This window comes from Hibiscus syriacus, unplaced genomic scaffold, assembly GCF_006381635.1.
Source record: "Hibiscus syriacus cultivar Baekdansim isolate YM2019G1 unplaced genomic scaffold, ASM638163v2 tig00116965_pilon, whole genome shotgun sequence".
Classification (NCBI taxonomy): Eukaryota; Viridiplantae; Streptophyta; class Magnoliopsida; order Malvales; family Malvaceae; genus Hibiscus; species Hibiscus syriacus.
In genome coordinates, this window is record NW_024063490.1 from 6,352,931 (window position 1) to 6,423,202 (window position 70,272).

At 35.6% G+C, this 70,272-nt stretch overlaps 8 protein-coding genes and 5 pseudogenes across 11 annotated transcripts; 7 read left to right on the forward strand and 6 right to left on the reverse strand.

The window, feature by feature from the left end:
* The first annotated feature begins 986 nt into the window (after positions 1–986).
* Positions 987–4,032, forward strand: LOC120191272 (MLO-like protein 1). Of its 2 annotated transcripts, none has more exons than XM_039194253.1 (14): positions 987–1,125; positions 1,197–1,254; positions 1,364–1,593; positions 1,680–1,796; positions 1,894–1,954; positions 2,121–2,215; positions 2,302–2,376; positions 2,474–2,562; positions 2,760–2,809; positions 2,979–3,019; positions 3,111–3,320; positions 3,415–3,482; positions 3,593–3,653; positions 3,742–4,032. In XM_039194253.1, the coding sequence occupies exons 1-14, from the start codon at positions 1,009–1,011 to the stop codon at positions 3,952–3,954; spliced, it is 1,485 nt and encodes a 494-aa protein (XP_039050184.1). In that variant the 5' UTR covers positions 987–1,008; the 3' UTR covers positions 3,955–4,032. The 2 variants fall into 2 exon arrangements, with proteins under 2 accessions (XP_039050184.1, XP_039050185.1); XM_039194254.1 differs by having other exon boundaries at positions 3,593–3,648; positions 3,737–4,032.
* Positions 4,033–5,773: 1,741 nt separating this feature from the next.
* LOC120191158 lies at positions 5,774–6,262 on the reverse strand. The gene is made up of 2 exons (XM_039194135.1): positions 6,082–6,262; positions 5,774–6,003 (listed from the first exon to the last, which is right to left on the reverse strand). Exons 1-2 carry the CDS (start codon positions 6,260–6,262, stop codon positions 5,789–5,791), a joined length of 396 nt encoding a protein of 131 aa, XP_039050066.1. The 3' UTR covers positions 5,774–5,788.
* Positions 6,263–6,361: 99 nt separating this feature from the next.
* Positions 6,362–7,692, reverse strand: LOC120191159 (annotated as a pseudogene).
* Positions 7,693–8,184: 492 nt separating this feature from the next.
* LOC120191160 lies at positions 8,185–8,697 on the forward strand. The gene has a single exon (XM_039194137.1). The coding sequence runs from the start codon at positions 8,185–8,187 to the stop codon at positions 8,695–8,697; it is 513 nt and encodes a 170-aa protein (XP_039050068.1).
* Positions 8,698–9,129: 432 nt separating this feature from the next.
* Positions 9,130–9,827, reverse strand: LOC120191275 (snakin-2-like). The gene is made up of 3 exons (XM_039194256.1): positions 9,690–9,827; positions 9,528–9,597; positions 9,130–9,381 (listed from the first exon to the last, which is right to left on the reverse strand). The coding sequence occupies exons 1-3, from the start codon at positions 9,759–9,761 to the stop codon at positions 9,191–9,193; spliced, it is 333 nt and encodes a 110-aa protein (XP_039050187.1). The 5' UTR covers positions 9,762–9,827; the 3' UTR covers positions 9,130–9,190.
* Positions 9,828–14,279: 4,452 nt separating this feature from the next.
* Positions 14,280–17,336, forward strand: LOC120191228 (uncharacterized membrane protein At4g09580-like). Its single transcript, XM_039194204.1, has 4 exons — positions 14,280–14,739; positions 15,581–15,848; positions 15,993–16,163; positions 16,797–17,336. Exons 1-4 carry the CDS (start codon positions 14,474–14,476, stop codon positions 16,926–16,928), a joined length of 837 nt encoding a protein of 278 aa, XP_039050135.1. The 5' UTR covers positions 14,280–14,473; the 3' UTR covers positions 16,929–17,336.
* A 1,248-nt stretch (positions 17,337–18,584) lies between these two features.
* Positions 18,585–21,178, reverse strand: LOC120191235 (annotated as a pseudogene).
* A 15,981-nt stretch (positions 21,179–37,159) lies between these two features.
* Positions 37,160–38,963, forward strand: LOC120191327 (1,4-dihydroxy-2-naphthoyl-CoA thioesterase 1-like). Its single transcript, XM_039194298.1, has 3 exons — positions 37,160–37,341; positions 37,428–37,619; positions 38,685–38,963. The coding sequence occupies exons 1-3, from the start codon at positions 37,204–37,206 to the stop codon at positions 38,847–38,849; spliced, it is 495 nt and encodes a 164-aa protein (XP_039050229.1). The 5' UTR covers positions 37,160–37,203; the 3' UTR covers positions 38,850–38,963.
* A 116-nt stretch (positions 38,964–39,079) lies between these two features.
* On the reverse strand, positions 39,080–41,104 carry LOC120191326 (annotated as a pseudogene).
* Positions 41,105–43,715: 2,611 nt separating this feature from the next.
* Positions 43,716–46,412, reverse strand: LOC120191325 (aspartic proteinase-like). Of its 3 annotated transcripts, XM_039194296.1 has the most exons (12): positions 45,930–46,286; positions 45,714–45,774; positions 45,486–45,580; positions 45,373–45,404; positions 45,129–45,297; positions 45,013–45,052; positions 44,845–44,906; positions 44,591–44,769; positions 44,348–44,510; positions 44,136–44,255; positions 43,957–44,051; positions 43,717–43,868 (listed from the first exon to the last, which is right to left on the reverse strand). In XM_039194296.1, exons 1-12 carry the CDS (start codon positions 46,269–46,271, stop codon positions 43,784–43,786), a joined length of 1,443 nt encoding a protein of 480 aa, XP_039050227.1. In that variant the 5' UTR covers positions 46,272–46,286; the 3' UTR covers positions 43,717–43,783. The 3 variants fall into 3 exon arrangements, with proteins under 3 accessions (XP_039050226.1, XP_039050227.1, XP_039050228.1); XM_039194295.1 differs by having other exon boundaries at positions 43,716–43,868; positions 45,373–45,580; XM_039194297.1 differs by lacking the exons at positions 43,717–43,868; positions 43,957–44,051 and adding an exon at positions 46,377–46,412 and having other exon boundaries at positions 44,207–44,510; positions 45,373–45,580; positions 45,930–46,292.
* Positions 46,413–50,528: 4,116 nt separating this feature from the next.
* Positions 50,529–54,737, forward strand: LOC120191161 (annotated as a pseudogene).
* A 6,342-nt stretch (positions 54,738–61,079) lies between these two features.
* On the forward strand, positions 61,080–65,215 carry LOC120191162 (annotated as a pseudogene).
* Positions 65,216–68,049: 2,834 nt separating this feature from the next.
* LOC120191179 lies at positions 68,050–69,230 on the forward strand. Its single transcript, XM_039194151.1, has one exon. The coding sequence runs from the start codon at positions 68,203–68,205 to the stop codon at positions 68,962–68,964; it is 762 nt and encodes a 253-aa protein (XP_039050082.1). The 5' UTR covers positions 68,050–68,202; the 3' UTR covers positions 68,965–69,230.
* Positions 69,231–70,272: the final 1,042 nt, after the last annotated feature.

Below are 70,272 nucleotides of genomic sequence, written 5' to 3' on the forward strand. Positions count from 1 at the left end.
ACAATCGTGTTTATATATGCGTGTGCGTTGTCAATAATTGTCCCAAACTATAGAAAAAATTATGAAACGTATTCATCTCTAGATTTTGAACAACAATAGTAAAACATAAAATCGATATATGATCACGTGGTTTTGATTATAAGATAGTATATATTCAGAACTTTCCTAACTAATTGGTAACGTGTATATCTAGGGATGGACACTCAACCTGAATCCGACGGGTTCCGACCCAATCGGGTCGGATTTTTTTTTTTTTTTTAAATCGGGTTCAGGTTAGGTCGGGTTTTTTTAAGTGTGATATTCGGGTCGTGTCGGGTTCGGGTTTAGGATGAAAAATACCCGACCCAACCTAAAAAAATATAATTTTACCTTATATATTTAGGAATAATTACAATAATACCTCTCTCTATATACTTTTTTTCAATTAAGTCGTTGTTTTTATTGAATAAAAATAATTTTTTTATTATTTCGGATCGGGTCGGATCGGGTTTTTAGGTCATATATTCGGTCAGGTCGGTTGAAACCTTGTTTTGGTCGGGTCAGGTCTCGGGTGGAGGCTCTCTTGTTCTAGGGTTGGGTGGACCAAAAACCTAACCCAACCATACCTATGACAATCCCTATGTATATCTAGCAAACGCAATTACTCGATGAGTTCATTTTGTATAATTTTATATTTAATTTTTTTTATTGAATTAATCTATGAATTATTGAGATAACATTAATAGGTTATTGGAGACGAGGCCGGCTCCTTACAAAGCCTTGAGTCTTTGTAAACATCTTTATAAGCATACGCGTGAAACGCGTTAATTTGAACGTGAATTGCACTAATGAGAAACCATTTTGGAAACGAACAATAATGCACAATATATATTAATTATATTGCTAATTAACAACTCATCAGAATCTCCATTGTCCTCTTTTTCAGCTGTTACTCGTTCACGTTCCATTTACATACAAAACCAACACAAGAGGAAGAAGAAGAAGAAGAAGAAAACAGTGTTGGGAATTATGTCTGAAGGAGGAACAACCTTGGAATACACTCCGACATGGGTGGTGGCTGTCGTCTGCTTCGTCATTGTCTTCATTTCCCTTGCTGTTGAAAGACTCCTCCATTTCCTCGGCAAGGTATGTTTCCATTTCTGCATTTGTCTGTGTGTGTGCTTGATGAATTGTCTCAATGACCATTTGGTTTTCAGTACTTGAAGAAGAGAAATCAGAAGCCTCTCTTTGAGGCCTTGCAGAAGATCAAAGAAGGTATGTGAAGTTGTAACACTCTAAAAAAATGGAGTCGGATTTTGGGTTTCGTGTCGATATATCATATATGCATACATGATAAATGTTTTTGTGTGCTTGTGGATTGCAGAGTTGATGTTGCTGGGATTCATATCACTGTTGCTGACAGTATTCCAAGATAGGATTAACAAAATCTGTATGTCAAGTGATTTGGCTGATCGATGGCTGCCTTGTCGGGAGAAGAAAGAAGTAACCAAAGAACACTTCCAGACCCTTTTTTCCTCCTTTTTTCCCGGAGGTATCGGACGTCGTCTTCTCGCCGAAGCTTCCGATCCCGCTGTTGCCTACTGTGCTGCTAAGGTACCCCTTTTTTACTGCTAGCAATTCTGGAACTTGAATGGAACCGTGTGCTTTATTAACAGCAAATGTGTCCAATTTCAATATAGGGGAAAGTTCCATTGTTATCGACCACGGCATTGCACCATCTACATATACTCATCTTTGTGCTGGCGGTCGTACATGTGACTTTCTGTGCTCTAACCATTGTTTTCGGAAGCACAAAGGTATGTTTCCCCCATTAAGTTACTCTGATTCTGATGCCATGTATAATGCTACTGCTTTCTGTTTCCTACTGACATGTACTTTTATGTATGATTCAAGATCCATCAATGGAAACGTTGGGAGGAAATTGCTAAGGATATGGAATACGATCCGACCGGAGGTACTGAATATTCTATTGCTAACACCTAAACTTTTATATATCTGAATCAATGGCCATTCGGATATACTTGTATGATATGCTTATCTTTTATCAACAATGCAGCACTGAGATTCTTCAAAACTTTTAACTTCTATAGCTTTTTTGTGATGAAAATGTCACTTTGCAGTTGTGAAAACAAAGATCACCCAGGTCCAAGAACATGATTTTATACGGAATCGGTTCCTCGGCATCGGAAAGAATTCAGAGCTACAAGGATGGGTGGTAAGTCAAGATCTTCTTGTCGTGATCATCTAACTCTTTGGTATAATAACACAGTAACAATTTTTATGACTTTGATTTTCTTTCAGTATTCTTTTTTCAAGCAGTTCTATGGATCTGTGACGAAATCAGATTATATAACACTAAGACTAGGTTTCATCATGGTAAGTTAATCGAATTAACCTTATTCTGTTCCTTTTTTTATTCATTTTTAATGCATCAATTCTCTTCCCTCAACTCCTACAATATTTCTTCGATTAGACTCATTGCAGGGGAAATCCAAAGTTTAATTTTCACAACTACATGATGCGTGCTCTTGAAGCCGATTTCAAGAAAGTCGTCGGGATAAGGTCAGTTTATGATAAAAAGACGCTAACTGCAGTTTTCTTGGCTCCTACACTTCAATCAAATAGTTCAATATATGCTTAGCCTCGTAAGCATTTATGTCATTGCTCACCTATGGTGAAGATTGATGCTTTCTCTATGTTTCTATTCATCAACATATATCAGATGCTAAACTTTCATTTCATCAATCACTTACCTGCAGTTGGTATCTTTGGGCATTTGTTGTCATCTTCCTGTTGCTGAATTTCGTCGGTAAGTTACCGAACTTATTCAAATTTTCGCCGCAAGTCTTGTTCTTAGATATATGCACTTGTCACTTGATGAGGCAAGAACTATGGTGCTAGTTACTGGTTTCATGTTTGAATCAGCCAGTGAAGACTGTTAATTTTGACTAGAAAGCGAATTTCGGTTCCTTTCGCAGGTTGGCATACGTATTTTTGGATAGCATTCATTCCCTTCATTGTGAGTGATTCAAATAAACACTTATTGTACCATGTTGAATCAGCTATGCAGGTGTATTAGAGTATTTGACAATGGTTTTCCCCTTTGGCAGCTTTTGCTTGCTGTTGGCACCAAGTTGGAGCATATAATCACACAACTAGCTCAAGAGGTAGCCGAGAAACACATAGTGGTGGAAGGGGAGCTGGTGGTTCAACCCTCGGATAACCATTTCTGGTTCAACCGGCCACGACTCGTTCTCCGCCTCATTCACATCATCCTCTTCCAAAATTCTTTCGAAATGGCCTTTTTTGCCTGGATATGGGTAAAATACACAATGTCCTTGCAACATTACCAACATGTCATTCACTCGTTCTCCATATATTCAGTAAATAACAACCTTTTCTTCTTCCATTCAGGTCCAATATGGTTTCCACTCATGCATGATGGGTCAAGTTCGTTTCATTATCCCCAGACTAATCATAGGGTATGAACATAACAAAAGAAACTCGGTTTCAACTCGATTCTTCTCCTTGTTTCAGATAATACATTCAACGTTCAAGCACTATTAACATGATCTTATTCGGTCGTTATTAGGGTATTCGTTCAGTTCGTGAGCGGTTATAGTACCCTGCCCCTATATGCATTTGTCACGCAGGTAAGCATTCTTTATGAACTACAATAACCAGAACAGGAGAAGCTGTTTTCTTCTGTGAACTGATGCAAATCTTGGGATTAATTCACAGATGGGAAGTTCGTATAAGAAGGCAATATTCGAGGAACATATTCGCGAAGGGCTGGTCGGTTGGGCGAAGAAGGCGAAGAAAAAGAATAAGGGCATCGGTTTCAAAAGGTCATCCAATGAGTCTAAACAAGTTGGTCCCAAGGAGGAGTCTCCATTGGTATTCGAGATGCAGAAGGTTAATGCAAAGGAGTCATCATCTTCATCTCCAGTATGAGGATGAAACTTGTAGAGATTGGATCAAAGTTAACTGGAATATACAGAAATTGACATTTTGCAGCCTTATAGATTTGTGTGGGGGTTTATATATGAAGTTATCATAGCTCTCATATAATTTGAAACAGCTAGTTCAGTAACCAGCTGCATTGATAGAAATTTCTTTTTCTAATATATGTTTTACGTTTTATGTTCGGAGTTTGTGATTATCTTGTTTAACAATGTCGTATCTAAGAGTAAAACATGTCACACCCCAATCACGATCCGATCCATTCAAAGAACAGATTCAGAGCAGCACATTAGATCACAAGACAACCACCAATCGACCAGAAACAACTTACAAAGCTATGTTCTTTTTTAAAATTATGAAAGATAGATGTTGAAAGTACCATGAACTGAAACACTTGGTTTTTGATGTGTTCTAAGAAAATCTAACTAGGAAGTGACTAAAGAGGAGGTGAATGCTGCTTTGTTTTCCATGACCGGCAATAAGTCACTAGGAGCAACTTATAAAATTTTAGGGGAGAGATTGTGTTCACCAAAGAATGAATGAAGACTTGGCATAAGACATATTATCATGGAACAAAGCTTGTGTTCTGTCTGGACTAAATCAGAGTTGGTTATGGAAGAAGATGCTGAAGCTTAGAGCCCTTCTGCCTATTGAGGGTGGTTCTCACACTGATTTTCAAGCCCAACAAAATAAGGGAGAAGTTGAGGAAAAAGGACATAGTTTGGAGAAGCTTGACAATAGCTTGGTAATTCATACATAGCTTGGCTTGCTGCGGTTGATAGGCTTGTGGCTAGGGATGATTTCACCCGGACCTGACAGGTTTTTGACTCGATCCAGCCCAATCGAGTCATTTTTTTTATTTTGAAAATCAATGCTTGATTGAATCGAGTTTTTAAGGGTAGAGACTGATCAAATCGTGTTTATGGTAAAATAATCCGATCAGATCTAATCCGACATAATATTATAGATATTCTTAAATATATAGATATAATTATAACAATACATCTTTCTATTTTGTTTTTCAATTTGCGTCCTTATTTTACCTAATAAAAATAATTTTTTAATATTTATATTTAGATAAGGTCAAATACAAATTTTGACTTAAAATATCAAATCAGATTTCGAGTCAGATGAGACTCTCTTAAACCCAGATCATTTCGGATACATGCAAAGAGATTTATTAATTTTCAGGTCAAATTTAAATTTTCCCTACTTGTGGATGAGGCTAGGTTGCTGTAATGGGGTGTTCAAGTTGAACCCAAATGTTGATTGTGTAATGAAGAACTTGAGACCAGAGACCATTTGTTTCGGATATGTCCTTATTCCAGGTGTCCTAAAACTGATATTAACATAAGAAAAGAGGTTCACAAAATTGATGATAGTAGCAATAATACAACAAATTTCAAGTGTGAGAAGGTCATTAGTATGGGTGTTTCATTACCCACGGACGAAGCAATCAATGTGAACACAAGAACAAAAAGATGAACAATGAAGCAGACGGAGCCATGCTCGACATACCGAGCTCGAGAAACTTCATATCTGCTTCTCTCATTTCCTTGGAATCCGTCGTACACTGTCGACGATAACCAGCACAGCTGCAACTTGTTACTTTATGAGCAATTGAACCGGCATGGCCAAGGAAAGTGTGCAAAATTCTTTTCTTTTTCATATTCAACGGCAAAGGTCTGATAATACGTGTGTTTTACACAGTCGCCCGTTGTTGAACGTTCCGCTTCTATCCGATCTATGTCGAAACAACTTTGTTACGGCTCTCCTTTCACGATCCTGCAATTGAAGAAACCAGAGATGAATAAGTTGTTCGATTTTAAAATCCAAAACCATTTCTGTCGGAGTTCTTCACCTTGAACATGTTTAGATAAAAGGGTTTATCGGGATTCATCTTTCTCAATTTCCTGTATGTATACGCGAAACTTAGCTGATCGCGGGGAGTAAACCACTCAACCTCGTTGAACCAAAGACACGAGAACAGATTCGACATTGGGGTGTGTGCTCTAACAATGAAAGAACCTTCGGGCACATCTGCATACACAATACCGAACACTTCAAACAACAAAATAAAAGCACAAAATCCTGATGCTCGAGTGTAAAAGTTGTTACTGCTAGGAAGAAGCTTGCTAGGATCCGAAGCGTTGAATTTTTTCAGTCCATCAGCCTGATAGAATTCAAATTGCTCGTCGATGACTGAATGATTATACTTGTTCAGCTTCTTATTTTGTGCGACCTCCTCCCAGACACAATGGCGGTCGTAGTGATTAGAAACGGCATATACTCGTGACATTTTATCCACCAGAAGTAGTCCAGGAGTTGTAAGGGGTCACGCTGTAAACGTAGTTTGCCAGATTGAGTACCTGAGACCGGAAAAGTTCGAAGCAAATGTCAAGCCTGTGTAAATAATACATCCACAAAGCAGATAATCGTAATATACAACTTACTACTGCTAAAAGAAAACTTCATTCTTGAGACCGGAAAACGTGGTTTTTGGTATTTTTTCCCACTCTGCGCATATCATCACAAGGAAGATTCTTTACAACCACTATCTTCCATAAGCCAATAAAACCACGATCCAGTGTTTGACCTTCTGAATAAAGTGTTTGCATCGTAACTTCATCCACAAACATAACGAAACAGACATTTTTCCTTGATGGACGAGTAACCTATCAGGAGAAAACTATGATTGTGCCATCGTTATAATCCATATCACGTTTTGCTCAAGTAATTCATTGATAAACAAAATGGTTGTGCATTATAACCATTAAAGAATGAACAGTGCGATAATACGTGTATGAATGAATCCATGCAGAACATAGTCTGATAGATTCAAATAATGACCAAAAGAAGTGGCATGCCCTTCCTCCCAGTTAGATTTTGTGCCATTCAACCTAATGGGAGCAAGCATTTTGTTTTTCAAGCTATGCCATTGTTTTTGCGTTCAGGAAACCTAGAAAGTGCCATACAAAAAGGAAAACACAAAATTTGCTAATTCTAAAATAAAATCACAAATCTAATGCAAAGATCAACAGATCATATGAACAATAATAATCAGTACACCCAAATGAAGAGGATGGGTTATGAGTGAAGACAGTCTAAAGAAGAGATAACAGGGAGGGAGGAGGAATGGAAGTACCAAAGTAATGCTTTGCATGAATAAAGAAAGGAGAACGACAAAGAGATAACCTAAAACATGCATGCACATGGTCTATAATTCAAAACAACCACAAAGGACACTGATGCCAAGTTTCCAGGAAGAAAGATTATCCCCGTACCATTTTGCCAGCAGGTGTCCTCAGGCGATCTGAATTTCCAAATATGCAAGATATGACAGCAATGTGGCACCTGCTGATATAATTCACATCATCTTCTGCCAGATCAAAGCCAGTGCTCGGATATCCTTGTGGACCTTTAACAAACCCACAATTTATCTTTTTATCACGTGCCAAAAATGATTCCTCGCGTTCTTGTAAACTCTGATGCCCCACAAATTTTGGTTTCCATTGTTCTCCTTCAGGCTTCTCCATTTGTGTATGCTGTAAGGAAAATCGAGCAAACTTTCGACTTTCTGCAGGCTCCACAAGGTTTGTTTAATTTTTTAATTTCACAAGAGCCTAAGAATTTAAAGTAAATGTTATTCAAGAAGAAGAGACAAATAAAAGAATACACAGTTTCAGCAGATAAAGAAACGAGGAGAAAACATAGATCTATAAATTTCATGAGGCCCTTCTTTCTTTCTTATCTTTTTCTTTTTCTTTAAGAAGGCCTTTAATGGTGTACAAGAACTGGTATATGAATTTAAGATGCATGGATCTCACCTCTCAGCAAGCTTACTTAAGCAAATTTAATGAAGATTCAAACCCTTTACTTGAAAAAGGAATCCGTTGGAAAGTGGGATCGAGGAAGTCGATTTCTATATGGAATGATTGATGGCTTCCGAGAAAGATTCCATCTGTAATTACCTCTCCTCGCAATGATATGATAGTTACAGTAGATGATTTAATCGAGGCAGAAACAATGCGATGGTTGGAAGATCTAATAATCCCATCTTCAATGAAGAAGATCGTTTGAGGATTCTAGCAATTCCAATTTCTAGATGGAATATGTGCGGGGTTGGGTTTTAGTTAGCCTATTCATGTGGCTCAATTAGAATTCACGCCTTGGTTACATTGGTTACTGGTAAACAATCAGGCTAATTGTGGTCCTACAATCATGGTTTGTATTTGGTATTTATGGTATGCACGTAATGTAAAGTATCATGAAGGTGGAAATACAAGTGCTATGGAATTAGTTACCTTCGTTCGGGTCCACTATCAAGAATTTGAGGAAGCAAACAAGAGACATCACCCGCTTCCCTCAAATGGTGATGAATGTTGGAATCCTCCTCCACCCTCTTCGGTCAAAGTGAACTTTGATGCTAGTTTTGCACAAAATCTAGAGAGTGGGTGGTCAGGGGTAATCATTTGGAATAACGGAGGTCAGGTAATGGGAGCGAGCAGGAGAGTAATACGGAGAGTTACCTCGACGTTTGCAGCGGAGGCTACGACGGCTATCCATGTGATGGATCTGGCTCTTGATCTGGGATTTAACAGTATAGTAGTTGAGGGAGATTCAAGAGCGGTAATCACCAAACTGTCTTCTGTTGAGGAAGATGCATCCAAAATTAGTGCTGTGATTTATGAAGGGAAACAACTAACACAGAACTTGCACGCATGTAGATTCTGATTCTCTCCAAGGTCGAACAACAAAGCAGCGCATTAGCTGGCAACGATGTAAGACCTATCTGAAGAAGATCAATTCTGAGTGGAGACAGTTCCTCAGTAAATCGAAGCACAAGTGGAGGTTGACTCGCGGTGTACTGACACACCTTAGACGGTTTCTCAAGAGAGTATCCAATAATGAAAGTTCTATGCTTTTCTTTTACAAGATTTTCTACACTAAGCATTTCAAGTAATCTTTTGGAGTTGTGTAGAGAAGAAGAATGATCGGCATGTAATTTTTTTTAATTATTAATAATAGTCGACGATTCATTGGTTTAAAAATATTTACTTAAAAGAATTTAATGTCTCATCACATTAGATCGAAGTAGCTCGTACAAATAGCTGAGTAAATGAATAAAAGAAATCTCTTTGTTATTCCTTTATTCCATTCCCTGAACTCTCCCACAGACAAAAACAAAGAGAAAAATAAGCAAAAAGAGGGTCTAAACTGTAAGAATCTAAGGGCACTTGTACTTTTCATGATGGGTTCTGATCTGGGAGTAGCAATAACATGTATCTCGAGAAGCTGTAGGACCATCAGGCACACAATGATCGGTACACCTACGGCAGCAAGCCACACATGTTTTGTTACACATCTTTTGCCTCCATGATTTGCTGCATCTATATGCACACTTTTTGGGGCATTCATCTGCAATTGCATACATACATACATACATACATACATACATACATACATACATACATGCATGGATGCATGATTCATTTCAGCACAAAAACACAACAAAAAGAAGTACTAATTAACGAACAAGTGCTTCAGTACTTCATTTGTTTTACCTAGGGTGCCTGGTGCTGGTGCTGGTGCGGGTGCGGGTGCCGGTGCTGCTTGAGCCATCAGAATCCCCAACTGGAAATCGATTTCATCTCGAAAATTAACGACAGCTGGATACGATACATGTGCATATAGGGATAATTATGAGTGAAGGGTCAATGGCGTACCTCTGAGAGTAGCAGAAGGAAAACAAGTGATGCAAGGAATAGTGATGATGATGCCTTGGTGGTGCTTGCCATCTTCTGCTACTTTGTTAATGGAGATTATATGTGATGAAGCCAAGAGAGTGTTGGTTTGGAGATGGGGAAAACTGGCTTTTTAAAAAAGTTTTGGGGGCTAGGGATGGGGATTGATATGAGTCAGCTTTTTTCCGATTATTTTTTTAATAATATTGGGTGATTATAAGATAACATTTATTTATAATATTTCTTAGATATTAATAACGAGCGCGTATAAAAGATGGATTATTATGAACAATACAAGTTAGGTCATATAATTAAATGACAAATATTTGGATATGGATTAACTTCATTGTATTTATATTTGGAAATGTCAACTAATAATATTGCAGTACAGATACCCTTTGTTGTATGTTATTATTGCATCCAAATTCATGGAACTCAACGCGCAAAGCACAGACCACGGACAGCTGGTTGTGTTGGGTTGGGATTAGGGCTGAACAACGAAAGTGAGAAAATCGAAAAATATGCATTGATCACAGACAGTTGGTTGTGTTGGGTTGGGATTAGGGCTGATCAACGAAAGTGAGAAAATCAAAAAATATGTTTCACATAATTCGGTTTTTTAATCATTCGATTTTGGTTTTGGTTTCGTTTTAAATTTTAAAAAACAGTTTATTTCGATTCAATTTTTAGTAAAAAAACGAACTGAACCGAACCGAATACACCCCTATTTAGGATGTTAATTTTTGAGTAAAATACACAAATGGATACTATTTTATTAAGTTTATCAATTACTTTTTTATTAATCTGGGACAAGTATAAGGTAATATCAGTTCAAAGACAACTCTCAACCATTTGACATTGAACACTCACATCCTGACATTCTTGGTGCTTGAACCTAGGACCTTAAGGAATAACAACAATTCCTTTGCCACAAAGATTACTTGGATCGTGCTCCCTTGACTATTAAAAATTACAAAACTGTCCTCTAACTATAGAGTATTGCTTTGTTGAGTCCATCAATTATTAAAAGTTACAAAATAGTCACTCATCTCATCTATTCCTTATGTTCCAAACTCGTCCTTTTTCGATAAAAAATTAGCGGTTGTCTTAGTTGAATGTTAATATGGTGATTGAGATATGATAGTCATTTGAGATTCTAGGATCAACTTTTGTCATATCATAGTCAGTTGTTTAATGTTCAACTCATAATACCGTTATTTTTTAACAGAAAATGACGGGTTTGAAACATAATGAATATTGAGTGATCATTTTGTAACTTTTAATAGTTGAGGAACTCAACAAACTAACACTCTATAATTGAATAACTATTTTGTAACTTTTAATAGTCAAAGGACTTAATAAAATAATATCATATAGTCAAAGGACCATTTATGTATAATAAAATAGTATCCTATAGTCCAATGACCATTTATGTACTTTACCTAAACTTTTATATATGGATAAACAAAAATAAAATATTAAGATAAATACAATCAATAAAATAAACACTCATAGTAAATAGAGTCATATTCATATTTTAAGATAAACATTTATCCAATTAAGGCGTGGATCAACTAATACACATGTAACGCCTCGGATCCCGGGTTAGGAGTTTGGGCTAACCTGAGATAGGACTTGGATTAAATCTCTAGCTTGTAGGAAGCTTTGAGCAGAAAACAAGAGAAATTGGGCTTGGATTTAACGCAATAGTGAATAAAAAGGGTGTTTTTAATCTACAATTATAATTGGAGGGACCAAAGAAGCTTTATTCCTTTTCTTCATTTCTTGTCTTCTTCATATCTTCTTCTTTCCATATTTCTCCTTTCTTGCAAGGTAAAGGTGTGAACTTTATCATTTTCCAGTCCTAATCAGTGTTCTAAAGGTAAGAATCATAACCCTTCATTTCAAGCTTCGGTTTAAGCTCTCAAACCACCTATTTCACCATAGTTTTCAAGAACGGGTTTTAGAAGGGTTTAAGAAACTAGATGGTGCCAACCCATTTTTTAGATATTTATAGTCTTAGGAAGTGTTTTTAAACCTTCCTTAACCCCTAAAATCAGTTAATAATCAATGCATTTGATTCTCTTGTAGCGAGGGAAGTTTGAGAGAAATCCAAAACAAAAGGGAAGGAAAATTTCACTCTTAGTTAAGCATTGGGTGTTTGAAGCAGTTTAGCATCTAAGATAACTCACTTTTGACTCAAATATACCATATGTAAGTCATTTAGATGAAATGTAGTAGGTTGCATAAGCTTGAAGCATTCACATGGTAGATTTCATGTTTTAGAGTCATAAACATGTTTAAAACCCTATTTATGCTCCTTTATATCTTCCTAAAACATTAATAATGTTTGAGGACCTCACTAAGGTCTTTGGGATAGTAGAATAGAAGTTTTTCACCTATTTTATGCTCTCTGCAGGTTGAGTTTTGATACTAGAGGGATAATATCAAAACTTGTTCTTCTTCTTGGGAAAAATCATGAGTTTATGGAAAAGAGTATCAATACTCTTTCAAGAGTATCGATACTTTAGGTTTCAAGAGTATCGATATTTAGGTCATAGTTTCGAAACTCTCATAAAGTATCGAAACTAGACATTATAGACTAATTTAAAGTATCAATACTTGTATAAAGTATCGAAACTTTTGTAGGAGTATCGATACTCTTGGGCTAGTATCGATACTTTTAGTTTGTTTTGGACAAAAATGTCAGTTTTTAAGGGAATTTGACTCGAGGTACCCCAACACTTCAGTATATCCTCAAATAAGACTTCAAGCGAGAACAATAATTAATATTGGAACAGTAAAAACATAAATAGCTAGGTTTACATAAAACTAGCTTTGTTTGATGCTCGAGAAACAATCAGGACACCCGAGTTCCTTTTAGCAGAAATACAACAGTCAGTGGATCCAAGTCAGTGCCATAGCACTACAACAGCTGACTGGACGCCAGATGCCCCAAGACTCGACAGAGAAAGTTCGCAGGTGCACGTTTCCAATGCAGAATTCCGGATCTCACCCAGGAGTATCCGATGGTGCTTTGGCAGTACTAGAGGGGTGCGTGAGCTTTGAGATGCAGAATCCCTCAGTCGCACCATGAAGCCAACCACATATTAACAACCCAGTAGTTGTATACTCAGACATGTGCCACTTGCCATTTCATTTAGTGAATGCATGTAATATAGTCTCAGAATTTGAAATGTGTTTTCGTGCACAGGTTTGTAGGGAGTAGATCATGGGGAACTATCCTCATCAGACATTCTAGTGCAACATATCAGATTCCCAGAGGCCTTTCAGAGTATATCTTGAATTATCTTTAGAGGGCATGTATTGTTATGGACCCGTATTATGTTTTCAGTCGTAACTCTTTTTTGGAACTTAGTCTTTTGTATTATTTTTGGATGTATTTTGGGAGATCCCTATTATTTGTAAACTCAATTTATTGCTATATTTTTTATTACATTATAGATGTCTAAATTTCAGAGATTTAAAAGCAGTTTTAAAAGAAATTTTTTTGTCACTATTTTAGTTGTCCCATGTAATATTGTAATCCATGGATCTTCGGGTCTAAGTGGACTAGGGTGTTCAACTCATTTTGAAGATAGAAGAAATTATTACTTTAAAATCTAAATGATTAAACGTCTTGGGAGTTTTGAATTTTGGTCCTCCTTAAAGTTAATCAATAATTTAATTTTGTTTTAATAAAAAAATAATAGCTTAATTTTGTTAATAAGTTTATCAATTAATCATATTTTATATATAAATTTAAACTCTAAATTATCATAATTTTTGAAATTTACTTTTAAAAATATTTTTAGATATTCTAAAAAAATTTAAAAATTGATTTATTTTTCAAAATGTAATCCCCTTCCCAAAATTACCAATTAATTTTCAGGATGTTATAATAATTTAAGTTCATGTGACGTAAATATTGAGTTTGAGGTTAACCAAAACAAAAAAAATTATTCGATTTGATTGTATTTAACTCGAGCACCAATGTATGAGGTTATTGAATTTTTATTATTAAATAATTTAAATTTTTTTAAATATATATTTTTATAATCATTTTAATTTGATAAAAATAAATTAAATTGGTTTCAAGTTAAGATGAATATATTAATTTAATGCTTTTAGAAATTAAATTAAAGTATTTAATGCTTTAGAAATTGCTAATTTAATGTTTTTGTTTTACATTTTCATCCGTTTTTCTTACAACATCGACAACAAAACCCTATTTTCATATACAATGAGATAAGATGAGGTAGGGTAGTAGGTTGTCCCCCACCAGGTTGAGAGTAGCTTCCGTGGAAGACCTCAAACAGCTAAAAAATTAAAAATAAAGATAAAATGTAATATATATTTAATTAATTAAATAAATAAAATACCTAATTAAACAATCTTCATATTCACGTTTGTAACGATAAGTAATCTGTTTTTCTTAATAAGTTATAAAAAGAACAACTTTGTCTTTGAAAAGTATTCTGTTTCACTGTTTCTTCCATTTCATTCAATATATATATATATATGTATAACGCATAGAAAAGAAAGCATTGCTTTAAAGGTCTCTGGGGTCTCGCACATCCAATTCAAAAAAATTTCTCTTCAAAATAGGGTTCATCATAACACCCCATTCTATTCCCATATAAACGATTCTTTAATTCTTCAGCAACCTTTTGTTTCCATTTATTAACGTCATTATATTCTTTTGGGATCCTAAGTTCCCCCAACAGCTTTGTTTCTGTGCACTTTCATCTTGTCGATGTTCTAAAATGGCGGCTCCGAGGAATGTGTTGAGGGACGAGGAGAGTGCTGCGGCGGCGTTGTTGAGCATCAGCAGCAAGGAAGATGACGATTCTCCGTCGGGGAAGAGGTTAAAATCGGAGAGGCTCCCAATTTCAAGGTGGGAATTGGCTGCCTTTTTCGGGGTTTTCTTGATTTTTTCTACCGGCTTGTTCTGCATCTACCTGACCATGCCCGCTACCGAGTACGGGAAACTCAAGATCCCTCGTTCCATCTCTGATCTGCGATTGCTCAAGTAGGATCCCCCCCCTTTATAATAAAAACTGGTGTTCTCTCTCTCAATTGATGAAGAAATAAGCTTAATTTGTGTGCCAAATCCTTGGATTTGACCATTGCTGTAGATTTTGGAAATGCCCATTTTAGATTTCTTGTGGTTTATATAGGATTTTGAGCTAGAGAGAACTATTGGGAATATTTTAGCTTATAATTGTAGTTAATTTTTTTTTAATTGAAATATGCCTCCTTTTTTGTGTTATATTGTAGGTGAAGATAGTTGTGGATGAGAACTCTTATCATTTATATTCTGCCCAGAATGAATCCTTTGATTTGTTTTGTCCTTAATGTGTAGCACTAGGGAGTTTAAAAGCAATCTATGACTAATGATGAGTTTAGTTCATATGTGGATCATGTGAGGGCATCGAATAATGCAAATTGTAGGGAGAATATTGCATACATAGTATATCCAGCTATGTACTACATATTTCTCCTATAGAGAGATCCGTTAAGACCGAGTGGTCATATTTTGAGAGATGACAATTAGCGTATAATTTCCCTTTTTTATGTTAAATAACAGCATCAACATTTGATTTGGCTGTTTTGGTTGCCGAGTTCTGATTTGGTGTTTTCTTATGCAAAATTCCATCATTAAGTTTCATTATTTTCGCTCACTATGTATTAACAATGCATTGTTGCTGAAATTACCATTCCTAATTTATTTATATCATGTACTTTAGTTTACTTGTTTATTTACTACTTTCTTGTTGCCGGGTGCTTCTACTTTGTCGTGAAACTTCTTTCTGTGATGTTTTAGCTGCAACTTATTTTACTGAAGTCCTTGTTTTTCTGTTCTTTTTCAGAGATAATATTGCAACATATGCAAAGGATTACCCAACACAATTCATTTTGGGTTACTGCTCAACTTATATCTTCATGCAAACTTTTATGATTCCTGGAACGATTTTCATGTCTTTGCTAGCTGGAGCTCTCTTTGGTGTTAAAGGCCTTTTCTTGGTTGTCTTCAATGCCACAGCTGGAGCATGCTCCTGCTTTTTTCTATCAAAGCTGATTGGCAGACCTTTGGTCAGTTGTTTGTGGCCTGATAAATTAAGGTTTTTTCAAGCTGAGGTACCTTCATTTTTCCTCTTGTTACTGTCTTTGGAACTATTCGTTCGTTCGTGTTTTCCCTCTTAATTTAGCATCTTTCACTTGTTTTACCCTATCTTCTTTTCGTTCTTGAATTTGATCGCTTTTTTCTCTCTGTGGAATCAGATTGCTAAGCGAAGGGACAAGTTGCTGAATTACATGCTCTTTCTGAGAATTACTCCAACTTTACCCAACCTATTTATCAATTTGGCATCACCAATAGTTGACATACCATTTCATGTGTTCTTTTTAGCAACTTTTATCGGCATAATACCAGCCTCCTATATAACTGTCAAAGTAAGTGTCTTGCCATGTACCTCAGTTAATTGCATGCATTCTTATTAATTGATTTTTCATTTTTCTTTTCTGTTACTGTTGGTATTGTCGCCTGAAAATGTCCGTTGAAAGAAAACAGATGCTTGTGTCATATCCAATTTATTGCTATGCCTTGTTTGTGAAGGTTTTATATTAATTGATGTGTATTCTTAACAATTTGGAATAAGAAAAGTTTCTACAAGATCACTATACATATCCATCTACATCAGTTTTCTACTTTTAGCCAAATATTGAGTTGTTCAACCATAGAGACCAACTAGGGAGATTTCTATAAAAAAAAGTTTGAAGTAGGTGCTTGTTGATAAAGAACCGGTTCTTATTGTAATAGGGTTCTTACTTCATATATTACTGAATTTCCCTGGATACATTTTCCTAATGTCAGGTTGGGTTCAATGGATGTCATTTGGGTATATTTATTTGTCAACATCTAATGGATCATTCGTTGTAATGGAATCGAGTCTCTAACTTTGTGTTGAGACTTAATTCATTTCAATCCGTTGGTGTTGTATGCAAGTCAAATGATAGAAAAAGATGGCAGCCATATATATTCAGATAACTTATCTGATTTAAGACCACCATTGTATCTTCTTTCAGGCTGGCCTCGCACTTGGGGATCTCAGGTCTGTTAAGGACCTCTATGATTTCAAGACCTTTTCCGTGCTTTTCCTTATCGGGATGGTCTCCATATTTCCTACCCTTCTGAAGAAAAAGAAGATATATGAATAAGGCTATGTTGGTGAAGCTTGTGGCATCCTCCTGACTGACAATGGGGGATCAAGAATACAAAATTTTACAATCTCCAAATTAGGATCTGAGAAACAATAGCGCATAATTGAAGATCCTCATTTCTGCAGCTGAATATCAAAAAGATCTAGGCATTGTCACAAAATATGAAAAGCACAGGGCAGGTAACTTTTATTCTTATTTTCAATGTTATGTTAAAGTCATCTCCCAATTAGATTATTTAGAACATTTGGGAGCCAAACTTTTCTTTTTACTAGAAATGCTTTGTACGCCATCGTCTCCAGTTTTACTTTTACAGACAGCACTACATGATAATGTTGCTGTAGAATATGTAAAAACTGTACTCATATGTAGTGTATTAAGTAATAATAGTTTGTCATTTTAGATATAGCTGACCTGTGCCGTTCTTTTTCTGGGTTCAACATTCACTATAAGCAGATAAAGTTACGAAAAGGTCTTGCAACTCCCTCGGGCTGCAAAACCCAGTTTTCGTAACATTAGTTATCACTTTACATTCAGAGTCAATGATAACATGTTATGAAAACTGGGTTTTGTAACGTTAGTTATCACTTTACAATCAGATTCAATGATAGCATGTTGCCAGTGTTGAAGTAATCTAGAGTCAAGTTTCAATGTTGACTGTTGAGACACCTGGCATGTAACTGTTTTTTTTTTGGGATAAAAGTTGAAGGTCTCATTAAAACCCCCTTTGTGCTTTTCAGAATACTGTGAAGTATCCGAAAAGTAGCGGAAGGAGAAAAAGAGTACCTCGGATTTTATTACCATCTTAAATCCAAACAAGAAGTTGAAGTACAATATCATCCTTTAAACTCTCCTAATAAGAACAGGACCACATTCAAACAGAATTCAAAAAAGACCTACCAATAATACAAAAATCCATAAAGAACATACTCTTCTACCCTATTCCTTTTTTTGCTAGTTCGTCGGCTTTCACGTTAACACTCCTAACACAATGAAGTACGACTGCCCTTTCCTTAACAATTTTTGCAATGCCTCTAGCCAATTCCATAAAGGGTAGCAGACATAATATAGGATCTTTTATCCACCCTACTGCTATCCTGCTGTCGCTCTCCACAATTAACATGTTCCTCTTGCTAACTTCCATGTCTAAGAACGTCAAGATGCCTTGTTTGATGGCTAACTTCCACAGCCTTAGAGAACGTAGCTAGACAATGCCTGCTCTGATCCCTATATAAACCACCAATACCCCCTCCTTCCCAAGAGTTCTTCGTAGCTTCATCCACATTTACCTTGATGAAACCAGGCGGTGGTAGAGACCAAATCTCAATCACAGTATTTTGGATTGCAGCTCCTATCACAGTAACGACAATACCTGCCTTATGTGTAGATCGGAGGTGGATCCGATTGAATTTCGGTTTTGGAAATGAAATTGCATTCTTTGTATAAATAAAAAAAGTAAATACAATAGGTAAAAGTGTCTTTATTGGCACAAAGCAAAGAACATCATCTGGTCCATTGCTAAACAATCAGCTTGAAAAATAAATAAATACAATCATAGTGTCATAGTGTCTATACAAAGTCAAACTCAACCAAAGAAAACATTACTGTAGGTTGACCTTTGGATTTGAGTATGGTAATTTGTAAACGTAAAAAGTAAATGTAGAAAAGTAGCTAACTAGAAGAAGGACAAGATGCAGTAGTAGTGGTAGGGGGCAGTGACGTTAGGTCTTTCACTCCCTTTCCAAAGGCATCAGCTATGTTCACGTTGATGTTGTTTCTCATGCTTTTGCTTCTTCCCAACCCATCTCCCTTTCTCATCATTGCTGCAAATTCCCCATAATCTATTCTCCCATCCTACCATTTTTTTGATCATATCAGCAACAACAATCTTAATCATAATGTTGAAACAGTTATGCACTTACGTTATCTTGGTCAATTTCTCTGATCATGTCCTCGAGTGGAACGTCCCCTAGGCCGTACTCTTTGCAAGCTTGTTGGAGTTCATCTATGGTGATATAGCCGCTACCGTCTTTGTCGAAATAGGTAAATGCAGCAAGTATGTTTTCCTCTCTCTCCATCTTGTTCATGTGCAGTGTCGCGGCGATGAATTCGCCATAGTCGATCGTTCCGTTGTTGTCGATATCAGCCTGCCATGGCAACATTTGTGATTGTCATCAGTCACTCAATCATGTTGTTGTATCAATAACAACTTGAGGAAGAAAGCATAGTTACAGCTTCCATTAAAGCTTTGATTTCTGATTCCATTAGTTCAGATCCCACTCTCTTTAACCCATCTTTGAGTTCCTGAAATGTTATCGTCCCACTGTTGTCCGTGTCGATCATTTTGAACAACTCTTTCAGGCCACCGATTTCTTCCTCGGAGAGTCTTTCTGCAATGACCTGCAAGTTTTTCAGTTTCCATTGGAACAGAATGGATGTGAAACATACATATAAAGGACTACTTATTATGTCAACATGCATAATTCGAGATCTGCTTTTTCGGTGTAGAAGATAACTTGATAATAGCCTTGAAATTGGATTTCCATAAAATCGGAAGACTAAACAGGAAAATCACATACGCGCAGAGCCAACTTTTTAAGTTTGTTCATAGCCGAGAACTGCTTCAGGCGTGACAGCACGGCAGAATCCAGAGGTTTGTCCGGAGCAACTCTATCATCGACGATCCATGGGTGACCTGATGCATAAATCACCCCACTGCAGTGACTTCTACAACATAAAAGGAAAGGCAGGGAAATGGCATTTGGATGACTCGACTTACATAGGACTTGATAAGCTGTAATTCTCTGCCTTGGATGCCTCTCGAGCATCTTTTGTATTAGATCTTTTGCACTTTCGGAGATATTAGGCCATGGCTCGGATGCGAAGTTGAGTTTTCCATGTAAAATCTGTTTGAATATCCCGGATTCGGTTTCTACGAGCAGAGAAGAGAAGTAAAAGACCACTCTAGGATTTGAGAGACATGAGAATGAGACCAAATGTTGCAGCGCATATGATTGTTACCTGCCCAAAATGGTGGAACACCACTCAACAAGATATAAGGATAACACCAGCGCTCCATATGTCTATTTCTGGTCCATAATGCTTGCACAAAACCTCTGGTGCGACATAAAAGGGACTCCCGACGACATCGGAATAACGTTGTCCTGCAAAAGCAACCGCCATTAATGACAAGAGGAAACGTGACGAATAACACAAGGGAAATCTCTAGCAAGTGAGATAGGTGTGAAGTTTACAAGCTAATGTATCATAGCAGCAAGCAGAGTTTGGTACCAGAGAGACAACCTGGTATCGAGACGATGCCGATCTCGACATCAGCATGGAGTTTTCCGAGCAATTTCTGGTCACTGGCATCCCAGTGAATGTTGAAGAGGGTTTATACATTGTATTCCACTATTTAGGACATCAATTGTGGGGAAAATGTATAATAAACAACAAATGGACTGTATAACAGAACATTGTTCAAACCAAGCAAACCAGAACCAACATTCCACGGCTATGTTACTCAGACTCGGGCGTAAGTATTAAACACGGATATGATTAGATTTCTCTAAGCTTTTCTATATATTTGAAGGATCAATGCAAGTCTAGTGACACGGGATACTAGATCCTTAAAGCAAGATCAAGGTCGAATCACGACTTATTAGTCTACCGATAAAAAGACAAAAACCCAGAAACCAACCTGGCTTATAGAAGATAGACAAGCCAAAATCCGTGGCCTTGAGAACAGCATCATCACCAGGGGAATCAAACAAGAAATTCTCAGGCTTAAGATCTCTATGCATGACCCCAAGCGAATGACAAGCCTCAACAACCCCAACAATCGTTTTGATAAGCTTAGCCGCCTCTCTTTCACTATAATGCCCTTTAGCCACGATCCTATCGAAAAGTTCACCACCCTCACAAATCTCCATGACCAAATGAACAAACACCGAGTCCTCAAATGTCCCCTTGATCTGCACCACGCTCGGGTGGTCCGACAACTGGTGCATGATCTGAATCTCCCTCCAGACGTCGTCGTAATCCTCGCGACACACGAGTTTGCGCTTCGGGATTGACTTACAGGCGTAGATGGCGCCGGTGGATTTGTGGATGCATCGGTACGTCGTGCCAAATTGACCTTTCCCGAGCTTCGTCCCCAGCATGTAATGGTCCCTTAGTCTCGGGGTCTCGTATGGCAAAACCGTGCGAGTTCCTCCTACTAGTTTCGTGGTCATGGCCAACAAATTATCTTCGGATTGGATCTCTTTAATTGTCTTTTGGATTTGTGACGAAGAATGTTTGAGTATTTATTTTTTATTCATTGGTGATCACCCGACGTCAAACGACGTGGTTGCATGCATGAAAATGGAGAACGAAGGTCCAAAGTTTGTGTTTTTCTTTTCTTTTCTTTTTTGGGACATTTTCTGTATTTGATTACTATATTTATATGTTTGTGTGATTCAATCCATCCCTTTTCATTTCTATTTGTTTGCTTCAATTTCAGCCACTCATTCAATCATTCTATTTTAGAGTTTGAAATTTTGGGGAGTGGTTCTTGTTCATGAAGACATGGTGATTTTAGAATGACAAATATAACTCTCATTTTGATATCAGATAAGATATAACATGAACAAATAAAATGAACCGCAATGCTGATAAACAACAGGTATAATGTCAAAATTAGCCTCTAATGTTTATTAAAATGATCATTTTAGCTCATTTGTTTTGAGCTATTTGTCCCCCAACATTTTATTTTGGGACAAAAAGACCCCTTCGTAGATGAAAATCATTAGTTAACAAACGAGTAATGCTCCAAAAGAGGCCAAAATGACCATTTTGATCTAGGAGAAGGATGGCTCAAAAGAATGATCTAGGAGTGGAGGTTACAAAACTTACCTTCATAAATATTGTCTAGGAAGAATTGAGGGTAAAGCTCTCACCTTTGGAACTTACAAAAGTGGAAAAAGGAGTGTTTAAAAGAAGGAATAAGACAAGAATGAATCAGGGATGGGCATGGGTCAGGTTGGGTCGGGTTTTTGGTCCACCCGACCCGACCCGAGAACAAGAGAGCCTCCACCCGAGACCCGACCGACCCGACCCGACCAAAACAAGGTTTCACCCGACCCGACCCGATCTGAAATAATAAAAAAATTATTTTTATTCAATAAAAACAGTGACTTAATTGGAAAATATTTATACATATAGGGGTATTATTGTAATTATTCCTAAATATATAGGGTAAAATTATATATTTTTTCGGGTCGGTTCAGATTTTTTCACCCTAAACCTGATCCCGACCCGAACACCACATAAAAAAACCCGACCCGACTCGACCCAAACCCAAATTTTTTAGAAAAATCTGACCCGATCGGGTCGGGTCAGAACCCGTCGAGTCGGGTTTAAATGCCCATCCCTAGAATGGATGGGGTTGATTCCCACAGTTACATAAGCCATTCTTTAAAGAATTTGAGCATTTCTAAAACTTTTGGGGTAATTTGCAACTTATTCCTCCTATTTATCCCTAAATCAACAATGCCCCTTTTTGCTCTATAATGGGCTCAACCTAAGCCCAAACCATTCCATAATTGGATGAGGATTTTCTCACAAGCTTATTGGGTTTATTTAATTATGTCTCGGGTTAGCCCGAAATTTCTAAACCGGAGATCGAGGCGTTAAAATATATAGAGTTTTGAGTAAGGTCTCCAACCTGTAACTTTATGGTGCATTATGCAATTAAATTATGGAGTTTTTTTTAGATTAGAGTTCCTTTCAGATTTGATTCTTTAAGATTGAATTGTTAATAGTAATTAATTTAGCACACGTTTTAAAATCATAAAATTTTAGAAGAAACAAACTCATAAAATTTTAAAAGGGCGTAAACAATTTATAAATAAAAATACAAAAAATATTTAGAATATATAAAAATTTAAAAAAATTTAAGCCGAATGTCCCTGACAGTCCATTTCGGTCCATACATGAGCATCCCTCATTAAATTTTATAGAAGGGGGACAACACAAATGAGATAGTTTCTTTCATATTAAACTGGCTATATGTTGGAAAATTATGATAAAATTAGAAAGTTTGACGCATATTTTCTAAGGGTAAAGATGGAGATTTGAATAACGAATATACTGATTCATATTCTATTCCATGAGATGTTTACAACGGTATCTCATATGCTCAAAACGATTGAGTGATGAATAAGAAATTAATGCTCAAAGTAGGGTACATGTGAATTGTATTACGTAAGGAAAATGAGAAAACTCATATCTCACATTGCTGGGATAACAACCATGTGATTGATTTATATACATCAATCAACTAGCTAGTTAATGAATAACTTTGTTTGAAATTACCCCTCGCGTGCAAGCACAAGAGGTGTAAATCCAAGCCCGTAAAAACATCGAGGTTAAAGGTGCACCTATATAACGTGTGGGCAACGTGAATATTCGGATTGGTCAGGCCCTCTGAGGGCATGTGGATAGTATACCCACTGTGATTAAAAATGATATTATTATATGATTTCCGTTTAATTCAAATATCAGTATGGTATTTCATCTTGGGAGACAAACGACCAATGATTTCGAACATCAAAGAGTGACCGAAAATCTGTCTTGAAGAAACTGTATAGCTACACTCCTCAATTATTTTTTTCTAGATCGTAAGTCTGTATTTGAGTTTTTTATTCTAAATTGCATCTCTGTCTTTTATTAATAAAATTTAATTTTTTTTCTTTTCTTCTCGGATTGTTATATTATAACACTATACACATACCAATGATCAATTGATTTAGTGAGATGAAGCATTAGATTCTTTAAGTTCAGTGGTTCGGATCCTGACAATTGTAAATGAAGCAAAGTGAGTTGGGAGGATCACCCCCAATAATAGACCTTTACAAAACTCGATCTGAATTAGTCGATCAATAAATTAGATATCAGTAATTAATTAAAAAAATTGGCTATGCACGTGACAAGAACAGGGTTTAATCTTAAGGTGGTAATAGAATGTTAATGCTAATTAAGAAAGAGCGGAACCAAGGCTATTTTGGAAAGATGACTAAGAGAAAATGTAATCGGGATGAACAAAATTAGATTCAATTCAAAATATATATACTTTTATGTTGAGTTATTTTAAGATAATTAAATAATTTTTAATTTTTTAAAAAATAATCTAATAATAATTTCATGATACATAGTAAGAAACTAAAATAATCTAGTGATATTGTCACTTCGATCAACAATTAAATATTTTAAGAGAATTAAATAATTTTTAATTTAAAAAAAAATAATATAATAATAATTTTTCCAAAGTTTGGGTGTTCCACCTATGATTATTGATTATCTCTATGATATCTTAGCAATATCTTCACATTTTGTTTGGAAATATCTTTAGAATATGCTCCAACAATATCTTTTGGATAAAATATTATAAATAATCTCATGATACATAGGTTCTTTATACATATAAATCATGCATTTGCTGCTTAAGACATCAGTGTTTGTTACTCTTATGTTGGAGGGATCACATTGATAATAGTAGATGAAATCAAAGTGATAATATGCAGCTAATCTCAACACGAATGCACTCATGGACAGATACAAGATTTTATGTTAAGGACGAACTTCTAAAATTTTAAAAGAAAAAAATAAATTATCAATAGAAAATACAAAAAAAAATTACTTAAGTTATATGAAAATTTGAAATTTTCAAGAGAGAGTCGTCCCGTCAGCCCTCACTTGGTCCATCCTTAACTGTACTATGTCTACGGAGATTACCGTCAACCTTTCGATTAACGCCACGGGAGCCAAATTTGAACGACGTTTCTTCAGCAAAAGTCCCTATGCGGCTATGCTCTTTTTCTTTCCTCAAATTTTACAGCCATGCATACTCATTCTTAATATCTTTGTCTATGTCTACATGTCTATATCTATGTTTATGTTTATGTCATTGTCAGATCGGTGGATCTCCGGCGACCGCTAATTTATCCAGAGATGGTCTGAAAGAGTTACTCGACTTAATCACTCTCTAAAAATTTTTAAGTTGAGAACATGAGTTAAATCTACAACTTACACATAATATAAGAAGAAATAGTAGAATCTGACAACCAATTTCTCAGCTATTGTGTGTGACGGGAATAAAATTTGGAAAAAAGGACTAAAATCTACAACTTTTGTATAGTAAGGGACTATTAAAAAATTGGCCCTTTTTCGACCTCTTCTAACTCATCATGTTGACATGTATGTTTTTGTATGGGAATAGAGTTATTGGTTATTAACTACTTGGACTAACTGATGATGAGGGACTAAGTTAGATCAAATTAAAATTTAGGGATTAAATCTCAAATTTGAGTATAATAAATGGACTGAAACCAAAATTTAGACTCTTTAACACCCAAAAACCGTGTGTGTGAGAGAGCCGTTCAAGTGGTTTGTCATTATAAATACTACACACAATCTCTCATTCTCAAGCCACAAGCATAGCCAAAAAAAACAACAAGCGAAGCTGCTGCCTGCGTGAGATATTTTCAAGACTCGACACTCCAATGGGTTCAGCCAGTTACACCAAGCAGAGGAAATCTTCTTCATCCTTCTCCATATTCAGCATTTTCGCATCGTGCTGTTCGAACGGAGCCGACGACATGAGCGAGGACGGCATTTACGTTAGGAGGACATGGCGCAGCGACGAAGACGGGCGACGAAGACGGGCGACGATGGACCGCCGAACGGGGCATCGACTGCAGAGCCTCGGCCTTCATCGACCGATTCAGAACTCGACTTTCTGACCCCAAGCGTCAAGCTCTTTCCGTTTAGCCTTACACTATATCTTTTTGTTTTTATAGGTGTCTTTTTTCCCTGTTTTGATTATTACATTGGGAATAAGGGTTTCTATTCTTAATACAATTCTTTGAACCGGATTATAACTTCAACTGAATTTCGAGAAGAGAAAATAACCTCAGTGACCAAAAATCCCATATAATATACGATTTTAACCAACTTTTTTCGGATTTGCCAAAATGACCAACAAAATCGCAATGCGATCGCTAATTCGCAACGCGATCTCCATTATCGTAAATCAGTTTCATGATTCGCAACGCGATTATGACTATCGCAATGCGATTTTCCAATTTCGCGTTGCGATTTTCCCAATTCGCAATGCGAATAAGTAAATCGCAATGCGAATTTGGAAAATCGCAATGCGATACTGACTATCGCAACGCGATAATACAAAATTGCAACGCGATACTGACTTTCGCAACGTGATACTGACTTTCGCAACGCGATTTTGACTTTCGCAACGCGATTCTGACTTTCGCAACGCGATTCTGACTTTCGCAACGCGATTCTGACTTTCGCAACGAGATAATACAGAATCGCAATGCGATTTTCAAAGTTCGCAACAGGTTTTAGTTTCGCAACATCCTTCTGAGTGGGACATACCAGATGACTTACAAACAGTTTTGCCACCAGCCATGGACAGAAGGCTACCTGGCCGACCAAAAAGTCACGATCGTATACCGTCTAATGGTGAATAGAAGAAGAGATTGGCATGTAGTCGGTGCAAGGAAAGTGGTCATACAAGGTTGACATGTGGTTCACCAGTGCCATCACAATCATCTTTTCCTCTACCAAAATATGGATCCTCATCAAAATCCAAAGCTCATATGGTGTCAAGCAAAAGGAAATCAAAATCGTAATCATCCTCAAAATCCCAATCACAGCCGGCTTCACCTTTTGGGACTGTTAACTTAGGTGATTTTTAAATGCAAACGTTGTATTATGTGTATTTTATGTGTGCACTTTTAACATTTTCAGTTAGGCATGTATTAGTAACTTGAGTTTGAACATTGCTATGATCTGTTCAGTTGTTATCACTTATTAGACATTCATTTGACTATCGCAACGGGGAAATCGCAACGCGAAAATGACTATCGCAACGCGAAAATGGCTATCGCAACGCGAAAATGGCTATCGCAACGAGAAAATCGTAATGTGAAATGAAAATCGCATTGCGATTTTCTCGTTTCGATTTTCATTTCGCATTGCGATTTTCATTTTGCATTGCGATTCTCTCGTTGCGATAGTCAGTTTCGTGTTGCGATAGTCTGTTTTGCCTTCAACATAATGCAGATTGAAAATCAACAAATCAACTATTACATTTCAATCAATTAAACAAGCACAAATAAGAATTATGTACACATCAATTAAACAATCAAAAAATAATAATAATTCTTATTTCCTCATCAATTATTGAATCAATTAATCAACTTTTGCACCCGTACATCCATTTCACGCAGCTCACTTAAAGATTAACCTACAGAAACCAAACATTTGCTCAAACAAGACTTCCTACACATCTAAAACCTACAAACAGCAAATTATTGAATTCTATGTACTTAACCAAACATTTTCAAACCAAAAGGAGTATATATGTTAACAAAACTTGCATTTGACTTACCAATTAACAATGGATACTTTCATAACGCGGATGCAGGTAGGCAGCGTCTCGAATATATCGCTCTAGCCATATAATACTGAAACCACAAGCTTACTGCAGCTCTATCTCTATCGGTGGGAGGTAGAAACTCTGTGCTTCCCGTCGTCAAACGCGCCAAGCACATGCATACGAGAGGACCACAATCCCCTTTGGCTCTCGGCGATTGTTGTGGCGCGGTCTCGTCTCTGACAACTGTGACATTGAACTTCTTTGGCTTCTTGTGTCCAGAATGAGTCTAATAATTAATCCCATCCAAAAATTTAGCCAAATGAGAGCTACATCCCTTGATAATATCTCTCAAATCAGACAATGATATGTAATTTATCATGCTGTCATATACTATTCTTCAGGGATGGGAGCTGAAGTTGGACGAGAAGCCAATGACGACGTTCCAAAACAGGGATAAACACCTCAATCATAAGTAATAATCATTTATTTGCGCACTTATTTATGAACACCTTTAAAAAATTTAAAAATAACACTAACCTTATCGACCTCCCACCATGCAGGATAAAGTTTAGCTTGTCCATTGCCCAACGAAAATGATTCATCTCGTTGATTCTTCAAGTGAACTGCGTGAAAAGCCGCCGGCATTATTGTATATCGTGATTTTTTTTATTTTTCCTAAGCTTCCTTATTATTAGAAGACGTGACACCCACGCATCGATATGCTGTTTTACAAAAAAAAGACATATATTAGTGAATTACATTAATTTTTAAAAAAATTAATCAAAATCATATATAAGACAAATATAAGACTTACCTCCCCATCGAAATAGCCACTGTCTTCAACCCCTAATAACATACCCCACCAAGACCGATTAAGCAACAAATACATATCATCGTTGAGTTTGCTTATGTCAGTGTAACACCCTTGGCTCCGCTCATGTAGATAAAAATCAACTGCGGTCTTAGCCTAAAGGGTATTATCCAGAATTGTTTCCGGTAGTTGTCTCCTCTCCACTTCAGATACCGGAAGGGTACTAGCCGGTAACTCATACGAGATCCAACTCTCATCTATCATGTCCGGCAACGGTGGGGGTTTCTCAATAATTCGATATATTACCCCATGTGAATCGGCTCTGGAATGGTGGGAGGGACCTCTTCACGATGACAGTGGCCTATTGAACGGTGGGGGGACTCTTGAGGGATGATAGAGGCCTCTTGAACGATTGGAGGGGACTCTTGAGGGATGACAGGTGAGTCGGGCTTCTTCTTGCGGAGTCTTCGCACCATTGGGGTGAACGGAGACGTAATAGCACGTGCACGTCGTCTGATGCGTGAACTCCGTCGTGCAAGGAAAACCCAACGTAAAGCATCCACCTTATCGGGCCGCTAAAAAAATTAATACATAAATCAGTAAATAAACAGACATGATATAAAACAAAGACAAATATGTTTCAAACTTGCATTGTATTCACCCAAGTCATTATTCTATCATAGTTCACAAAATACATCAGATAACATTCCAGAAGTAAGCACTTATAAACATTTAAAGGACAACATATATAAACATTCCAGAAGAAGAATAGTTTACTTTCGCAACACGAAACTTACTTTCGCAACGCGAAAATGACTATCGCAACGCGGAAATGGCTATCGCAACGCGAAATGAAAATCGCAATGCGAAATGAAAATCGCAACGACAAAATCGCAATGCGAAATGAAAATCGCAACGCGAAACACAAATCGCATTGCGATTTTCATTTCACGTTGCGATTTTGTCGTTGCGATTTTCATTTCGCATTGCGATTTTGTCATTACGATTTTCATTTCGCATTGCGATAGCCATTTCCGCGTTGCGATAGTCATTTTCGTGTTGCGAAAGTAAACTATTCTTCTTCTGCAAATTGAAACTTGAATGGATTGCATTACTTCAACCAAAAGACAAAAACAAAACCAAAAACAAATACTAACAAAAAAGCAGTATTGGTAGCAACCAATGAATTTATTAAGCAATCTAAGTGAAATGGTTAATCTAAGTGAAATTACGAGTAAATTTATCATCAAGTTAAATATGAAAAATCTTAAACTTACCTCATTGCGTAGAGTATGAACCTCATTCTGCAACGATGCTACCAGCTCACGTAGAGCAGCTACCTCACCGCGTAAAGTAGACACCTCAACACGCCATGCACCATCGTCTTTGCGTAAAGTACCGACCTCCTCACGCAAGGCATTGACCTCATCACGTAATTCCCCTAACTCATCCCGTGGAGGTGGAGGTGGAGAACAGGGAGATAAACGTCGTGGCATCTTTGCCAGTCGCCTATCTTGCGGTGATGGTGGAGAAGAGGCTCGATGATGTGACAGAATAGGTGATGGCTGTCGTTGTGGAGGTGTATAGTCGGGTCGATCAGGTGATGGCTCTGGGTGAGGTGATAGCTCTGGGTGAGATGATGGCTCCCGAAGTGGAGGCTGCTCATCATTCGTGCCATAAAAAAAACGCTTGCCACCAATCAGTGGCAAGCTCAGCTTCCGTGGGTGTCAGCCTCTGTTATGGAGTGTTGGCCTCCTAACAATATAAAAGCTCAAACAAAGTTAAACGTGTACTAGTAATAACTTGTTTATAAACATATGGTAGTATTTATATTAACTTACATTATTTATTGTCGTATACCGTAGTAAATCTTCCCATTGCAAGGTCTGTTTCCTCTTCTAGGAAATAGCTCTGGGAATATCATTTGAAGTTTTTATTGCATATGTCTTCATGGCGGGAAAGGCCTCAAATATCCAAATCTACAAACAATATAATAACAAACATTAGTAATTGTTAAATAATTACTTATAATTTTGGAAACATTATATAAAAATTCTTACCTTAAAGGCCCAAATAAAGCCTGTCAAAGTGTATTTGGAACCATCGCCATGCAAACTTTTTCGATCATCCAAGGCAGACGATAACTTATTCCATGTAGCTTTCCATAAATACGAACCCCACGGAAACAGGTTCCACGCATTTAGGTCTTCTACCAATTTGATTAGATCATTCGGAATAGGTTGTCTGGCCTCTCTGCTTAAAAAGCCGGCATGCAAAAGTATTAGAAGGCATACTCGGACAACATCGACGTCATCCATCCGAGTAAAACCATCTTTCTTATTCAATAATCTCGTCAGGTCTTCCACGTGTAGATTCGGCCTCTCCAGCTCAGGAAAAACCCGGGATAACCATGATGGGGGTAATGTCTAGTGTACCGACCTACATCATCGTGTCCGAAGCGTAGACCGAAAAGCAAAACTCCTCCCCCCAAAACACGTATACGCCGGTGGAAAATCAACCATATCTCTTCATCACGACGTTGTATATCTGGTAGATCGCTAGTCATGGTTTGAAGAAACAGGTGTCAACATCGCATCTCCACCGGGATGTTGTACTTTCAGCCATGGCCCGAAGCAAGTATCCTCAACATTTTTCTTTGTGCAGGTGAAAGCTTCGACGCAATTGTTTTGGCCAGGCTGACTTTATTTCTTAAGGTCAATTGAGCCGAATAAAAGTTCTACAAAACAATAAACATACTAAGTTAGATATACCAAAACTACACTGTGAAGATATACCAAAAACAATAAAAACATAAAGAGTAGTAGTTTATTCTTCAAACTTAAATTTGCAACACTGTGAATTTCTTATTTGTCTTTGTTTTTTGGTTGAAGTAATGCAATTCATTCAAGTTTCAATTTGCAGAAGAGGAATAGTTTTTGAAAATGAAAATCGCAATACGAAAATGACTATCGCAACGCGAATTTGACTATCGCAACGAGAGAATAAAATCGCGATTTTGTCGTTGCGATTTTCATTTCGCGTTGCGATTCTCGGTTGATTTAATAAGCAATCTAAGTGAAATGGTTAATCTATTATTGAAATTATCAGTAAACTTATCATCAATTTCAATATGAAAAACCTAATAATAATGCAAAAATTTCAAAAAGAAAATAATTAAAAAACTAACCATCGGTGGTTGATTTGGTTGATTTTCCATTTCTAATTGTGAGGGTGGCTCTGAGAGATGGAGATAGACGGATTTCGCCATAGATGGGGACGGATTTCGTCAGAGATGGGTGAGAGAGTGAGAGATGGAGATGGGACTGAGTTGTGATTTTAGGTTTTAGGTTATGAGTTGCGATTACGGGATATACTGTGGACGGTTCAATGTTCCAATATATTAATATTCGTGTTTGGAATTTAAAAATAAAATACGCGTTGCGATACTAATGGCGCTTTGAAAATCGCATTGCGATTATGTATTATCTCGTTGCGAAAGTCAGTATCGCGTTGCGAAAGTAAGTATCGCGTTGCGAAAGTCAGTATCGCGTTGCGATTTTGTATTATCGCATTGCGATAGTCAGTATCGCATTGCGATTTTCCCAATTCGCGTTGCGATTTACTTATTCGCATTGCGAATTGGGAAAATCGCAACGCGAAATTGGAAAATCGCATTGCGATAGTCATAATCGCGTTGCGAATCTGGAAACTGATTTGCGATAATGGAGATCGCGTTGCGAATTAGCGATCGCATTGCGATTTTGTTGGTCATTTTGGCAAATCCAGAAAAAGTTGATTAAAATCGTATATTATATGGGATTTTTGTCACTGAAGTTATTTTCTCTTTCGAGAATTTAACGTGGGGAAATATTAATGTTATATTTAAATATTTTTAATGTATATTTAATATTTTAATTTTCACTTTACATTATCAAAAGATAATTGAAAAAAAAAAAGTTTGAGATGGTAATCGGGTATTCGGATTTTGTGTACCTGGTAATCAGATATTCGGTATCTGATTTTTTTATTTTCATATTATTAATTTTAAAAAATATACACAAATTTAAATGTTCGAAATTTCTAATTACATATTTCAACATCCGAACATAAAATTTAAAATTTTAAAATACAAAATTTAATAATTCATAATATAAATAATCTATAATATTATATTATATTACATTTATATATAATAAAAATAAAAATAAAACTAACTAGGTACTCAGGTAATTAGGTATCTGAAAAAATACAATATTATAACCCGAGCCCGACACTAGAAATGTCAGACCGATATCCTATCCAATCGAGTAAATTTTTAAAAATATTACCGGATTTTAAATATTCAAGTATGTGGGTCGAGTATTTTTGCACACCCTTAACTCTTGTGGCACGATTCTCGTCCTCTTTTTTGATTCATCAATCGTTGTCTGCTTCAGTAGCAAGTATCTATCTTTGTGTCTCTCGCAATGGCTGGAATGGAAAAGTCCTTCAATGACCTCTCCATCACCGATGTTGAAGAGGAAGTCCTACAAGTAGATCTGGGCCCTGCAGTCAGTCCTCTATCAATTATGATTTTTGTTTCGTTAGTTCTTTCTCACATCTATTGCTATTAATTTTCAAGCGATGAGATCGGCAATGGCGAATGTTTGGCACCCCTTGGGGGGTATCTCAATCTCTGAATTGGAAAAAGGTCGTTTTCTTTTTCGACTGTATTACAAGGTCGATGCTGATCGGATTGAGGCTGGAGGTCTGTGGAGTTTCAACTCCCATCTTGTTTTTACACAGACTGGAGAAAGGGGAGGATCCGCAGTTGGTTCTGTTAGCCTATGTTTACATGTGGATGCAGGTCCATAATCTCCCGACTGGTTTTACCCATATTGCGTTATGAGTGAGTCTGTCAGTTCAAACTACAGTGGGATAGTTAGCTCAGAGCACCTCCCCAACGGGCGACAGCGCCGACCGGTATTTGGTTAAAAGAGGAAGATTCTATAATCCCACAATCTAAGGGATTGGACGGAGGAATTAAGGGAATTCAACCTAGCAAGCCTGTTTTCTCTCCATTAAACACAATCAGAGCCAATCTTAGAAATATTCCTATGGGCAGTTTCATACAAGGTAATATCTCCCAAATAGCTCTCGAATTTCCTTGTGATGGAAAGGTGATGGCAGCAGTTGGAGGTGCACAGAGTTTTATGGTGCTCCCGAAGAGCAACACCGTAATGAAGCTTGAAACTTAATTCGTCGATTTCATAGCACCTCGGATGATCCCTGGATGGTGATAGGGGATTTTAATGAGATCATGTACTCTTTTGAGAAAGAAGGTGGCTTAGTGCGAAGCAAACGTCAAATGAGGGGCTTTCGGTATGTGCTTGAAGATTGTGGTTTGTCCGACATTGGCTATAAGGGGGCTTAGTTCACTTGGGAGAGAGAGAGGTTTGAAGCAAATGTTATTCATGAACGCCTTGACCGTGGAGTGGCAAACGATAACTAGTGGACTCTATTTCCGAATTTTAGTCTCTCATCTCACCTATTCTTTCTTGGACCATTGTCCTTTACTTCTGGACACGGGTAATGGCTCGAATTCTGGTCCCAAAAAGCAACAGACTCGGTTCGAATCTGCTTAATTGGAGGACTCTTACGAGGTGGAAGTAAAGACTCTTTGGGAGAAATCAACGGGGGATATTCCAGATTGCCTCATGCAGGTTATTAATGGTCGAAACAAAATCACAAGGCTGCAAAATGGCGAAGGCGAGCTTGTGGAAGAAATTGGGGGGTTTACACAGCTTTGCACAGAATTATTTTACTACTTTATTCCAATCGCAAGGGGTGGAGGAGGATGACCATATTTTTGCGGGTATCGATAGGGAAGAAATTGGGGGGTTTACACAGCTTTGCACAGAATTATTTTACTACTTTATTCCAATCGCAAGGGGTGGAGGAGGATGACCATATTTTTGCGGGTATCGATAGGTGCATTACGAACGAAATGAATAATGATCTTATGAGAGAGTTCACTCACAAGGAGGTCTGATCGGTGGTGCACTCAATGAGCCCTTTGAAGGCTGTAGGAGATGATGGGTTAGGGGAGATCTTTTACCAGAAATTTTGGAATATTATTGGGAGGGATGTTTCAAACTATTACATCGCTCTTCTCCGATACAACCATCCCATGGAAGCAATAAATCACACCAATATCGTTCTAATTCCTAAGGCCGACTCTCCCACAAATATGGCTTACTTTAGACCCATAAGTCTTTACAACGTCCTTTTCAAGATTGTGTCCAAAATGATAACAAATAGGTTTCATTCTGTTCTAGCTCAATGCATTCACATTGCACAGTGTTTTTGTTCCTAATCGCCTTATCACTGACAATATTATTGTTGCTTATGAAACTCTCCATTATTTACGCAGCAGTGAAAAAAATGGAAAATTTACGGTCAAACTTGATATGAGCAAAGCGTACGACCATGTTAAGTGGGCGTTCCTTGAAGGGGTTCTGTCTAAGATGGGCTTTGGGAGTCGATGGATTCACTATATTCACTGATGCATCTCTACCGTCTCTTACTTAGGGATGGGCATGTGACCCGAACTCGACCCGACTCGATTGAATCTAGTTTTTTTTTATAAAAAAAAATCGGATTCATATTGACTTGTTGCTGTTAACGGAAATGGGTTAAAGTGATATACGATTGAAGGTACAAGGGTTAAAATGGTCGAAAATAATAATAGAATGATCAAAAATGAAATTTTATATTAATATGTGGGCAAAATAGGTATTAAACAGAAAGAGTGAGGCTAGCTCCACCTCATAGTAGTGGGGTGGTGGTAGCCGAGAGTCATAATTGAAATACTCATATTTTGAATATGATATCCGTTGATTAAACCTAACCTTTGAAAATTGAACTAATCAAATAAATTCGACGTTCTAGAAAAAAGAAACAAACAAAACTTAGGGTAAACTACACCATTAGTCACTTGTCTATTGCTTTTTATATTTTGGTCTGAACTATTTTTTGGCATAATATCAAAATTAACTCCCAATATTTACATGAATGATCACTTTAATCTCCTTTTTTTTTTTTTTGGAGGATTTGATCCCTCGGAGTTTCGATTTTTGGTCAAAGTGACATTTGTTAGATGGAAATTATGTGTTAAATAATGATTAATGCATATTGATGGCATGACATTTTCACCGTGGTTAGTTGTTGATGTGTCACATGTCACATCATCATCTTGGTGATATGGCGTATGATAATCATCATCTTGGATGACAATATGAAACATGTCATGTCATCATCTTGTATGACGTGACATGTGAAACGTCAATAATTTAGCATACGTGAAAATATCACATTAGCAACATGCGTTGACATTTAGTTAATTATCACTTTTTATCCAACATGAATCATTTTGACCAAATTTTGAAATGTTAAGGGTTAAACTGCTCCAAGAAAAAGAAATAAGGGTAAAAATGATTAATTGAGCAAACGTTAAGAGGCTAATTTTGATATTTTCTTTTTTTATAAACGTATCATTTACATTACATTCTTTCTATTTTAGTCATTATTTGTTAATGCTAATGTGAATATTTTTATTATTATTTCATTTTTATTTTTATTTCATTTTTTCTCTTCTTATCAATTATCTATGTGTCATCTTTTTAATGGTTTTATTCAAACTAAAAAGATGATGACACACCATTAATGTTTTAACAATAAATAGCTAAAAGAAAAAGAAAACCTAACCTTAGTGATACTTTTGTCAAAAGAAATGGTTAGATGACCACATTATGAAATAAGCAATAAATTAGTGACTAAAGATGTATATAGTTTATCCCAAAACATAATTTTCATGGAATTGTCTAATGACTATTTATATGTTTTGTGTTGACCTAATAGGATGCATTTTAAATTTAAATATAAAATAACATATGAAACTAAAATAACGTAACAAAACAATACACCATAATCGTGTATTTTTATTTAAAATGTATCATTTTTTTAAACGATTTTAGAAGTAAAATCGTGACATTTTTTTAAATTGTGGGATCTTTAGATTTTGGGGTCATGTGATAAATGGATGGGTCGGTAACAAGAGTCATGTTAGGGATTTGTATTTGATTCGAATTTGATTGGTTTTGATTTAATTCGATTTGATCGAATGTTTTTCAATTTGAATTTGAGTCGAGCCAGACCAAATTCAAATTTATGGTGAAAATTTTGATCTAATCCGTCTCAGCTCGACCCTAATATCATAATTATTCGTTATATGCTTAAAAAATATAATAACACCTTTTCTATAATTATTTTTAAATTAGATTTTAAGTATATTTAATAAAATAATATATATACAAAGTCGATTAGGTTGGATTTTGAGTCGATTGTGGCTCTCCTAAACCTAGGTCAGATCAAGTGTAGGTGGATGACTTAATTTTCGAGTAATTAACTCGATCTTAGCCTAGATCAATAAGCAGTGACATTTCACCCCTTAAATTTTTAGAAATCTTATTTAGACCCTTCAATTTTATTAAAATTATAAAGTCTTAATTTTCTAAAATAATATTTTTGATAAATTTTAAATCTAATTAAGTTTTAGCGGAAAGAATATGAATATTTCTAGTGAGTCAAGAATTCATAATCTAAAAAAATTAAAAAAAAATTAAATGAAATTAAATAGTTTGATCAATCAATTAAATGTAATTACTTAATATTTTATAAAATTCTAATTAAACCTCAAAAAATAATTAGACAGTCAAACCACCATATATAGTCTTAATTGAGTTAGGTAGATGAGGTGCCCGACGAGCAAGGATGAGCTACACACACAAGGTTACCTACCACATAACCGTGAAGCAATGTCCCCAAAATACCCTCCGTTTGTCTTGCTTTTTCATTGTTGTCCTGTATTATTTCTCATCCTTACGTTGTACGGTACTACCTCTTATTGTGAAGAAAAGAGCAAAGGTCTAAGCTTTTTGGCGACCACAAATCACGCCCTTGATTTCTCACTTGCTTGCTGAATGGACGAACCGTCGTCGCCGTCGCCGGAGAAGACGGCGCTTCTGGATTATCCGCTCCATTTATTTGGGTTTCGGATGCACGAGTTGCTCCCCACCAAAGTCTCGGGTCTCCTCCGGATCACTGAAACGTGTTGCCAGGTTTCGATTACGGGATTCATTTTTTTTTTTATTTGGGGTTTTTTTTTGTATAATTAATGATGTTGTGAATTGTGTTGGGAGAACAGCCGTTCAAGGTGCTGCACGGCGGAGTATCGGCGCTGATAGCGGAGGCGCTGGCTAGCATGGGGGCGCACATAGCCAGCGGTTTCCAAAGAGTGGCGGGGATCCACCTCAGCATCAATCACTTAAAGCGCGCTGAACTTGGTGACCTTATCTTTGCCGAAGCTACCCCCGTTAACCGTGGCAAGACTATTCAGGTACCTATTTCAGTATTTTGCTACTTAATCTTTTAAATATTTCAATTTCATCCTTAAACTATGATCATCGTTCTAAATTAGTCTTCAAACTTTTAAACGTATCAGTTTCATCCCAGATCATTATTTTATTTAAACTCAATGTTAATTATCTTTTTGTCATAATATTATTATATAATACACATCAATAGTTATATGGCAGTTAACAACTTTTTATCCATTGTGATTAGCATATAATGGTAGTTTAGAAATAAAATTGAAATATTCAAAAGTTTTTAGACCATTTTAGGATGAGAATCATAGTTTTGGATGAAATTAGAATGTTCAAAAATTTGGAGACCAATTTAATTTGAGTTAATTGCATCACATGTCCTCAAAGTATGACCCTTGTTTTAAATTGGTCCTTAAACATTTAAATGTTTCAATTTCATTCCTAAACTATAACTATCATTCTAAATTATTCCTCAAACTTTTGAACATTTTAATTTCATTCCTAAATTATGACGTTCATTTTAAATTGGCCATAAAATTTTTTAATATTTTAATTTTATCCCAAACTATAGGTATTTCTTATCACAACCCTTGTTAATAAAACTGTTAAGTCAAGTTATATTGTTATATATTTGAAAGAAAACAAAATTTATGTTAAACTATGGTTGAAACTAATTACATATTTGGATGAATTGGGGAATGAAATTGGAATATTCAAAAGTTTGGGGACTAATTTAATAAGAGGGTTGTAGTTTAGGGATGAAATTAGAATGTTCAAAAGTTTAAGAATTAATTTAGAATAAGAGTTATAGTGTGGGGATGAAATTGGAATATTAAAAGATTTAAGGATCAATTTAAAATGATGATTATAGTTTGAGGACATATGATACAGTTAATTCATTTGACTCATAATTTGGGAATGAAAATAGAATATTTAGAAGTTTAAGGACTAATTTAAGATGAATATTTTAATTTCAGGATGTGCGATACAATTAGTTCCTTTTTAATCACTGATGTCAGACTCATTAGATCAATTAATCCAGATTCGAGTTAAAATATTATGCTGCTAAATGGCAGGTATGGGAGGTGCGACTATGGAAAACAGAGGCCTCAAATCCAACCTCAGAGAGCAGTAACAGATCCTTGGTATCATCATCGAGGGTCACTCTTATTTGCAACTTGCCGGTGCCGGAGCACGCTAAGGATGCCGGAGAAAATCTCAAGAAGTATGCCAAGCTATGAGTATTCTATATTTGCTGTAATAAACTCAACAACCAGTAAAAGATCACTTGTATTGTTCTTATATATCCTTGGACAACAACTGCATTGTGTTTCTTAATCTATAAATGTAATATAGGTTCGGTTGTACCGCCTCATTAACACATCCCGATAAGCCCGAACGCTCGGTGGAGCTCAGAACCGGACTCGAAAGAACATGTTCGAACCAAAAAGCATTACTTGCATGGAAGAATATATCTAACAAGTGATCATATGCATCCGATGGTGAATGTAATGTCCGGGAGAAGTTCGAGGTAATCGCAGTTAACGGATGATTTTCCAATTGGGTTTGGAAGAGTTTCGCATAGCTTCGACATAACGGAAAAGATTCTGTTAGTTCATCTCCACATCTATGTATGTATGTATGTATGCATGTATTTATTCTATCTGCAGGAAGAATCACCTGATTAATGTGTTGGAATACCATATCCTTCGTCTTTTGTTGCTTGAGCTGAACTTGAATCCAGAAAACAATCATCTCACAGAAAGTACACATCAGAGCCTCGCCCAGTGCTGATCCTTCCATGGTTCCGTTTTCGACCACCATCTTCATCCCGTCTCTGCAAGGATCGATTGAGCTGAGTGCTCCTCCTTGAACCAACCCAACATAAAACCAAACCCCACTTTACCCAAGTAATATTAACTGTAATAATATCAGTGTTGTTACCTCGCTCGCTGTGATCCGTTATATGAACATAACCCAACATCTACACACACAATTTCGGGGCGTATCTGCAGGAACTGATATACATCTTTATGGAAATCAAGAGTTGGTATTCTAAAAAACTAATTGAGAATAAATGGAAGAAGAAAACTAACCCCAGATATCAAGTTGTCCCATAAAGCATATCCATACTTGGAAACAACGCTCTTTCATTCCAAGCTTACATCTCCCACCAAATACATCTCCCACCAAAATCTGGAATGATGAATGAATGTTTGTTTAAACATCAAACTTCGTCATGGGAGGAAGCAATGAGCAGAGGAGTATAAAAACAAATGAAGAGCAGATCTCCCAATAACAGGTTTATGCGACCGGGATGTAAGTGTGGTCACCTCTGAAGTGCCTCCAGTCAAGGCCTCCAAACACAATTTCTCCTCCGAACTCTGACGTAAAATCTCAACTTAGCCAGAGGGAGAAAAGTTTGTGGTCAATGTGACCTAGGTGCACCATGTTCATCCTGAGTATAGAGTTCTATGAGCTATGAAAAAATCCATTGCTAACACTGACCTTATATATTATACATGTATGTACATGTACATATATATACATACATATACATACATATACATATACATATACATATACATATACATATACATTAGAAGAAAAAATTATACCACAGAGGATTAGCTCGTTCCACAGAAATATCCTGGAACCCAAGTCCAAGAATCCCATCATATTTCGCAATAAGGAACGGTAGAAAAGGTTCCTTGGTAATCTCTATGAACTCCTGAAGAATTGTATTTGCCATAACATAAATTTTATGAAACACAATTCTGTAAAGCATAATATTTCATATATAAAAATAAAAACTCACTTGATCTTCAACAACAATATCTCCAACTCTAACATGATCCAGGCCAAAGAAGCCAGAAATAGCTCCAGCCCCATAGCTGATTGTGCAAGGTATCCCTGAAAGAATCAGAAGAATGTTTCGAAAAGATGTTAAGAAAAGGTATACATTCAACAACTGCAGAGAAACAAACCAATTATTAAACACAATGCAGGCAACAAAATTACCAATCTTGGTATAAGTACTCAACGACGAAGCTCGAAACCTCGAATGTAAATGACAAGGAATCTGCAATTTCACAATGTAGTTCCCATGGCTTCAACAAATGTTCATCACTCTGAATTTGAATTCAAGTGCTTTGAGGATACTTACAGAGAAAAGACATTTCGAAGATGGCACCCAAAGATTCGAGCTAGCCGTGTCGAAAACGACGGAAAATCTCTGAGAAGGGGAACCAATGCCAATTTCACCATAATATTGGATATCAAGATAGTTCTTTAGGTATATTACACCAGCTTCCTGGTCATTCACATTGCTATCAAGCCCTTCTTGGGTTATCCTCGCAGCATTCAATCTTTTAAGATCAAGAGGCTGCTTTTTAAGGGTGACCCGAGCTAGCCCATCAGATGACTTAGTGAATACTACCCATTAGTTTATCCAAGTGAATACACAGATTGCAGGCAAAAGAAACTTAATCCCCATCCTTAATAAACCAAGGAGAAAGCAAAGATGAGTATAACTCACATAACAAAAACGATGTTGATGATGGTGAAAGATAACATACATACATTACGTACATACCTGTGGTTGATCTTGGAGTAAAGTGATGAGAAAACCAGTGTTGCTTCATCTTTAAGTAGCTTTGGGAGAAGATGAGTAGCTTCAAAGGGTATTGCTGCTCATTGATGGATGATGGGTTTTCGAATTTCATGGAGACGATCTCGATTACTATGTTTGCGAAGCTACCACGTAGTTTCCGATCACAGGGTGAAGCAACATGAAAGAGCAAAGGGGTGTGTTTTTTGACGTTGAAGCTTGGATTTGAATGTGTTGATCTTCTTTAAGTTATAGCCATGACAGGGATTCGATTGTCCTCTACCCAGAGTTCCTTTTTCTGTTTATTTTGCAATTGGTGTTGATTGTTGAAGAACACAGTGGGTGGGTTAATGGAATTAACTGGCAACTTCTACGAATTTGCGACTCTCTAATGCTAATTAGCAGTTCCAACAAGTTTGGACTGTGAAGATCTGTGTTTTTTTTTCAGATTGTAGAAGAAAAAGAAAGAGAAAACGATATTGATTTATAAGCATCAAAACATCGTCTTTTATGAAAAAACTCAAATATACACCAAAACTGTTTTGAATCTCTTCTCCCTCTCATTTTCTCTCTATTTTACAAATAAGGTGATCGATTGTCGCTTCCGGCTACCACGTCATTTTTCATTCTGCCCACCATATATCATCGTTGATGGTGGTTGTTCTGTCTCAAAGTTCATAGGGTGGTTTGTCTCAACCTCATGAGTCTGAATCTAGTGGTTGTTACATTGGAAAACGTCTCAAACTCCATGAATTTCGACTGAAATATTTTGACTTCCTCACTTTCAACCTTTAAGTTGTGGACTTCAGAGCAAGTTCCGACAAAATGGAGGTTGGATTCAGACTCAAGGTGTCAAGGTGGAGCGACCAATGAAATTTTGGACCAAACAGCCACCATTTATGATGATCGGTGGTGACATCCAGTCACCTTCTGTTTTTATTTTATAGTTGGGTGAGCAAAATATGAGAGAGAGTAAAGTTCAATTATGAATGGTGTAATTATGAGAGAGAGAGTAAAGTTCAATTAATAAAATAGGAGAGAGAGTAAAATTCAGTGAGAAACGATGTAGTTTACTCTTTTAAAAAATACTAGTAACATGTTTAATAAATGGGTAAATTATGTGTATAGTACCTAAAATATTAATTTTGATTTGTTTTAGTACTTAAACTTTTAATTTTTTTGAAATCATACATAATGTTTAGTTTTTATTTCATTTTACTATCTCGTTGCTAAAAACTTAGTGGAACTTTTACAACTTGAAACTTTTATGGGTAAATTACATCATTCATCACTCAATTATCTTCTCGCTCCTATTTTGGTCATTAATTTTTTTAATTTAATTTCTTAACTTTCAAATTACTCCTAATTTAATGACTCAAACTTTCAAATTTAATTTTTTTAATTATATATTAATAAAAAAATATTATGTCGCAATATATGAAGACATGAGCAATTTGAAAGTTGAGTAGTTAAATTAAAAAAAATAAACTTCAATGATTGAAATAGGAGTGAGAAGATAGTTAAGTGATGAATTATGTAATTTACCCATAAAAATATCACAAAAGTTCTGTTAAATTTTTAACGGCATAGTACTATAATGAAACAAAAACTAAACATTAAATATGATTTTGAAAAAATTGAAAGTTTAAGTACTAAAATAAACCAAAACTAATAGTTTAGGTATCAAATGAGTAATTTAGGTGTTCATCATAATTATTTATCATGTTTATTTTATTTACCAAAATATTTGACATAAAATCGAATAGATAAAAAAACCACTCTAATAGAATTTTTTTTATTAAGCTAAGGTGATCACAAATGTTTTATATACTCTCAATCATTTGACAATGAACGTTCAATCATTTGACAATGAACGCTCAATCATCCTGCTACAGTTGCTGGTGCTCAAACATGTGACCTCTAGAAACAACAACGACTCATTTAACCATGAAGATAAGTTGATTCGTACACTCTAATAGAATTAATAATAGATCATTACTTTTTTTTATCTTTGAAGAGAGATAATGGTTTTATAACAAGAATTATTTAATGTTAAAGCAAGTCCAAATTATAATAGATCATTACCTTTTTTATAATCTTTTGAAGAGAGATACAAAAATTTATATAATTACATATTTAGTCTTTATTACCTACATATTTTATCAAAATTGTCCTAATTAAATTGATAGAATGTGTAAGTAATAAAGATTAAATGTATGATTATATTGATTTTGTTAGCTTTCGCATCAACTCATCTACCAAATGTTAACGACATGTGACTTGATTGACACTATTTAAATAGTTGAGTGGTCTGATTAACAAGATTGAAAGATAGATGGTCAAATTGAAACCTTTCATAGTTGAGTGGTCACAAGTATAATTTGCCCTTCTACTTTTTCATCAAACAAATTATACCATAAATTTTTGGAGCCGAATCAAACAAAATTCAGATCATAATGCAGCATATTTTGAGTACAATAACACAACATTGTTAGTATAACAAAGCAAAGCAAGCATTTTTCTTGCAGATAGCATTGCTCATCTAGTCATCTCCTTCAACCGATCCTAAGCAGCTTCTGCAAATCCGACTCGTAGATTACCGAAATCGAACACCGTATGGTATGCTTCCATGAAGATTTCCCCAAGAATCCTACAAATGCAGGAAGAAAAAAAGAGAGAAAAATACTATAACAAATATGCATGAGAGCTGTGTATAGGAACAAGGCATGAGCAGTTACCAGAGAGGTCCCTGGGGAGGCGAAACCGGAACATCCAACGCGATAAAACCGCTGATGCAGAACGTAACGTGATCTTGTTCCACTTTAAGGATGTACTGATTCGATCACAGAAATCATGACGATGGTCAGCAGAGGAAGTTCAATTTTGCACTCGCAAACTGAAGGTATCGTATTCGTACCTGTTGCGGACCGAGGTCGAAGGACTTATTCCCGATGACGAATGAAACGGTAGGCATGGTTGGTATCTCGGCACAATTGACAGCTAGCTGTGTTGTTGGATTTGGCAGGGTGTCACACAACTTCAGCAGAGAGTTGATTAAAATTTGTTAGTCTGAAGCAGAAATTCTTAAAGTACTAATGGAAGAGGGGGCATAGGGATTTGGTAGAGGACCTTGTTAACATATTCGATTACTTGTCCTTGTGTTTTATCTTGCTTGAGCTCGGTCCGTATCCATGCTACGGTTAACTCACAAGCAGCGCATAGAAGGTCCTGCCCGACTCTGGTGTCGTTGCGCTTCTGTCTCTTTCGTTGTACCACCATTTCGATATCGTCACTGCAGGGATGATCCATATATCTTTGTGTTTGTTCTGGTTTTGTAATCGGTATACGGATCGATGAAAGAAAAAAGCTAACCTTAGAGCACGAGATCTGTTGAAGGAACATACACCGATATCGGAACATAATCTGTCGGGCTGTAACCCAGATAACAAGAGCTGCCATATGATATCTCCATATTGAGAAACTTCTTTTTTGCATTCCAGGCTTGCGAATCCTTTCGCTCCGATAGCTTCGTTGATTTTCGTCACGGCAGCCTTAAAGTCGGACGATCTTGTTAAGATAGCTTGTGAAACAAGTAACCATGCATATTAGTAGATAGCTGCCCTTACCGAGGGTCCGGCAATGAAGGATGTCCCGGAATCCAATATTGCAGTGCAGTTGATGCAAAAACCTGTGATGTTGATTAAGATTAAGATATTATCGATTACTAAGCCGTTACACGAAAGAGAAAGAACAAGCCATGATAAAAGTAGAGCATACAGTAGCGTTGCCGTTACCTGCAGGTTGGTCTGCAATTAAAAAATCTTCCAGTTCAATCTAGGCGAGGACAACATTTATCAGTGAAAATTTCATACAGAATTGATATGCAAATAAGTGAAGAGAGGAAGTGCACCTGCCAATAACCCCTCCGAACGACCGGAACATAAGTATGATTTCCCTTGAAGTGCCGAGGATCGATGCCACCGAACACGATCTCGCCGCCCTCGTTTACCGACGGATCTTTGTTGAACCAGAAAGAGAATACCTTTTCAGCAAGTAGGCTTTGTTGCAGCATACTATGCCTGCATCAAAAGCGTTGAAAACACGACGAATAAGAATGTTAAAGGTGGATCATTTGGCTAGCCAATGAAGCATACCAAAGTGGTGCAACATTCCCTACAGAAATGTCCTGAAAACCAAGTCCAAGTATCCCATCAAAGCTAGCCAAAGTGAGAATTGCACTTCCTTCCCTCACAGCTTCTGTAAATACTTGATTTTTGACAACAAGGTCCCCAACTTTTATGTTGTCTTCACTGAAAAACCCCAGAATCATTCCAGAGCCATAGTTGATCTTGCAGGGCTTCCCTGGATCAAAATCAATGAGAAATCAGTTCTTTATGTCACAGTCCATCACCATTTGACCAACTCCCGGCCTCATTACGTGTGGGGTCGGTTGAATGCCGATAGTCGTGACAAAATTACACTCCAAAAACATTACCAATCTCTGTATATGTACTGGAGTTGCTAGAGCAGTATCTAGAGTGGAAAAAGCAAGCAACCTGCATGATAAAAAGAAGAAAATTTTCCAATATTATTTAGACCCGACAGTACTCAAACTAAGGTCCAAATCTTAAATCGACGGAAGAACCTAAACGATACGATAATTAATATTTCGAATCGAAATGTTTCGAAGTTGAGAAACTAATAGACTGACGGAGAAGTGACAATGGGAAGAAGGAATCCAGAGGTTGGAGCTGCCGGTATCGAATATGACAGTGAAATTCTGCGGTGGGGAACCGATTCCAATCTCTCCAAAATGCTGAACATCCAAATAGTTCTTCAGGTAAACAATGTTCATCCCTGAATCATCTGAGTCAGCCTTAGCATCTACACGGTAACTTCTAGCAGCAGCATGCATGGCGTTAAACCTCAACCGCTGTTTCTTCAGACCGAGTCTCACCACACCATTCGAGGAAGAAGCCATAACCATGCTCATGGAGAACGAAGATGCCAGTAAACACATGTACATCACCAGTAAAACAAACTTATCCCCCATTGATGATTACAAGGTACTATCCTGCGTGAGCATTGAGCAAGAATGAGACAAAATCAGTGATGTGTGTTGCTTTAAACAAAAAACACAGGCCTAGTGTTTGTTTACCTGAGTCTAGGAAAGCTTGAGGAGGAAGAAAGGTCCAATGCAATGTAGCAATGGCGGAGAAAAAGACTGGGAATGGATAAATAAATAGGCTTTATTTTACGTGTGTATAATGGAGGGGACGAGTAGACGACAAAGAGATGGGCTTCTGAGATAATTCCGTCTGGTGTTACTGTGTTTTTTGGAGCTGTCCACGAAGTTTCTTGTGGTGCAAGGAGGTGGGGAATGATGAAGATGCTTGTTTTAACTCGGTATAGAGAATAGGCTACAAGTTCATTAACCACTCGTGGGAAACGAGACAATTCTCCCTTCCGTATACTATTTTTTTCCTCCAAGATCACGGATTTACCCTGATTAATCTAGAACGATCCGTGTCGCGCACCTGATTTCGGTGAATGAACCTCTCGGTGAAAATTTTATGCATACACAAGTACTCGAACTCAAGATTTACTTAAACGATATTAAATTGTTTACCACTTGGACTAATCTCGTCGGTTTACTTCCGTACACTATTATTTTTTTATAAGAATTGTTCTGAGTGAATCGAATACTTAAAAAATATAAAAAAAGTTATTAAGTATTTAAATTTAAAATTAAATAATAAAAATATAATATATTTAATGTTTAAATTTATAAAAATCTAAATTATTATTAGATAAATATCTCGACTCATAAAATTTGGGTACCTATTAAATCTTCGTACCCGTTAGTTTGGATCATTTTAAAATAATTACGAAAAATAATTTAATTCAGAAGTATAAAACTCTTAATTTTTTTATTTTTAAATATTGCATTAATTATAATTTAATAAATATTATATAATTTATTTATTAGATTTGTTTTAATAATTTTTTATATCATAATTTAAAATAGATAAATAAAATATTATATAACTTAAAATCAAATATTGAGTTAAACTTAGTGGTAGAGTCCTGGCCATCCATGCTTGAGTTCTTTGGTTTCATTTCTCATAACTCATTTATTTGCTCTTTAAACTGGTGGTGTCACTAGCAAGGATGACAATGGGTTCGGGTTTTTTATCAACATGATCCAACATGAAAAATATGTATCCTCCACTCGACCCAAAATTTTAGAAAACAAATTTGATCCGATTCAATTTGAAAATATGTATCCTCCATCCGACTCGAAAATTTAGAGTATAAATTTGACCCGATCCGATTGGAAAATATGTATCCTCCACCGGGCCCAAAAATTTAGAGTATAAATTTTACCCAATCCAGTATAAAATAAGGACTTAATTAAAAAATAATATTTCCAAAAAAAATTACATTATTATCTTTGATTCGGATCGAAGTTTTTTCACCCTTCACCTGAATCTAACTCGACCTAAACCTGAAATTTTTCTTAAAAAATCCTATTAGGTCGAGTTAGATTGAAACCAATCGGATTCGGGTTAATAAATTGTCATCCCTAGTCACCACCTAGTTTGTGGAAAATTAACTGAATTAAATATTAAAATTAATTAAAGAAAACTCTCCAATCAAGTGGTGACACGTGTCACTATTAAAAATACAAAGCAAACAAAGATAATTCATTATTGTAAAAAGTATTGTAAAAATGTGTTACCAAAACTAATAAACTTCATCTCATTTAGTAATATTTTACTGAAAATGTTTTTATGTAAGAGTGTGCAATCGGTCGATGGTAAATTAAATTAATTGAGCTTTTAAATGTTTTGTAAATTGTTTTATAATTATTAGTCGAATAAAATCTAGTTAATCATTTTTGGATTAATTAAAATTTGTTACAAGTTTTTTTATTTAGAATAATTTAATTTAATTTGATTTAAGTTTATTTTATTTGTGTTAAAATTTGATTGGGTCTTCAAAAATTTAACGAGTTTACTATGGTTAAAAATAATCGAGTCTTGGTTCTTAATGTGTTGTACTTAAAATTTAACTCGTATGAAAAAAATGTGAGTTAATTTTTATGCATAACACTAAAAAAATATTTCTAACATTCGACTAAATAGTCCCATTAAGTTTAATATATATCCTCTTTTTAAGCATTTTGGTTGCCAATGTTTTATTTTGATGCAAAAATATCATATTTTAGACTTTTAACTATTTATTAACTAACAGTTTTCACCTATCGAAGGATCTTTTTCGTCTCAAAATAAAATATTAAGGCCAAAATATTCTAAGAATAAAAAAGGTCAAAGTGACTATTTAGTTAACGCATTTTTTACATTACGCTTAAATTTTAAGAGTATATACATTAAGAATCAAGACTCAATTAATAATAGATCCATTAAAATCTTAACATACAATCAAAATTTAACCCCGAGTAAAAGAAAGCTTAATATAAAAATAAATGTCAAACTATATTCAAAATTGACTTTTGGTGTCTCAAGAATTTTTCGTTAAAAATATGTGCCTAATGTTTTTTCCGTTACACTTTTAGGTGTCCGCTTTTAAAGAAATTATTAAGTGATACATGTTATGTTTAGATTTTTTAAAAATAAAATAATATTTTATTTTTTAAAAAAAAAAAAAATAAAACATGACACGTTTTACTTAATGGTTTTTTAACGGTAGACACTTAAAAGTGTAATGGAGAAAATATTAGGCACCTATTTTTAACAAAAATTCTTTAGACACAAAAAGTTAATTATAGGTATAGTTCATGCACTTATTTTTGTATTAGTCCTTAAAAAATACTTAAATTACTCTAACTAAATGAAACTTGTAACAAATTTTAGTTAATTAAAAAAACGACAAAATTAACTAACTGAGCATCTTTAGTTGTGAAGGTCGTCTCTATAGTTAAACTTTATATTATTTAATTTATATAATTGATTAATAAATCAGATAACATAATTAAATAAAATAAAAAATTATATAAAAAATTATATTTTTGATCTGTTTGATTTTGATAATTGATTAAAAAAGGAATAATCATAATTATTTATATTATCAGTCCATTCAGTTTTGATCCTTTGATCATTAACTTACGTTAACTTAATAACAACATTTTGATTTAACAATTTATAAATAAAGCAGAGCGATTTAAAAGCTACCCTCTCAGGTCGTGTGCTCAAATCCTTCGTTTTGTCCCAAATTTCTACCCATAAAATGAGAAGTTTTATCATAGAATCTTCTAATTTAAGACTAAGAAACCGTAAAAAAATGGACGCAATCTAAAATGTGTTAAAAAAAAACATATTATTCACTATTAGACGTAACTTAAAATATTATTTTTTTGAAGCGAAACTGTTTTAAAAACATTTTATGTTCGATCGAAAACGTCAGAAAAAATAAATATTTTAAGTTGTGTCTAACAAAAAATATTATGTTTTTTATCACATTTTCGATTCCTTCCATTTCTCACTGTTCTTTAGCCTTAAATTAGGCGATTATTCCTCGGACTTTCTCCCGTAAAAACACCATCCCCTCCCTCAAATTCTCTTATGACAACCACCTCCTCGCATGCTATATCAGAAATAGTGAGATTTAAAACCTTTGATCTTCGTTATCAAAGTTTAGAAGATGGACTCATCGTTATTCTTCCTCTCTATTTGAACATTATGAATACATATATGTGAACAGCGGGACTAGAACGTTGAAGGTTTTGTGTAAATTCTTAAAAAGAGGCTCTTACTATTCTGAGGCCCTTGCAAATTTACTTAGTAAAAATTGCAAAGCTTATGCAGTGTATATAAGGAGATTGGTGATATTACTAACTCAGATCCTAACGTTGTGGGATAGAGAGATCATGAAGATGGGTTCATTTTTCGTAAAATGGAGTTAGACAAAAAAAATGAGATTTTTATTATAATAAATCTAATTTTTTTGGATCCTTATTATTTCGGGACCCTATTTCGTCGTTCATATTATGTTCTACTAACAAATTGTGGATATCCATCATTTAATTATTTTGATAGCTTTGGTTACATTTATGGTGAAGAAAACATGAGAGTTTATTTATTTATTTTTTTAATTACTAACTCAAACTTTAATTAATGAGTTAACGCGAGTTAACAATTGATGGACCAAAACTGAATGAATCTTTAATCGGTGACCAAAATAGTTTTCTTTAATCTGTGATCAAAATCGAACGGACTGAAAATATAAAGGACTACATGTAAATTTACCCAATAAAAAATTGTAAATCAAAGGAGAAGAAAACTTAACAATGAGCCGAAGGCTCGAAACGATTAATCTACTTGCCAATGCTGATGTTGTGCTGCGAACTGCTCGTTTTTTAGTTTTGATTTTTGGATGGAATTCTTCTGTTCGTTGCCCAAAAGATTCACGTAATTAGAGTTTCGTTTAAGGAAGAGGAAGAAGAAGAAATGGCAACGGTGCTCTCCGTTCACGATCGGCGACGGCTGTGAACAGTGGAGCATTGAGTCTTTCGTTCGTCGGATCCGGCTTCATCGTGCTCTGCTACTCCCTCTTCAAGGATCTTCGCAAGTTCTCCTTCAAGCTCGTCTTCTACCTTTCCCTCTCTTTAATCTTCCTTTTTTATGGCCTTTTTTCCTCCCTCAAATTCAATATTTGTTTTATCAGTACTCAAGTAGTTACAACTTGGAACTAGTTGTTTTGTTCATTGTTAAAGAACCATATAATGTACAGGATTAGTCATTTCGTTAAACTTGTAGATCACGATTGAAGATCCAATTTATGTGTACAATGCACGAATTTAGGAAAAGGAAACTTAGGTTGTTCCGTTGTTACTGTTTTACTCTACTTTGCTATACATTTCTTTAAAACCTCTGAACCTGATCTGATAATTTTACACGTTCCTCTCTTCATTTCCTTTTCTGTGTCGGTGCAGGAAATGCTTTGCAGTTTCTTTAACATGGTCGGGTATGCTAGTACATTCACCACGCAGTCAATTTCCAATTGAATTGAATCTATTCTGTTCCATTATTTTCTGGGAATTTGGGACTTCCTCATGAACTGAAACGAAATTATGTATGCATGATATGAATCTGTTTTTGTAATGCATAGATCCATCGAAAGGTTTCTTTTGTTAGGCTCAGGACTACACCACGCATTTCTTCTGTGTTGCTTCCTTCCTCTGGACAACAACTATTGCTTTTACTCTTCATCGCACTGTTGTTAGACATAAAACTGATGTTGAAGATTTGGAGGGAATCTTTCACTTGTATGTTTGGGGTATGATAATATATATTTGTTTCCATCACAATTTTTAGTTACTTCTTCAGTATCTTACAGCACTGTTTAGCCTTACTAGTTACTTGCAATGTTCATGTCTTCCTGTTTCTATTTCTACTCTGTTGTTACTGCTTCAAAAGTATCTACAGTGGTGCTTCACACTTGCCATTTTTTTCCTTATTCCTTGCTTAAATCATTCCTCCTCCCTCCTTAAATGCTGTTAACCAGCTTTTTATATGGGATTTCAATTACTTCCTGCAGGAACTTCACTAGTTATGACTGTCATACACTCTATTGGTAATAACAACACACATTTTGGGGCTTGGTTTTGGGGACAAACAGGTCGCACTGGAAAGGCAAGTGAAAGTTAGCACTCTCTGGCGGATTAGATTTAATCTTTATGTTACTAAATTCAACTTTTTCTTCAACCACGTGGTTTTTGTAAGGCTTTCATGTTTCCCTACCCTGTTTTCTTATCTTTCTGAAGGTTGCTTTTGAGTTGCTGTATCTTGAAAATCATGTATTCTATATTCTTGTATACATATTAATTGGGGATGGAACGATGAGGTTGACAAAAACTTTGACCTGTAATTATTCTATGACAGGTGTAGCATGATTTATTAGCATTCTAGAATTATCTGACATATTTGGCATATCTATGCAGGCAGTTCACTTTTTAACATTTTATGTGCCACTATGGGGTGCAATTCTTTACAACGGTTTTACGTACTTTCAAGTGACACGCATGCTGAACAATGCCACTCGTGTATGTTTGCCATTATCTTTATCAATTTTCATAAATTTGATCTGATATGAATTTGTGCAATTTTGAGGTCATGTGTGTACTATCTTTGCAAATTTTAGATGGCAGTTGGCATATCAGATCGTGCATACCAGTTTGATTCAAGGACAGACACAAAGGTAATTCTACTTTCATCAGGGCATATGATAGATTTGAATTCAAAGATATGAAACATACAAATCAAATAGAGTTTTTCAATTTTTGTTGCTTCAACTGCTTGAATGCAAATGCCTCATCATTCATGCATGCTGTTCACTACCTTGATTATTATCTAGTGTAATCAATATCATCACTTGTTGCTATGAATTTGATGATTACATATCTTCATTTCAGCTGCTATGTAAGTACAGCTCTACTTTTTCAGGTTTCTGCTCTAGTTTGAAATAGAGTTGGACATGGTTCTTTCCTGCTTTCATGGTTCTTTATTGCCTTTTCTAATTTCTATGAGATTTCCCTTTAAAAGCCATAGGAGTGTAGTTATTCATTGGAATAAGCTTGTTTCTGTTTCTTTCCCCTGTTGCCTTTAAGCATTACTAGTTCAAATTAAGGCTATTTTCCATTGATTTTCTTTTCCCATAGGCTCTGAACAGGTGGGGTTACTATCCACTTATCCTAATTGGATCATGGGCATTTGGCACAATCAACCGCATTCACGATTTTATTGAGCCAGGCCACAAGATTTTTTGGCTCTCATTTCTTGATGTTGGGACTGCTGGACTTATGGTAGTGGCTTCTGAAACTATGAATCTGTATTTGCATGTGTATCTGTTATTATGTTTGTTAGTAAGGGAATCATTTTTCTACCACATATTATGAACAAAACTATGTTAGAAAGAATTATTTTTATTCCACTTTGGAAACTAATCCAAGTTTCCTAGTAATGTTTTTGGTGAAATTTTTTCTACTAGATATTGTCTTATTTTTTTATTGGATATGTTGCCATAGTCAGGCCCCAATGGATGACTGTAGGTTGTTTGGAAGTGGAAACCAAATTTTGTTATCTGTAACTTGTTTGATCCTCCGAAGTGCAATTTTGTTATCTGTAACCTGTTCTTCATTTTTAAGCTTCTCTGAGAATTTGATTTTGCTATTGTTGTCTGTAAATTTTAGGGCCTTTTCAACTCAATAGCTTTTGGTTTGAATGCTTCAGTTAGGCGAGCAATTTATGAAAGACTGGAACTGTAAGTAGCAAATTCTGAATCTCTTATATTTTCTGAAGAAATGTGAGATCAACTTTAAATATAATATATTTTTATTAGTTTGAAGTGGTTACAAGATAGTATTTGTTTGAAATTCTTTCAACCAGTTGACACTAAACACGCACACACCCTACAAACGCCTATGCTCGAATCCAGGACCTCTAGGGAGAACAACACACCCTTAACTACTGAGGTCACTTTATGGGTTCAACTTTAAATATTTAAATGATAGTAGCATCTTCTCTAGGTCCTAAAACATTGGATATCTGCTAGGGAATATGATAGAAAGCTGAAAACCTTTGTCTCTATGGTAGTTTCTCTTTATTTTTCGGTATTGCTGCCTTTGCAATTGTTATTTTCAGTGGAGAAAAATGAGTGCTTGCATCCTTTACCAGGTTTTGGCCAGAGAGGCTCCTGAGATGGTTCCCTAACAGTTCAAGATATAGAAACCAACAGCAACAGAGTGAATTGGTCGCCCTCAAAATTCAGGACTAACAATAGCCGGCATTTGGATGTTTGCCTATACTGAATCTTAAACCGTGTTTCTAGCATTGTCAATTTTTGTTGATATTCTTTCTGTAAATTGTTGCGAGTCATTTTGAACTGAAGAGACGATTGAACCTGGCATCCAAGCGAAAGCTATCATCGAATCGGACCATTTCTTGCCTTGACTCTTCACAACTGTAATTTTGAAGCAGACGACGGCCACCAATGGGACCTTCATATTCCTTTTAGCTGGAATCCCTGTCCTTTGTTGTTTCTATTAGTTGATTGGTTAACAAATTTGCGAAGTCGAAGTTGTTCGTCGGTTTGATTGATTATTCTTGTACGATTCCAGCACGTTATTGTCATCGAGATTCTGGTATAAGATTGTTTACAAGGCATGCATGCTGCTAATGAAGTTCTGTGGGATTGATGGCAAGCTATTCCAGGGTTTCAGTAGAAGGAACCTCAAGTTACATAACAGGCATTAACAAAAGCTGAGAAATCATGCTTTTCAATAAACAATTTTGCTGCTTCTCTAATGGCTGCTGTTTTGAGTTTATAAACACTGTGATGAGCATAACGAAGACGAAATGGATCCATGATGCTTTCATTATAAATCTTGTAGCAGTAAACCTTGCTTTTTACCGAAAACAGAACATGGAATTCGGGTGTTGTGGCACTGATCTCTCTAATTCGGATGTCGGAGGGAAGAAGATCGTTTAGAGAAGTAAGAATGTATTTTCTTTGTATTTTTTATTGATGTTTTATTTTCACTAGGTCGTTTACTAACATAAAATCTTGTGTCATTTCTTGAATAACTTGGCTTGTACTCTTGTGATTAAAAGTTGGTTCATGGAACATGAAAATGGGCAGCAAATGCCAAGGATGAGGGCTGAGAAAGATGCTTCATTTGAATTAGTTATGTGAGCAAAAGAATTTCTAAAATCAATGTCACCTAATATAATTAATGAGTTAATTGCACTAAACATCCTCAAACTATGGTCCGCATTTTAAATTGATCCTTAAACTTTTGAACATTCTAATTTCATCCCTAAACTTTTGATCATTTTAAAGAAGCTTGATATGCTTAAACATAAGTTTGTTGACCGGAATGCCTCAGTTTTTGGTTCTATCGGGGAACGTAACGTAAGCTCTTAGCACGTTTAAAGGGCATTGACCGTACTCTCATTTACAAGCAGTCGAGCTTCCTTTCTAATTTAGAAGCCAAATTAAAAGTGGAGTTATAGCTTACTCTTGAACATGAGGATAGTATTTGGCTTCAGAAATCCCGCTGCAATTGGTTTCTCCATGACGATCGGAATATAAGCTTCTACCATTCTTATGCTGAGATTCATCGTAGACGAAATACCATCTTAATGTTGCATCGTCAAGATGGGTCATGGTGTAATGATCAACAGGAACTTTGTTGGCTTGCAGTTAGTTTTTTCCCCTCTATGTTCTCTAGCAGTGGCAAGCCGGGGTACAATTATAATATCTGCGGTCGTTTTCCCCTATTCCTAATGGTGCTTTATCACTGTTGTCTGCTCCTGTTTCTAATGATGAAATTCACCAAGTTGTGTTTAGCACGGACCCTGTGAAAACTCCTGAGGTTGATAGTTTTCATGCTGCTTTTTTTTCAACAAAATTGGAATGTGGTAGGCACTGATATTTGTTAGCTTGTTCGAGATTGTTTTTGGCAGAAATCTGTGACCAATGACATGAACAAAACGCTTCTTACTCTGATTCCTAAAATTGAAGCTCCGGACTCTTGCTCTTTTTAGGCCAGTAAGCCTATGCACTGTTTCTTATAAATTTGTTACCAAGGTGGCAGTCAATTGTCTCAAGAGTATTCTCCCTGGTTTGATATTTGATAGTCAAATAAGCTGTCCTTGGTTAGGGCATAACCGATAATATTAGTATTGCTTAAGAGGTTGTCCATTCGATGTGATGAAAAAAAAGATTGGAAAGGGTGAATGGTTATCAAAATTAATTTGGAAAAAGTTTATGACCGTTTAGAATGGTCATTCATTGATGACACTTTTCATGACATTGGCTATCCTGATGATCTTCGACAACTCGTAATGTGTTGTGACTCTACGGCCACTACTCAAGTTTTATGGAATAGTATTGTTTCTGATTCCTTTAAGACTACGCGTGGCATCTGCCAGGACGATCTTTCATCATCCTACCTGTTTGTTTTGTGCATCGAATGTCTTGCTCAGGCAATTCTCGTGGTGGGCATGCCCTCTCTCACTTATTCTTTACAGATGATTTGGTGCTTTTCACTGTACCTTCTTTGTCCTAACTTGATGTGATACAACGTATTCTTCGAGACTTTTGCTATAGTTCTGGCCATAAAGTTAGTCATACTAAGATTAACATCTTCTCTCGTAATGTGGGTGAAGATCTTGCTCATAATATTAGCAAGGGTTTTCTCTTCTTGAAAGTGGACAATCTAGGAAGTTATCTGGGGTCCCTTTACTCTATAAAAGAGTAATTTGTGACGCTTATAATTACCTTATTCAAAAGATTCTTGACAAGCTTGTTGGATGGAAAGCTAAGACTCTTTCTTTTGTTGGTCGGGTCACTCTTTCAAAATCAGTTTTAAACTTGATATCGGCATATGCTATGCAAACATGTTATCTTCCAAACGGGGTTTATGCTGAGTTTGAACGATTGACTAGGAACTTTATTTGGAGGCATTCTGATGATAAAAAACGAGTTAGCCTTCTGTGTTGGGAGCAAGTCAGTCATCCGACTAAGCAAGGTGGACTAGGAGTTAAGTGTATGGTGCCCCAAAACGAAGCTTTACTCATGAAATTATGCTATCATCTTGCTTCTAATAAGTATCAGCTTTGGGTACAAGTAATGTGCTCTAATTACAAGTTGGGGGATGGTATTCCAAACAACCTTCATCTAAGTGGTTGCTTTCGCCTTTGGAAAGGGTTGTGCACTGTGTGGCCGGAGGTCCTTACTTGCCTTGTCTGGAATCTTGGCAATGGCTCAACTGTGGATTTGGCAGGATGATTGGTTGGGAGATGTCGGCCCTCTTGTAAACCACAGCTTATCAACCATGAACCATAGTTTTCCGCCAATCCCGGTGTATTCTATGGTAGGTGAGGATGGTGATTGGCACTGGGAGGTTATTAGATCTTTTCTGTCGAACCCTATCATGCTTTCTCTTGCTACAATCCAACCTCCCTTTACTCACAAGTGGGGATGATTGGTTGGTTCTTCTAAGCCACAGCCAATAGCAACTACATGAGCTTTACCTCCTCATGGCTGGGTGAAGCTAAATACGAACGGAGCCCGAAACCCTCACGCCGGTTTTGCAGCTTGTGATGGAGTTCTCCGAGACTCAAATGGTAATTGGGTGAGCGGGTTTACTAAAACTTCAGATTGTTGCTCTGTTCTTGATGCAAAACTATGGGACATCTATGATGGTTTAAAGGTAGCTTGAGATCTCGACTTGCGCCATGTTGTGGTCGAAACGAATTGTAAGGAAGGTTTCGCTACCAAGGTACGACAATGGAGAGGATCTCCTACATGGTGCCTCATTTGACTGAACTTCTCTCTCAAAACTGGCAGCTTCGTTTCTCTCATGTCCAGCGTGGAAACAGCCGAATTGCTGACGCCATGGACAAAGTCTCTTGGACTCTCCCGTTTAGTGTCAACAGATTTTTTGATCCACCTGCTGATGTTTGCGCTTGCCTGTATCAGGAATGTAAAAAAAAAATGACCCGACTTGCAAAACAGACTGAAATCGATTTGAGTCAAAACTGTTTATGATTCGAGGTGATGGTGATTCGAAATTAATTCGAGTCCGAACTGGTGTTGACCTGAATCTCAATTGGACTTGGAAATTTCCGACCTGCACTCGACTTAAGAACGACCTAAACCTGAATTGAACTTAATAATGTGATAACAGAACACGACCTACATCCGACCTGATATTAACTGAATCCGATATTAACCTGGTAAATAAATGATATTATTTGACCTGTTACCTACCAGACATGTTATAAATCTGATTTGTAATTGACTCAACCTGTAAATTATTTGACCTGTTGTTAAACTGAATTGATATTTACCTGACTTATAAGGTAATATTGATGAAGTTGTGAGATTTTGAAAATAATAAACCATAATAATTAATATGATTTCTTTTTAAAAATTAAAACAAATTATTAGTTATGATAATTTTTTTTGACAATTAAATAAACTATGATAATTAATATGATTATTTTTTAAAAGTTAAAACAAATTGTTAGTTGTGATAATTAAATTAATAAATTTACTCTATATTAATTATAATCCTTACATTATAAATCTTAATTATAATTATTAAATTAATTTTATTAATAATTTTTTTATTTAACATGATTTTATTAGATTATATAAAATTAATTTAAATATTTATAAGTTGAATTTACTTTTATGTACTAATTAATTAATAATTTAAATATAATTTAACTTTAAATTTTAAAATACATATAAAAATGAACTTACTAGAGATTGAAATTTTAAAATTTTAAAATTTAAGAATTAATTTAAATAAACATTATACTTATATATATATTCACATGTGTGGTGGAAGGACCTTTTAAAAGTAAGATTTTTTTTTAAGGAAAATTGATTTTTTTGGAATTTAGAAGAGGTAAGAGCATTGTTTTGAAAATCGGACCGGATCGGCCGGTTCAACCGAGAATCGTTGCCTAATCCGGTTCAATCTACACTGGTTGAACCTCTATTAGTGAACCGGCCAGAACCGTTGAACCGTTCGAACCGGGCCGGCTGAAAACCAGAAAAAACCACCAATTTTGTTTTTTTTTTTAAATAAACCAAACGACGTCGTTTGTTAAACGAGTCAAGTCGAACTCGAGTATTGTTGAGCTCGACTCGAACTTGAAAACTTTAAAAGTAAGCACAACTCGACTCAAACTCACGAGCTAAAAATTATCAAGTTCAACTCGAACTCGAAATATAATATTGAAACTTGAACTCGAAAAGGCTTGAACTCAAAAAAAATTTAGAAGCTCGATTGAAGCCTAAAATTCGAGCTTGATTGAAGTGAAAGAATAGTTCACTCAATGCTCACCAAAAGTCTATATGATTTTAAATGTCAAATTACCTCTATTAATTATAGAAGTTAGTTGGGATGCTCTTCTATGTTTCTTAGCCATGTGGGATTGTTTTGTTCTCATATTTTTACTCTTTAGACTTTTGGGATGTTCTTCTATGTTTCTTAGCCATGTGGGATTGTTTTTAAAAAAAATTAAACTAAACAATATCATTTTATTATGATTTTTTAGCTCCAAATTTATTTTTTAATTATAGTTATATAATTATATTTATTATTTAATATGTTTTACCTTAAATATTATGTTGTAATTAATTTGAATCATTTTGTTTCACTTGATTTTATGATTTTTAACTTATATATGTTATGACTTGCTTTGAATATGACTTGTGCTATAAAAAATTATTTTTTATTAAATATTTTTTATATTTTTATTTAATTTTTTAAATAATTATGACGTCGTCCGGTTTTTCTGACCAATCAAATCAGTTTGACCGATTGAACTAATAAATCAATAGTATAATCAGTTCGCTAACTGGTCCGATTCTGAAAACCATAATAAGAGAGAAAAAATTGATTTTTTTTTGGGAAGAAGGAAATTTTGATTTTTGCATATGTAGCGCCAAAATAGATTTTTGGGTTAATTAGAAATGCGGTCCTCTAACAATTAATGGTTTTCTATTTTGTAATTTAGTTTTTAGTTTCCTTCAGTTTAGTCATGGTCTAATTATAAATATTTTCTTGAATTTTTCAATTCAATTTAGTACTGTATATATTCTAATTACTTTTAATTTTCTCTTCTTTCTTTAATGTGCACAATTATTAAATGTGAATATTAATTTTAGAATCTTTTATTTTAGTCACTTATGCTTAATGATATATAAATAAATATATTTATTTATACTTATGTATATAGTTATATACAGCGTACATATATACATATATATATAAGTTTATATATATACTTATGTATAATGTATACTTATATTATATACTTTTATATATATATATATATATATAAGTTTATACTTATAGTTATAAGTTTAATGTATACATTATAAATATAATGTATATGTATATTATACATATACTTATATATATATATATGTACTTATATATATATATATATATATATATATATTTATAAGTATAATGTATATATTGTAAGTATAATGTACAACTCGATCTTTGTCCTCAGAACATAGGATCATGTACCATTGTGATTGGGATTTTATATTTTCCTTTTCAACCTATCTGAATCCAGATAATCATCATCCTTCGCTAAATCCTTTATTTTACTACTATCGAGAGATTTTGGAATTTATTCTGGAACTATCTTCATGTTGGGTTTAGCTACTAAGACTCCAGGTTCATCATGCAAATAAGAGTATCTTTCATGTTCATCAATCACAGTGACTTGAGTAAAAGATGTGTTAGGATGGGGTTGAGTTGAGTTACCTTGCTCCCCTGGTAGTCTCTGCTCCTTCTCCTTCCCAGTCAGTATTCTCAGTATCTTAGCCATGCTTGATTGATCTTCTTCGAGTCTTGCCTTTATAGTCCCCATTCTAGTTTTCATAGAACTCATTTTGTCATTCAGCCCCGGTTGTTGAGTCATCTGCACTTGCATTTCTTTAACTTCATGACATAAATGGAATAAGTGAGAAGGATGAAATTTGGTTTTTGATTAGGGATGTTAGGATATGGATAAAGGTGACATTGTTTGTGATAAGGTGTGTCTGTAATAGGGAAGACATATGGATTATGGTGGCCGGATTTTTTCGGGGCTGGCCAGCGGCTGTATGAGGTGAAAAGGTTTCTAGGGTTTTTGCGTTTGGTTTGGACAGATTTGGTCCTCGGGTTCGGGTCTGCTGATGGATTTCTTTTGGGCTCGGATTTGTGTTTTTATTCGGCTCATAGGCCGGGGCAGAAATACGTGTCTACACCCCCTCACTATATACCGGTTCCCTTAAATACAGAAAAGGGTGGCGGCTTGAATTATCCCCCAAAATCATTTCTGGTTATCGTTGTCGCCTTCGCCCGCAATGCAAGCCACATTTCTCGACTCAATGCCCACCGTATTCCCCACCGCAAAACTGCCACTCGCCGCCCCTAAAATCAACCGTCGATGCATTCGCATTACTGCTCAATCCCAAGCAACCGTGACAGCGTTCTCTTCATCTCTTCCAACCGTAAAGCTCGACAGATTCAGCTCAAGAATAACGAAACCCAATTCACGAGGTGGGTCTCAGGCCATGCTGAACGCCTTCGGATTGTTGGAAGACGACTTGTCGAAACTCCAGGTGGGGATATCGTCGGTGTGGTATGAGGGGAACACGTGCAACATGCATTTGTTGAAATTGTCAGAGGCAGTTAACCGGGGCGTTGATGAGATTGGGATGGTTGGGTCTAGATTCAACACGATGGGATTAGCGATGGGGACGAGAGGGATGTGCTACAGTATGCAGTCAAGGGATTCCATTGCTGATAGCATTGAAACTGTGATGAATGCTCAGTCTTATGATGGGAATATCTATACCTAGTTGTGATAAAAGTGTAAGCTTTTATTATTCAAACTTTACCCTTTTAACTTCTAATATGCTCATTGCTTTTAATTGTGAGCAACAGGAGATAAGACTAGGAATTAGGCTATATTTCTCTCGGAAGTGTTCTCCTTTTGGTATAAATGGAAAAAAACTAATCAAATTGGTCATCTAATTCATTAAAGTCACATATTTTATGAATGTAGGTTAGGATTAGATTGAATTTGTTTGATCCTTTACTAGAGTCAATGTTTAGAAAGCCTTAGGGAAAGTGTTGGAGCTCGAATCTAACTGCTATCTTTTGTTTGATTTGAACTATTTTAATTAGTGCTGCAAGGAAATAAAATCTTCAACTTATCTCCTCATTGTTGGAGAAATTTGAGGGTCGATTTCCATTAGCTAAGATTCAATGTTGGTCCTAGGCAGAACTAAAGTAGTTCCTTGATTTATTTATTTGATAATTCTGTTATGTTTCAAGAAAACTCAACAATCATAAACTATAATGTAGAAGCTGTTTCTTTTTTCTTTTGATTATGAAACTATATCAATCTAATGGTGGGTAGTTCTGTGGATGTCAGGTACAATTATTGCAATGGGGAGGCTCAATCTGCCTAGTTTTATGGTTTATGGTGGAACCATCAAGGTTTGTTACTCTGTTTAGTATAACTGGTGTAGCTCGATTGCCCTTTTACTTTTGTTGAAGTGTCTCATTTAGGATTTATATCTGATTAATTTTTCTCTTGTTTTTGAAGATTATCTTCTATGATATGGATCTATCTGAAATTACCAATACTTTTTTCTCATTTTTGGTAGCCTTGTAAGCAGTGTTTAAAAAGGCTCACTGAGTCCAAAATGCTTAATTAAGTTTGGGTGAGTCGAGTTTAATAAGGGGCTTGAAGGCGTTGAGAGCCTTAGGCGTTGCCTTTCAACGCTTAGTTTAATTTTTTTTTTGTTTAATTATCTTCAGCATACTGATGCGGGACACATCTAGGCCACACAAAACAATCCTTAACATCAAAAAGTGGACCAAGAGTCAAAGAGATGAGTAATAAAAGGGAAAAAGAAGAAAATTGGACCAAGTCTTTCCAGATATTGCTCTCTCTCTCTCTTATCAGTGATTTTTATGGGAAGAAAGATTTAAATACAACCAATATATATATGAACAAAATTTAATTTTTCCTCTCTTTTTCTTCCACCTATCTTTTTATTTGTTTTTTATTCTCACAAGGCAGACTATTATGGAGGAAGATTAATTACAAGCACTATATATGAAGGAAGCAAATTTGGCAGAGGAAGATGATAACATATGATGTCATATATCCTTTTAAGATTATTATATAGCTAACTTTATCTATGTACAATGTATATGCTTCCTATTGCATGATAAAATATGATGTTATTTTAGTAAGTTATATATGCAGATTAGTAAGTAAATCTTTAATTTCAAAAAGTGCGCCTCACTTCAATAAGGTGTGTGCCTCACGCCTGCGCCTTGCGCTAGGCTACAGGACCTCTACGCCTTGTGCTATTTTTACATTACTTGTAACTTATTTTTCCCCATTTGATTGGACATGCAGTGTAACTCGATCCCCGGTGCTGGAGCCTGTGGGGGAATGTATACTGCAAATATCATGGCTTCTGCAATTGAAGCCATGGGAATGTGTCTTCCTTACAGGTAGAACTATGCTTTCGGAATCATTTTGATTGTGAATTTGACATTCTGCCTTTTATTTCTTACTTTTTTTTTTGTATCTGACAAGCTCTTCAGTATCTGCTGAAGACCCATTGAAATTGGATGAATGCCGTTTGGCCGGAAAGCATCTACTAGAATTGTTGAAAATAGATTTAAAACCCCGAGATATCATCACCCATGATTCTTTACGTAATGCAATGGTTTTTGTGAAGGCCCTAGGTGGATCAACTGATGTTATGTTACATTTAATTGCCATAGCAAGGTGAGAACTGAGAGTTTATGCCAGATATCCCTTGGGCTTTAAAATTATTGAAAATTTGGGGAAATGAATCCTGGAATTATTTGTGGCAGGTCTGTTGGTCTAGAATTGACTCTTGATGATTTCCAGAAGGTTTGTGACGAGGTTTCGTTTCTGGCTGATCTGAAGCCCAGTGACAAATATTTCATGGAGGTTGTACACAAGGTGTACATTAACTGCAGACCTTCTGCATCATTCTTTTCTTTCAAGTTTCTTTTTTCTTCCTGCACTTATGAATCATGACATGGATAGCTTTCTCGGTATATGTTATCTATTCTATCACTTCATTAATGGGAAACAATGTTTTGATAGGCTGGAGGAACACCTGATGTGATTCGTTATCTTTTGGAGCTTGGGTATCTCTATGGGGATTGCATGACTGGTATGTCGGCTTGGATTCTACAAAGATTTCTTTATTTATAGTAATTCTAGAGCTTTAACTTTCAATATTCTTAATATTTGCTACGTGATATTTCCACTGTAGTGACTGGGAAGACAATGGCAGAAAATGTTCAAAGCTACTCTCGTTTACCTGACAGACAGGTGGGTACTGTTGTTTTTCCCCACAGTTTTCATGGCACTTTGTTTGTAAATTGTGTAAGCTACACAGTTTCCTTGTCAAATGCTGAGTTTGAACTCTTTGTTTTAGGGGTTCCCAAATAAATCTGTGGTTTTTACCGCGCATATCTTCTATATTCTTTAGCATGAGCTTTGTTTGTGTACCTTTCTGTCAAGAATGCGCGTTTGAATGTGTATTCCATGTATATCTATCTGCATTTGCTAGAGTTTGCTAAACTGAACTCGTAAATTTCCAGGGAAATGTACCAAAGGGCATGTCTGAAATGTTGACCGGAGCAAGTGAAATTATGGGAGCAGTTCTTCGGAAGGTACTGTGATTTCAAGTTGATGGGCACTTACATAATTTAATAAGGTTTTAAAACTATCGTTCTACATTTAACGTGTCATTAATTTCCTAACTAAAGCAATCCTACATTCTTAGGCAATCCGGGTGGTGTTTTACGCGGTGAAGTTCTTGCCGAACTTGGCAGTACAGATTTCTGTGAAGCTTTTCGTGAAGGTGCTGAATCTGAATCCGATCACGAAGCTGATCACAGAGAAAGTAACCAACATCGTGGCACCACTAGCAATAAATTCTGTGTCACCGTTGGCGAAAAAGTTGGCAATGATGCCAATAAAGATGGGGGCAATTCCCATGTCACCGTTACTGGCAGTTTTGGTCGAATGGTTAGCTATAGATGTGGTGGAATGGTCTTTGAAGAAACTCGTGACAAAGCTAGTGACAAAATTAGTGAGTCCGATAGCAGAGTATTTGGTGGGATGGCTGGCGGCCTACTTGATTGAATGGATGGTGAGGAAATGGATCAAATATGATGATCTATGTCATCCTTCTCGGCATTTAGTTCTCAACTGCTTCTTTGATCTTGGCTTTTGGTTTTGGTTCAGGGGAGGCAAGGCATTTCGCATTAGGTTCCGTCAGTGAAATGATTGATCTTTGGCTTTTGATTTTGGTTCTTTTTTCTAAGGAATTGTCTAAAAACAGCAATTTGTTCTTATATGCATAAATCACATTTCATGGGGACAAGGGTGGTTCTACTTGAACTATATCTCAAAACGTTTTTACGGATTCTTTCACAACGAGACTAGTTTTATATCTTTCTTTGTTTTCCATCGTTTTGGAGGTTTGATTGAGTCATCCGACTATTAAAAGTTATAAAATGATATCCTGACTATAGGATGTTGTTTTGTATAGTCCTTTGACTATTGAAAGTGACGAAATGAGCGTTTGACTATTTATTATTTTTTAAATTCGTCATTTTGTGTTAAAAATTGATGGCAGTTTGAGTTAGATGTTAATTTGTTGTAGAGATACGATAGTCGTTTGAGATTTTGGAATCAGATTTTTTTTCAAATCTTAAACAACATATTGACATCTAACTCAGATTGTCGTCAATTTTCTAACGGAATAGGACGATTTTGCTACATAAAGAATAGTTGAGTGGTTATTTTATAACTTTTAATAGCTAGATGACTTAACAAAGCAACATCCTATTAGGGATGAGTAAAATTCGACTCGAAAAATCGATTTTTTTCAATTTTGAATAATTTGAGTCAACTCAAATTATCAATGGAATTTCGAATTACTCGAAAAACTAAAAATTTGACTAAGTATTTTGACATTTTTTATGATTTAGTCCCTGATTATTATTTCTTTAATTACTCCTTCATTTTAAGTCCATTTTAACCAAATTTGAACTATATGCTCCTAAATCAATGTAGAATATATATGTATATTCAATTTCTATTTTTTATAACAATTTTTTTATTTTTTCTATTTATACCCTCAATTTTCATAATTTCCTTGTTTCCTCAATTTCTCCTTCATTTTAAATCTTTTTTTTACCAAATTTGAACCACATGTTCCTAAAACTTCGTAGAATATATGTACTTTCAATTCCTATTTTTAATAATAATTGTTTTATTTTTCAATTTAGTCCCTCAATTTTTTATAATTTACTTATTTCTTCAATTCATCATTTATTTTAAGTTCGTTTTAACCAAATTTGAACCACATGTTCATATACCACAATAGAATACATATGTAATTTCAATTCTTTCTTTTTTTTTTTATCAAAACTGTAATCTCTCTCTCTTTGTTTAGTCCATTAACTTTGCATTTTACTCAATTTGATATTTTGACTGCAATTGTTTGCAAATTCTTTTTTCCTATCAATTCCTTGCTCTCATCAATATTTTACCCTCAAATATTTTTATTAAAATATAATATTATGAATATATTTCATAATTTTAGATTACATTTGATATATTAAATAACATTTATAATGTGAATACATATATATATATATATATATACATCTTACATGGTTAGAGAAAGTCAAAGAATTGTAACAATTTTTTTCCATAATACTATAAATAATTATAATAAAATTAGTATAGAAACTCAAATAACTCGATTCAAATTTCTTAAACTCGACTCGACTTAAAAAAATTCAAGTTAAGTTTGAGTTGTAAAATACAACTCGTCAACTTGAATAACTCAAAAAATTTTGACTCGACTCGATCGAATGCTCACCCCTACATTCTATAGTCTGGGATCATTTTATAACTTTTGATAGTCGATGTCTAAGCAAACCAACATCTTATAATCGGGAGCTCATTACCCTAAAAGTTTGTATACCACCAAGCAATGACACATCTGAAAGCAATGAGATTTTATCACATCTCAGACAACATATTAACATCTAGTTCAGACTGCATTGATTTTTAATAGAATAGGACGATTTTAGTACATAAAGAATAGTTGAGTGACTATTTATAACTTTTAATAGTTAGAGGACTCAACAAAGCAACATCCTATAGTAGGAGACCGTTTTATAACCTTTCAATCTTATAATCAGGAGACCATTGTGCACTTTACCCTAACATTTTTTTTATACCATCAATCAATTACTCAACTTCTTAAAACATTGTTATTTTTTTTAGAATTTATCTCTTTATTCATTGTATTGTATCTCAATTTTGATTCATTATAACTTAAAATTTGTGAAAATGGCTCAAAATATTCTCAATGCTCCAATATTATACTCATACTATTATAAATTCACAATTTAGTCACTAGAATATGTCGATTTCCCTTTTTTTAGGAGATCTCATCAATGTTGAAACAATTTTTTATGTGAATCATGTTGTTTAAATGATTGTTCAATAATTTATAGATTCTTTTTGAACAACTTGTTCTATTGAAGTGTTATCAATGGTTCTTTATTGATTGTATTATAATTTTTAGATTTTTTTGAAAATTATAAAATTTTTAGAATAAATTAGATATAAAATCATTGCTCAATGACTTATTTGATATTTTAGCAATAATTTAGGAGTAAAACTGAATATTTATCTTTTTGTTAACATTATCATATCATCGATTTAATAAAAAAAAGGTAGTGGAGTGACCATTTTACTACAGATCGATAATGTTAGTGGTCATTTTATTATAAATTGATAATGTTAATGACCAATTTGTTACTTTGAAACTTCAGTGAAAAAAATGAAATTTTACTCAAATATTAGTGACCGTTTGTGTAATTTACCCTTTAATTTTGATAAGAAATTGACTAAGTTGAATACATGCTATGAAATTTAAATAAATTAAGAATTAATGGTGTAATTCTACTATTTAACAAATATATTGACAAACTTAAACGAACATATTTATTAAAATAATAAATCTTTAAACGAATTTATTCACTAATATTATTAAAATAATTAAATTAAATATAAATACTTTAAAAATAAATAAACAAAAATAGATACAATTTTACTAATTCAAATAGAACTTATTTACACTTATATCAATTTGCACATGTCTCTTTCTCTCTCCCCACTGTGCTATGTAGTGTGACAACACAATCAAGTCGGGTCTTCTCCGACAGCCAAATGCAAATCACTCATACAATTTGACCCGCCACCACCATAGCCTAGCCTAGCCTAGTCAAGGGCACACACACACACATACTCTTTACTCTTCATTCCAATCTCCCATAGTCTCCCATGAAACGTAATCAGCTCTCCGAATGCGGCGGTTGCGGCGCCCCGGACCGGTTCTTCCTCCACAACCTCCGCCACAGGGCCACCTACCGACGCCTCTGCACCAACTGCGTCCTCAAGAACCACCAGGGTCTTTTTTGCCCCATTTGCCTCGAAGTCTTCAACGAGCCCCCTCCCCCTCACCAACGCCTCATCTGCCTCAAATGCCCTTCCATTTCACACCTCTCCTGCCCTTCCTCCTCTCCCCTCTCCCAATCCTTCACATGTCCCCCTTGCTCCAACCCTAATTTCTCTTTCTTCAGTCTCGCCGATGAGAATCCCCAAGGATCTATCCTCGACGCCGCCGCCGGTGAGAACAACGACGACAAGACGTCGACGAAGACGAGGGTTATAAACAAGGAAGCTTCCAAAGCGCTTCTAGCTGCTGCTAAGATCGCCGCCGTATCCATGACCAAAGCTGCCGCCGTTGCTAAATTGGAGGCTGAGCGGAGAGTCAAAGAAGCCACTTTGGCGAAGAAGAGAGCCAAAGAGGCTCTCGAGAGACTCGCCTTGTTAGTCCGTAAGGACAATGATAGACATAAGTCGTCACTTATAAGCACTCCCAAATCTGCCGCCGCCGCCGCCGCCGCTGCCGCCACCAAAACCAACTCTTTGTCTCTTCCATCTCATGTTCCTGAAAAGGGGAATAATAGGTCGTGTTCTGTTTCCGCTGCTAATGTTCCCAAGTTGCAGCGTCAACATAGCACTCATGGTATGCTTAATTGACCCATTGGCGATTCCAACAATCTCTGTAAACTGTTTTGTTTTTTGTTGGTATTTTTAGGCTGATGTTTATGGAACCATATGTTTAATCTTTTTAGAGAATAGCCTGTTTATTTGGACTCAGCTCTTTGTTTGCATTCAATTGTAGCTTTCTCTTCTGCCCTGTATGTATTTTCATGAGTTCATTGTTTATGCTCATTTGCTTCCTTGCTTATTTTGTTCTCTTTAATTTCATTTTGAACCCTTCTTATGCCCACAAATCCAAAATTTCTGAATCCCTGCTCTAATTAAGCTTATCAGGCCATTTGAGTTGTTTGACTAGTAGTTCAGCCTAGACAACGCCTGATTACAATAACAAAAAAGTGTCAAAAAATTGTCTTCAGATGCTTGGCATCCTCAATATGTCCATTAATGAATGCATCGTGATAGTATATCCGAGTTTATCTCACTTCAGATGCTATTATTGCTGTATTTTCAGAGTGAAGCAGGTTATGCTTCCCACTATACAAGTGCCGTATTAGTCTTGGAATTGGTTGATCGGGACTTGACCTTTGGTTGTTAACTTGTAGAATATGGTAAATCTTTTTTTTAAATTTTATTGCGTATATTGTTTTGCAAGCTTTGTTAGGAAGGCATCTACTTCTAATCTGAATGTTTGGTGTTAGCCTTTTCCTAGGCTTGTTAGATTAAAGATAACGACGGAGAGGAATTCCTCCACTCCATTCCTTTTCTTTGTGCAACGTTTCGTGTAGTCACTTATTCTTAAGACAACGTTGCACAATGTTTTATGGGCAAATGTTTGTATAGTGATAGTCGTTTTTAGCAGTAATTGCTGAAGAACAAATCAGTCACTGTGCAGTGCTGATTCCATAGGAGTACATATTGCCTAATGGAGTAAAGGTTCTTTGGGACTTTGGTTTTGTTGCTCTAGTAAAATCTCTGTTAATGAGCACAGGCCATTCCCAGGGACATGCTGAGTTTTATAGATTGTTATGGGCTTATGACATTAGCATGAGGATGAGGGTCACCATGTACAGGGCCTAGGTGAAGCTTAGTTTGCTTTTCAAAGTTACATGCACGGATCGGTGCAATACTTAAAGCCTATAAGGGACTTCTTTGTTGTGTTGAGAAATGTTTTGGAATTCGGATGTCGAGGAGAATACGTGCAAGATGCATTTCATGACTAGTTTGTATCTCTTTATTCTGCTGCTGCTGCTTCAATGAATTTCTGCCTTCAAAAGTGATATTTGCTTTGTATGGTAACTATGGCTACAACATAGATGTATAAAATACAAAAGCAAATTGCATATA

What these genes read in the sequence shown, in the direction of transcription:
- LOC120191272 (XM_039194253.1), top strand. Translation starts at nt 1,009, where the DNA reads ATGTCTGAAGGAGGAACAACCTTGGAATACACTCCGACATGGGTGGTG. An exon ending in TTGTTTTCGGAAGCACAAAG is followed by an intron (nt 1,797 to 1,893) that starts GTATGTTTCCCC and finishes GTATGATTCAAG; the next exon opens with ATCCATCAATGGAAACGTTG. An exon ending in ATCCCCAGACTAATCATAGG is followed by an intron (nt 3,483 to 3,592) that starts GTATGAACATAA and finishes GGTCGTTATTAG; the next exon opens with GGTATTCGTTCAGTTCGTGA.
- LOC120191158 (XM_039194135.1), bottom strand. Translation starts at nt 6,262, where the DNA reads ATGTCACGAGTATATGCCGTTTCTAATCACTACGACCGCCATTGTGTC. An exon ending in TAGCAAGCTTCTTCCTAGCA is followed by an intron (nt 6,004 to 6,081) that starts GTAACAACTTTT and finishes TTGTGTATGCAG; the next exon opens with ATGTGCCCGAAGGTTCTTTC.
- LOC120191160 (XM_039194137.1), top strand. Translation starts at nt 8,185, where the DNA reads ATGGTTTGTATTTGGTATTTATGGTATGCACGTAATGTAAAGTATCAT.
- LOC120191275 (XM_039194256.1), bottom strand. Translation starts at nt 9,761, where the DNA reads ATGGCAAGCACCACCAAGGCATCATCATCACTATTCCTTGCATCACTT. An exon ending in TCCTTCTGCTACTCTCAGAG is followed by an intron (nt 9,598 to 9,689) that starts GTACGCCATTGA and finishes ATCGATTTCCAG; the next exon opens with TTGGGGATTCTGATGGCTCA. An exon ending in ACCAGCACCAGGCACCCTAG is followed by an intron (nt 9,382 to 9,527) that starts GTAAAACAAATG and finishes ATGCAATTGCAG; the next exon opens with ATGAATGCCCCAAAAAGTGT.
- LOC120191228 (XM_039194204.1), top strand. Translation starts at nt 14,474, where the DNA reads ATGGCGGCTCCGAGGAATGTGTTGAGGGACGAGGAGAGTGCTGCGGCG. An exon ending in TCTGATCTGCGATTGCTCAA is followed by an intron (nt 14,740 to 15,580) that starts GTAGGATCCCCC and finishes GTTCTTTTTCAG; the next exon opens with AGATAATATTGCAACATATG. An exon ending in CCTCCTATATAACTGTCAAA is followed by an intron (nt 16,164 to 16,796) that starts GTAAGTGTCTTG and finishes ATCTTCTTTCAG; the next exon opens with GCTGGCCTCGCACTTGGGGA.
- LOC120191327 (XM_039194298.1), top strand. Translation starts at nt 37,204, where the DNA reads ATGGACGAACCGTCGTCGCCGTCGCCGGAGAAGACGGCGCTTCTGGAT. An exon ending in TCACTGAAACGTGTTGCCAG is followed by an intron (nt 37,342 to 37,427) that starts GTTTCGATTACG and finishes TTGGGAGAACAG; the next exon opens with CCGTTCAAGGTGCTGCACGG. An exon ending in ACCGTGGCAAGACTATTCAG is followed by an intron (nt 37,620 to 38,684) that starts GTACCTATTTCA and finishes GCTAAATGGCAG; the next exon opens with GTATGGGAGGTGCGACTATG.
- LOC120191325 (XM_039194295.1), bottom strand. Translation starts at nt 46,271, where the DNA reads ATGGGGGATAAGTTTGTTTTACTGGTGATGTACATGTGTTTACTGGCA. An exon ending in CTTCCCATTGTCACTTCTCC is followed by an intron (nt 45,775 to 45,929) that starts GTCAGTCTATTA and finishes TTTATCATGCAG; the next exon opens with GTTGCTTGCTTTTTCCACTC. An exon ending in CCTCCCCAGGGACCTCTCTG is followed by an intron (nt 43,869 to 43,956) that starts GTAACTGCTCAT and finishes CTGCATTTGTAG; the next exon opens with GATTCTTGGGGAAATCTTCA.
- LOC120191179 (XM_039194151.1), top strand. Translation starts at nt 68,203, where the DNA reads ATGAAACGTAATCAGCTCTCCGAATGCGGCGGTTGCGGCGCCCCGGAC.